This window comes from Syngnathus typhle, linkage group LG22, assembly GCF_033458585.1.
Source record: "Syngnathus typhle isolate RoL2023-S1 ecotype Sweden linkage group LG22, RoL_Styp_1.0, whole genome shotgun sequence".
Taxonomy (NCBI): domain Eukaryota; kingdom Metazoa; phylum Chordata; class Actinopteri; order Syngnathiformes; family Syngnathidae; genus Syngnathus; species Syngnathus typhle.
The window spans coordinates 8,429,679-8,501,767 of NC_083759.1; the positions used below are offsets into that span (position 1 = coordinate 8,429,679).

At 43.0% G+C, this 72,089-nt stretch overlaps 3 protein-coding genes and 1 long non-coding RNA gene across 13 annotated transcripts; 1 reads left to right on the forward strand and 3 right to left on the reverse strand.

Moving 5' to 3' along the window:
• The first annotated feature begins 21,077 nt into the window (after positions 1 to 21,077).
• Positions 21,078 to 25,293, forward strand: LOC133146904 (uncharacterized). Its single transcript, XM_061270981.1, has 3 exons — positions 21,078 to 21,108; positions 22,905 to 23,022; positions 24,134 to 25,293. Exons 1-3 carry the CDS (start codon positions 21,078 to 21,080, stop codon positions 24,852 to 24,854), a joined length of 870 nt encoding a protein of 289 aa, XP_061126965.1. The 3' UTR covers positions 24,855 to 25,293.
• Positions 25,294 to 26,969: 1,676 nt separating this feature from the next.
• LOC133146722 (uncharacterized) lies at positions 26,970 to 36,550 on the reverse strand. 10 transcript variants are annotated; one of them, XR_009711413.1, is made up of 3 exons: positions 35,276 to 36,545; positions 27,613 to 35,116; positions 26,977 to 27,453 (listed from the first exon to the last, which is right to left on the reverse strand). XR_009711413.1 is itself a non-coding variant. In XM_061270722.1 (3 exons), the coding sequence occupies exon 3, from the start codon at positions 32,245 to 32,247 to the stop codon at positions 31,009 to 31,011; it is 1,239 nt and encodes a 412-aa protein (XP_061126706.1). In that variant the 5' UTR covers positions 32,248 to 35,116; positions 35,276 to 35,347; positions 36,186 to 36,549; the 3' UTR covers positions 26,977 to 31,008. The 10 variants fall into 10 exon arrangements, 9 of the variants coding, with proteins under 9 accessions (XP_061126709.1, XP_061126708.1, XP_061126706.1 ...); XM_061270722.1 differs by having other exon boundaries at positions 26,977 to 35,116; positions 35,276 to 35,347; positions 36,186 to 36,549; XM_061270720.1 differs by having other exon boundaries at positions 26,977 to 35,116; positions 35,276 to 35,372; positions 36,186 to 36,548.
• A 19,901-nt stretch (positions 36,551 to 56,451) lies between these two features.
• dusp10 (dual specificity phosphatase 10) lies at positions 56,452 to 65,689 on the reverse strand. The gene is made up of 4 exons (XM_061270669.1): positions 65,356 to 65,689; positions 63,764 to 64,593; positions 59,876 to 60,244; positions 56,452 to 59,807 (listed from the first exon to the last, which is right to left on the reverse strand). Exons 2-4 carry the CDS (start codon positions 64,545 to 64,547, stop codon positions 59,542 to 59,544), a joined length of 1,419 nt encoding a protein of 472 aa, XP_061126653.1. The 5' UTR covers positions 64,548 to 64,593; positions 65,356 to 65,689; the 3' UTR covers positions 56,452 to 59,541.
• Positions 65,690 to 69,591: 3,902 nt separating this feature from the next.
• LOC133146831 (uncharacterized) lies at positions 69,592 to 71,590 on the reverse strand. The gene is made up of 3 exons (XR_009711437.1): positions 71,496 to 71,590; positions 70,041 to 70,914; positions 69,592 to 69,933 (listed from the first exon to the last, which is right to left on the reverse strand). It is a non-coding gene; the product is annotated as an uncharacterized LOC133146831 (long non-coding RNA).
• Positions 71,591 to 72,089: the final 499 nt, after the last annotated feature.

Here is a 72,089-nt window from a genome sequence, read left to right on the forward strand (position 1 = left end):
AAAAGTATATGTATGTTCCCCATACAAGTTTGAAAAAAAATATTTTAAATAATTGAGAATTTACAAGTATAGCCTCAAACATGCCAAAGCCTTTCACATCTTCCAAGTAAAATGTTAGATCGCAGTAGCCAAGCCAAAGAAAAGTTCCTCCTCCAGAGTCTAAATAATTACGAGCGTGCCATAACAGATCAAACGTTATTTCTTTGACCTTGTCTCCAGCTTGGGGAACAGCTCAGACTTTTTTTGGGGCCGGGAAAACAAAAATCTCTGTGGCTGAAGGAGCTCTCAGGTTTGATGTTTAAACTGAACCATTCTTTAAAAGTAGTCATGTTCTCTGGCAGAAAAGTGGAGGAAACTACAAAAAGGTGCTATCAGTCGCACTTTATTTGACTTTGATGCTCCCTCTGAGACACTCAAAGCTGCCACATAAGTAGTGGCATAGCCCAGTGGTCCCCAACCTTTTTTGCGCCACGGACCGGTTACATGTCAGAAATATTTGCACGGACCGGCATTTATATGAATAAAGAATACATTTATATAAATAAATAATACATTTATAATAAATATATAAATACGATGAAATAAAATGATACGACTGACATAAAAACAAGTACAAATGACAAAAATAAAACTCACCATTACGTTGAATTAGTGGGAGCACTGAGTTTGTTTCTCAGAACCGAGCCGGTCCCATCTAGACGTAATCGGAGACAATGACACCCGAAGTGATTAAGGTCTGTCTTTTATTGCAGGATGCTTGGTCACCATGTGTTGAAGCAGTTTTGAATGCTTCATTACCTGGTTAGTTAGCCTGTCGCCACATATTAGCTTTGCAGGCTCGACTGGGGAAACATGTCACGTGACCGGGACGAGTGTCTTGACCTGAATTAATTGATCGTCGATAATTATTATTTTTTTCTGTGCGGCTTGGCGGCCCGGTACCACGTGATCCACGGACCGGTACCGGTCCGCGGCCCGGTGGTTGGGGACCACTAGCATAGCCAACGACGTTCATTGCGTAACAAAGATGAGGTCTACTTTAACTCATTTCACACCACAATATTTTCCATATGTCCACCAGAGCCTTTTTTGTTGCCTCAGATTTTTCTGTCGTCATGTGTGACCTCATCACTTCTACTTGATTTAATGATTTAATTTCAGGAAATACAGTCCGTTAAAAAGGCAATACTCATAATTATTGAGCGTTCTAGGAATGCCCGTAGTGTGGGAATCGAAAATTACTCTCTGGTCCCATAATTCACACTGGTGAACCCTATTTGGAGCCGAAGTTTCCACATTGGGCCCACAGGCGGCCACACCTTATGACACTTAACCTATTGTCCTCTCGGACTATAGCCGGGAGGATAAAATGTAACAGGCAACTGCTTACAGCTGGAAGAAACACACCTGGCTTTTGAGTATAAACAATTTATCTCCCTTGAGCATCATTAACTAAATTTAAAGCATTTAGATCCTATGTTTTGAAAGTGGCAAAAATATAACCAATAGAAAACATTTGACTATTTGTCCACAGTTTTTCCCATTTTGAAGGAAATTTCCCTTTGTCTCCCAGTGTCCACACATGTGAATGAGCACACCCTGACACAAAACATTTAGATCATCTCTCACAATTAAAATGACTGGAAATTTCAATCCAGTCTCATCCAGTACACACAATGACATAATTAAATGGAATGTATAGTCGTGAGTTTTTGCCACTTTTTTTCTTTTATTGTTTTTTGTTTCAGTTCATTGGACATGGTGCTGCAACTTTTGACAGCAGAATCTTATGATGGAATTGATGGCAAAAGTCTCAAGCAGAGTGGATTTACTACCAAAAATAAAAAGGGAAGAACAAATACAGAAAAATATCAAATTACAAGCTCCAAAGAAATATACCATGTTGACAAAGAGGCACAGGAGAAAATAATCCACTAAAAAAAAAAAAAAAAACTGACAGACTTGAAGGGGGCGCGGCAACTTTAATCGTAAACAGGTGAGACAACGAGGCACACCTGTCTGGCTGACGAGAACAAGTAGAGGCAAACATTTTTTGAAATACGTGACTTTAAATAAAAATTTAATATTTGTAAGTAATGAATATTGTTTAAGGCGGCACGGTGGCGCACTGGTTAGCACGTCCACCTCACAGTTTGGAGGGTGCGTTGCCGATTCTACCTCCAGCCCTCCCTGTGTGGGGTTTGCGTGTTCTCCTCGCGCCGACATGGGTTTTCTCCAGGTCCTCCGGTTTCCTCCCACGTCCCAAAAACATGCATGGTAGGCCAACTCAGCGGTACAGATAATGGATGCATGAATCTTGTTTTATCTTTAATGAGATGATAAGTTTATTAGTTTGAAAAGGAAACAGATTTGTGTAATTTAAACATAGAGACTTCACTGTCCATTGCTCTTTCTGTTTCTCGATTTTTTTTTTTGTGTGTGTTTGAATGTGTGTATTGTATTCATTTCAAAGTTAAAAAAACATGCCTATTGAGTAGGAATTTGGGATTTCTCTATCGGAGATTTCCTGAAAACTGGATGGTCTGGAACGCAGCCCGGGGATTACTGTGTATATTTTATCTGACATCTTTGGGGATGCGCCATGAATTTTTCAAATTTTTTCAAGTATGTGCTCAACAGTTGGCACTCCCTTAAGCAACAGCATCTTAAGAGAAAATCCACCAGGTCTCGTTTATTGTTGTTTGCCTTGGGCTTTCTGCACCTCTCGCATCACTTCCACCACCTGTCAGCTGAAGCGCATCACAAAACTGACTCACAAAGGATCTTCCTATTCGCTGCGGATATGACAGATGCATTCTTTAACGTTGATGCCGTTGTCCCATGCAGACAGGTCCATTCTGGGAACAGGCTGAGACATTCCGTTTCAATTTGATGGACTTTATTAAAAAGTGTTCACTTAAAGGATTGTGTGAGTTAATTTTTCATTTTCATTATCATTACAAAAACACACACACACACATAAAGCACCATAATCACAAATTTATTTCTGAAAGATGATTACAAATCATGTTATTTAATTTGACATAATAATTCAGTGTTTTAACTGTGTGGACATGAATCAGATCTTATTGAGTGACTCACACGCTCCTTCCTTTCAATGCTCATTTTAGAGTACATGCACATGATTTACACCATTTCCCAGCAAAATACAGCAAAAAGAGAAGAGCGGGTTTGATTGATGAACCATATGAAAGTAAATTACAGTTGTGTTGCCAAGGCCTTTCTTCTCGCTTCCCCGTGAATTTATATTCCTCCCTGACCCCGCAAGTTGACTCTGGGCACGATGAGAAAGCCTCTGCAGGGAGCCGTAAAGACCTTTAAACGCTCAATTTGACGGGTTGACGCTTCAGCGGGAGATGAAGAGAAGAAAATGGCACATCTTGAAGAAAAGCAAGAACATTTCCTTCTTGTGTCAGAACGTTAAAAAAAGAGAAGACAAAAAAAAAAATAACTTAACTACATCTTAATTCATCGCTGGCTTTAACGGCTCCTAGATGATCCATAACTCACGCCGACCAGTCCCTCATCCCCTTTCCATGTTGGATCTGCAATGCTGTTCTGTGTTTTAATGACTTCATTACAGGCAACTTGACGCCATCCAATAGAAAGACTCTGAATTGCAATCCATATTATGACTCAGAGATTTTATAATAGTTATGTTAAATGCAGTCATCGAATCGAGTTAAACGGTAAGGTTCTATGGGGGAGGGAAACAATTAAAAAGGTTTGAATTGGCTCATCCGTGTCCCAAAGTGTTTTAGTTTTAAAATTTGGAACAAACGGGACACAAAGTTGTTGATTGTGTCATGAGTTTTGGGGCAACAAAAGTTTAGGACATATGAAAACTTCATTTTGGACACACTTTGCTTCAGTGGATTCTTGAAAGTTATCTGTTTCTGTCATTGCTCATTTCTCTCTTCTATCCATATATATGTATGTTGTGTACATGGAGAGACAGATAGCCGAAGAAATACACATCTCGTCTATGAACTCTAATACGTTAAAGCCACGGCCAAAATTTGAAGCATCACCTAAAATGTGAGACAATGGTAGCATTTACAAGCACTTTCATCAGGATGAACTTCATTGGCAATATCCTTTGGAAACTAGAACCATAAATTTTATCACTATTAAATGCTTCTAAAGGGAGTTGACGAATAGTTGAATGGAATTGATTTCACCCCCTCCCGCTCTTGGCACCGACGTGCAAAGGAAAATTCCCTTTTCACCGAGAAAAAGTGTACTCACATTAGCACTGCCAATAAATTCATCTTGAGTGTAATTTAAGCCCCTTCTTAAAACGACTGCATACAATGTGCTCGAGGGCAGTTGCGATAATTTTATGAGCACAAAGTTGTAAGAGCATATGGATTAGATGGATGTTGATATACGGTTTATCGGTTTTCATGGCTGTTTACAACGCAAGTGTTATAATGGCTGCTGAACGACCGACTGTCAGCTGAACAAAAAACACAACTACACAGGCATAAATATTGACAGCAATATTTCCAAAATCTTGATACACATCTGCAAGAATAACTGGGAATGAAGTTTGGATACAAAAACTAACCACTTGTTGAAAGCCTACACAAACTGAGGAGCCAGTTTTGGCTTTTCAACAATTATCTGCGATGTTATACTTGTCAATATTTGGCTTCTCAAATAAGAGACCCAGGCCACATTTTTTTGGCATTACGCAAATTGTGGAAATCTGGGGTAATACTAAAAAAAATTGTCAGAGTGAGAATTCTTAACTATAAAAGACAGTGATAAAATTGTTGTCACTTTTTAGGAGAAAAAATATCATTGAATAAGATTTACCATATTCTTTCTTTATATATTATATAGGAGATCGTTTGAGAAACGCGATTGTTTACACTTTGCTGAGGCTCATGGGACATTGCGAGCTGAGGCTCATGGGTTTTTGCGGATGGCTAATGCTATAACGATAGCTGCTATACGCGCGAGGCTATTTCATGTCAAAATAGGCTGCTCTGTTCATGTTTCGAGTAAATCTACGGATCGATATGGAAGGGAAACATAGGTAAGAAGTACCAATGCGTTAGATCGAACTTTAGTCAGTTCTGATCATTTTATAGGAGATCGTTTGAGAAACGCGATTGTTTACACTTTGCTGAGGCTCATGGGAGATTGCGAGCTGAGGGTCATGGGTTTTTGCGGATGGCTAATGCTATAACAATAGCTGCTATACGCGCGAGGCTATTTCATGTCAAAATAGGCTGCTCTGTTCATGTTTCGAGTATATCTACGGATCGATATGGAAGGGAAACATAGGTAAGTACCGTTTTTTACCGTGTATAGTGCGCAAAATGTAACGAATTTATTGTCCTAAATTTTTTTTTAAATTTATTTATTTATTTATTTACTTTTAAAGAAAGTCATGGTACAACAAAACCAACAACAGGACTGACCGACAAAGTCGTGGAACAAAAAGACAGGGTGACATTACCAAAGACAGGAACAGAAACCGACGGTGAGCGAGGGGCAGACACAACTTAAATACAAAACACGTTACATCGATTGAGGTGACACAGGAAGAGAGGGGCGACGCGAACAGAAACTATGGCAACCTAGACACATAGCAAAACTGGGGACGAGACATGACAAATCTCCCCCAAAATAAAACTTGAAATCACCTTTCTTCTTGTTTGTTGTCAATCGCGCATCGCATTCAGCCATCCTGCCCAACACACTTAGTAAAATTCATAATTGACGACACATCGTTTGATGCGATGGTGGGTGCAATCCTTGATGGTGTGTTATTGTCAAATATTGTTTGTTTTTTAATCTCCATCGCGGACCGGACGTCATACGAAGGCCGCCATTACAGATGCGCAGAACGGATGCGCAAGACACATCAGCTATATTAAGAGCGAGAGTTGTTTTCTTCCTATTAGTTTCAATTCACAGTTTAATTAGCAGTTTCAATCAGCAAATAACAAAATGCGTATTACAGGTCGGTCATATTTTATTTCACAACACTTTGCCTTGTTCCTTTGGTCTCTGCTGTTCATCCTAAAACACAAAGGCGCTCTTTAAGCAATGCGACAGCGAGCACCCGGTGCGCTGCGGTCGCGCGAGCGCACCAAATTAAGCTCCCTGCGCAGTGCGCACTGAGGTCCACTTAAATTTTAGAAAGTAGATCAGGACTTTAAAAATATCTTCTAAATTTCAGCGACGGCTCTGTCACAATAATGCGACCAGCGCGGTGCAGTTGGGCGGTCGGCGGCGCGCTACGGTTGAGCGTTCTCTCTCGCGCTCTCTCTCTCGCTCTCTCTCGCTCTCGCACACACGCGCACACACGCACACGCGCACACACGCAAACCGGATATCATACGGAGGGCGCCATTACAGATGCGCAGAACGGATGCGCAAGACACGTCAGCTATATAAAGAGCGAGAGTTCAGTTCCTTTACCTAAATCCGTATTACAGGTAATATTTTATTTCACAACACTTTGCCTTGTTCCTTTCTTCTCTGCTGTTCACTTCAAACACGCTCCATACGAGCGCAATGCTCTTGTATCAGACAAGGCTTGCTCGATCACCTGCTCGTTTGCTGTCAGTCACAATGTACCCTACACAAATCTGAAACATTTGTTGCGGCTCCGAGTCACGACGAGGGGCAAGTTTTGGTTTCCAAGGGTGTTTTTATTCCTCTTCAACGTCTCTCCCATACAGAGCCGCCTTTTTCACGTCCGCACTTCTCTTTCCCGTGCGCGCACGGAGCGCGGTGGTGCATTTACGGGCAGTCGGAGAAATCAACGCCAACAAAAAGAAAGCCTAGTTAAGACCATACCAAAGACTATATAAATGGGACCCATTGCCTCCCTGCGTGTGTGACGATCATTGGGACTTAAAAAAAAAAAAAAAAATTTTTTTAAATTCATAGAAATTGTATTATACATGGGTACAGGCTTTTTTCCAGCATCAGCATGCCATTTTTAGGGTGCGTACTATACATGGGGGCGCATTATACACGGAAAAAAACGGTAGTACCCATGCGTTAGACCGAACTTTAGTCAGTTCCAATCATTTTATAGGAGATCGTTTGAGAAACGCGATTGTTTACTGAGGGTTTGTTGGTTATTGGCTAGTGGGTGCATACCGCAACCCTAGTCAACCTCAGTTTGTTGCAGTAAAGCTTCTATTTTATGCGCCTTATAGTCCGTTGCGCCTTATATATGGACAAAGTTTTAAAATGGGCCGTTCATTGAAGGTGCGCCTTATACCCCGGTGCGCCTAATAGGGCGCAAAATACGGTATATTTTTAACATTTTCTCGAAACAGCGTGCCTTACATTCAGGTCCATCATGTATATGGATGTCTAGTCAAAATTAAATAAAGTTTGACTTGTCTTTTGTACAAGTTTGTTTCCCTTAATGTGCAGGAATGCAGCTTATAACCCGGTGCACCTTATAACAGAAAAATATGTTAAGTGACAAAAAGTCAGTATCGGTCTGGGACTGAAAATCCCGAAACATCAGGATTATCTGTTCTATCTCCTGTGTTTATTTCATCAGTATTACTGCACAGCTGTGCAGCTGACGATCAAACGTAAAAGGATTAAAATATCATTCTTGTAGCATCCCAAAAGAAACTTCTTCCCAGAAAGTTTATTTGGAAAGCACAACAGGTTCCGTCGGTCGTAACGCAACCCAACAACAAAAACAGGCTCGATTTTGTCCCATGAGTGGGACTCAAATCTGTACTGCAAATGTCATATTTGTGATTTTTTTTTTTTTTTTATATTCTTAAGTGGATACAAGCTGAGCAATAATACACAAACTCACAAACCTGTTTTGGTTGTTTTTTAAATAACTTACTAGTAAGATCTCTAAAAAGGTTCCCATCATTTAAAAATCTGGGAATCATCTTAATGTCCTTCATTGGCCGTGTAGTCATCCAGCCACAAGATAATTCTGTGTGTGGAGGGGGGGGGGGGGATTTCCCTGCCATCTCTGAGTGTGATTTACTGACTTGTTTACAGATGTCTTTCAGATGACCCCTTTCACTGTCTTTCACTATTAGTTCCCAAATGGATTAAGAGTGGACAGAGAAGGATGTCTCTCTGGATGGGAGCAATTTTATTGAGGTTGCGCATCAAACTTCTTCTATCCTCCCCAAAGTGAGGAAGGGCTAACAGATGGTTATGGCATGTTTTGGCATTGAACAATTGGAGTATCAGTTTGTTGGAGATATTATTTGGTCATTATTGCTGTCGTATTTATTTCAGATTAAATGTACAGCCTTATATCCCATTTCCTTGCTTTGAACTGATGTTTTTGGGATTCCTCATCCTGAAGCAATTCCTGCTATAACTTTCTTTTATTTTTCCATTCTGTTTTCCAGCTGCTAACACTCAAGTGTGTTTATTTTAATAAAGTCAAAATAAATGAACAGCTCAGATTAAAGCAGATGTGTAAATATTGTGAAACATGTGAGACCTGGTGATTTCTTCTAACTAGCAAATAATGATGCCACTGCTGTTGAGGTTACCCCATTTTCTTTGCCTGACAAAGTTTTTACGCCCCATTTTGCTAACCGCCATTTTGCTTCACGAGGAACTCGGCGGTGTTTTGGATACCATCAACACTTGATGACATTCATATTCATCTTGTCTTGACAAAACTCTTAGAGCGCAGCAGATGGTGGATGTTTTATCCCTTTTAACAGACACCCCCCGACAGCGATTACAAAGATACAGCCTGGTAGTCACATGGGGGCTATGTCGGGAAAGCCCTCGAGATCGTTTAAATTCGACGCACATCATTTTTTGCCTGTCAGGGTGCAAGCATTCATTTTATTTTTGAATATTTTTTTAATGTCACGTCCCGTGAACGCATGTTCCCCTGGTGCCACAGGAGTACTTGAATTTGGACGGCTTAAGGTCAAAACGAAAGAGCGTACAAGTTCTAAATGTGTTGAATTGAAATCATAAAACCATCTGGATAACCTTGTAAAGGCCTTGCCATTGTTTACTTTTAAATGTCCAACCTCCTTCCTTCAAATAAAATCTTACAAGTGTTCACATCGGCTTAGTCCATTACAGCCAACTAAGTGAAGACTTCCTAATCCACCTCAAGAAACCCCCCCCCCCCCCCCCCCCCCCCCCCCTTCGGTGTTAAATGCTACTAAAAGCGAGTCTTACAAAAAACAGACGGCAGCTTATAACCTAGCGAGTGCAAGATGTTTCATCAGGAGCATTTCTGTTTTTCTGAAGCGAGCGGGTGTCATTTCATCATTATGGCTTCCTGCCTGGCTAAATTTAAACCATGCCTTTACATTGTGTGATGCGGTGATTAACCTCCAGAGACAAAAGGCAAAAGGGCCTGGATGTACTTACTATCTTTAAGTTTTTCACCTGTCTTAAGATACTGTTTCCGTTTTAAGTCTTGCAGGCAGGGATTTACTGGGCCGCTTCCTTCCGGGACCCGGTGGAATACAACATTTAACTGCAGGGAGGAGAGAAAAGCTGAAACTAAGAAGACTTTATGTGAAAACCAGTCGTCCCTTCCTGTAGTTTTTCCCCGAGTAATCCTCGAAGGGCTTGAAAACATTACAAGACAGTTTATATGAATGGGCACTAACAGACCTTTTCACCATTTTGATATTTCTACGTTTTGCAGGCATATCCTGTGGTCTGCTGGCCGGGTGCAGCCTTAGATTTAATTTAGTGCCTCCCAGTGCCTCCCCATCTTCCTATTTCGGATAGATTTCTATCTCGATGCACTAACCGATTCAAAGCAGGGGATATTTTGCTTTCTACTGGGGAAACACTAAGTACAAGGTAACATTTTCATTGCTGGATCTAAAAGAAAGCTGTATTTCCCAACAGGAACTTCAGACAAATCAGGCAGAGAGATAAATAACAGAAATTAATCTGATTTAAAGTGACTGGAGAGCACTTGTATTTTCATTAGAGTAGCCTTATACACACATACATGGTAAAATTAATAAATTAATACAACACAGAATATATCCTCACTAGAACAAGCACAAAGAGAACAAAAATTAAAACCATACGGTTGAAATACACACAAAGGCAAATACCAAAACAAGAAACAGCCAAGCGAGCGGGCGGGCGAGCGGCACACGGGGAGGTAACGAACTGATTGACAGCTGGTGAGCCACGTGCTGTGAACGCTTTACAATAACTTAATGAACTTCAAATGTATTGGAATGTTTCCCAGGTGAACTCAATTTCACCATCAGTAAACTTGTGATTTATTGTGAATTTTATATTATTATTATTATTATTTGTATTATTATTATTATACCAGGTGTTTTTTTTTCTTATGCCCTCCAAACCCGAGAGCACTCGCAACTTTCAGCCCAGGGCCAGTTTGTATTCAGTTGTAGTAATCATATCTGCCACAGCTGCCACATCATCAGAGATCCTGGGATGACTGGATTCCTGGAAGTAAATACACCACCGTGACCGCTTTTGCTGAGTGACAATTCTCTCCCGTGTCACATCTTAGAAATACCCTCGAATAGAGGAAAAAATGTGTTGTTTGTCAATGCTGGAGGAAAATGTTTCTGGAGTATCTTACAAGCAAGTATCTATCAAAGACACGCATATTAGTTCAAGAAGCAGTGGAGGTGACCTCACATGATCATATGACATACCGCGTGTGTTTCCCTGCACATCAATGTCAGATCCCTTTTCAGCAATTAGCCTTGAACTAGGAAAGACGATCTGCTTGGGTTTCCCATTGCTGCGTCCCTCGTCATGGCGGAGTACTCTGAATGCCTCCCCCCTCCCCTCTGTGTGCTAATTAAGACTTTAATGCTACCTCCCTCGAGGGTGTGGATCCTTCCCTCCGTTGCTACCCACCACATTCCATCTGTAGCGATCAAAACTGTTTTGGTCATTGTCAGCTTTGCACAGGTGCAAAGTGTTTTGGTTTGGTCTTCTTTCAGTTGGCAAGTGAGCATCAAAGCGTCAGGATTTCTGGTCATTAGCTACATATCTTAAATGGCATTTGTGACTAAAACCTGCACATCCTTAGGAAAACAATTAATTTAATCCTTCCCAAAATGTTTGTTACATAGCCTTTCCATCGAGTGACTATTTGGGCGTAATGTGCCTAAGCCGCCAAAAGCATTTTACAACAATCTGACATTGAAAGAGAGCTATCATTAAGATGGAGTTTAACATGCCAGCCCGCATAAGTTGGCTACAAGCCCGGCAGACAAATGGCAGCAGCTCATGAGGAGAATAGCAAAGGGGGGGCCGTGGGGGATAATTAGACAGTTTTATCCCAGCTTGTTGATAAAAATGTGGCTGACCAAGCCCCTCTACGCCCCCTTGCACTGTGGTAATGATCATGTCTAACAGGTGGTGGCTAAACAGACGAGGCCATGAAATGGATATCTTGCTTCCTGAGTGAGTCCCCCTTTTTTTTAATTTTGTTTGGTTTTCCGGCCCAATCGTAGTCCTCGTATTCTCCGTTGTGGTTTGGGTACCGGAAGAATAGTGCAAAGCAGTTTGGGATATTTGTCACCATCTCATCATATTCTAACTTATCTCTACCTCCCCGGGGGGGCAGACACAGGGATAGCAGAGGATAGCGCAAAACTCTTCAAAATATTCTGGAATGGAGAGCAAGTGGTAAAAAATTGAGATATTTCCTTCTGTGTTTACAAGATGAGCTTTTGCCTTCTTTATTAAGTCATCTCCAACACTGAGTATGAGCATAACTCTAAAGCATCCTGGCCAGATGGGGGCATGCCGTTGAGGCATGCGCATGATGGGACATTGGAGACTGCTCAACTCCAGCTTCTAGATCCACTGTCATATAATGGATCATTGAGGGCAGAAAGAACCAGAAACATATGTATTGACATTAATTTCCTTCCCAGAAATGTGTAGAACAGATCTTGGCTCGTAGGCATTGCTCAGCTCCAATCCCCCCCCCCCCCCCAAATATTGCAAAGATAGAAATGTGTCGCTATTTGGATTTAAGTCAGGTGAGTGGACTTGTCAAAGGTTTATTCTGTAAGGAGGAGGAAAAGTAGTAAATCATCAGAGAGCCTGAGCTTCCTGGCTCGGTTTGTGGTCTATTGTCTCCAGCAGAGTAGGGGCAACGGCAGTTTTAGGAGGTCAATACTCAATGATCAGGCAGATGGATTTTGTTATGTTCACCTCACAAGTGGCTTTCAGAGTTGACTCTAAACTGGTACCAGGCCCAAAAGCTCTGAGGCATCAAAACTGCAAAGAATATTGTCATTGTCTGAGGCCGCTGGCACGATACTTATTTTTACACTCCTACTAGGTGAACTTGGAACACAAATTGTCATTTTAAAAATCATTTAACTGTCATCAATGAAGTGAGATGTAAACTATTTCCTAGGGGTGTAACGATTCATCAATACACATCGATTAATTGATATAATGCTCTACAATTTGTTGGCATCGATGCTAAACGTAAATATCGATCTATATCGCCCGTTTTTGACCTCGGACATTAGTTTATTTTGAAATCCAGTTCATTGTTGCTTGCTTCCTCTTTCCGGGAGCAGTGCGCGGCGTGTTGTGTTGTGAGCAGAGCAGGCACGTGAAAGGGGAGCCGACAACTACGCGGCTCCTGGGCTGGTGCTATGGCTAGTGTCCAAGAAGACGAGGAAATTCGCTCCCCTTTGGGCTTCAAGTCATTCGTTTGGAAGCACTTTGGATTCCAAAGAAAAAATGGCTCAACGGACAATTAAAATTATTGTAATTAAATAGTTCAGTAATGAACTTTAAAGTTAATGGTATTACAAAAAAAGAAAGAATATTCATTTTTCTTTACTTACTTATATGAGAAAAAATATAGGAATTTGATAAAGTTCAGTGTTAAAATAAGCACTTTGTATACTACAATACTCTTGTAATTTCCTAAATAAAGAGTTTGCAGTACCCTGTTGATTTCGCGTATGAATTGTTATAAATCAGGATATTGTTCTATATCGATCGTAGAGCACTATATCGTGATGTATCGTGAATAGGGGTGTAAATCGCGGGTTTTGTCACGATACGATATCATATCGATACAAAGAACTACGATACGATATTTGTCGATATCTTAAAGCCTGCTGCGATTCATTCACGATATATCACGATATAGTGCTCTACGATCGATATATTTTTTTTTAAATAAAAAATATAGAACAATATCCTGATAACAATTCATACGCAAAATCAACAAAGTACTGCAAACTCTTTATTTAGGAAATTACAAGAGTATTGTAGTATACAAAGTGCGTATTTTAACACTGAACTTTGATGTCGTGTTTTTTCTTTAAATGTGCGGCGAGATTTATGCTCCCTGAATATTTGATCACCGCATGGCAGGATTTACAAACTGCACGTGTCTTGTCCGTTGAGCCATCTTTTCTTTGGAACCCAAAGTGCTTCCAAACGAATGACTTGAAGCCTAAAGGGGAGCAAATTTCCTCGTCTTTTTGGACACTAGCCATAGCACCAGCCCAGGAGCCGCGTACTAGTTGTCGACTCCCCTTTCACGTGCCTGCTCTGCTCACAACACAACGCCGCACGCACTGCTCCCGGAAAGAGGAAGCAAGCAACAATGAACTGGATTTCAAAATAAAGTCGCGTCTAATGTCCGAGGTCAAACACGGCGATATAAATCGATGTTTACGTTTAGCATCGATGCCAATAAATCGTAGAGCACTATATCGATTAATCGATGTGTATCGATGAATCGTTACACCCCTAATCGTGAATGAATCACAGCAGGCTTTAAGATATCGGCAAATATCGTATCGTGGTTCTTTGTATCGATATGATATCGTATCGTGACAAAACCCGCGATTTACACCCCTACTATTTTCCTATTGTGGCTTCAGCCAACAATCCTGACTCGAACCAAAATATTCTCGTCTCAGATGAGCTATTAACGATTGGTTGAAAAATCATTTCAATTCCTTCGGGCTGCATTAATATAAGACACCAACCAAAAGATAATCAGGGAAAATTATAGAGACAAGAAAAAACGATACGATGTGCTGCATTAACCTGACCGAGACGGAAAATATAATCACAAGCTCAACACACAAAGACGCCTGTTTTCCATAGATTTATTTGTTGGCCTCTTGCAGAAAATTGCTTATTAGGGGTTGTTTTAAAGTAACATTTGTGGTTTTATGAATGAATTCCAAGAATAATACATCTGAACCGGACAAATGCGTTGCAATTGAACTCTTTCATGCTGGGCGACACTTGGATTGCAACATTTTAATTTCTCATGAGAGTACATTGCACAAAAGCAGAACTACAGCGACTCGGTTACACTTCCTGCGACCCAGAACTTACTTTCTTGTAGCAGCTAGTCCAAGTGACGCCACACCCCTTCTTTCATTTAAAATCAGTGTTGTCCAGGTGCCCCCCCTATGAGCGGTTCAATTATTTGTCTATTATTATACTTCATCAGAATCTAAAGGTCAAACTGGAGATGTTGTTTCATCCACTCACAGTGAGATAATCACTGCGCCTGCTGCCAAAAAGAGGTTAACAAAGACAGGAAGATTAAATAATACATTCATCACATTGTGAGGGGCGGAGGGCCAAGTTCATGTCAAATCCATAACAAGCAAAGTATCCTCAACCCAGGCTCATTTCCCCGCATGCACGTCACACACCGCTGGAAATCTACGAAGAGGATGTATTGATCTTGCTCGCACTTCCTTTCTCACAAAGTCACAAACAGAGCCGCTGTATCACAAAACAAGGCTTCGCCCCCGCCACCCGGCCCCATAAAACAAAATAATAAACAGAACCTTTGCCAAAATAATCCCGAGACCTTTGTGTGTGTGCGTGCGTGTGCGTGTGTGTGTGTGTGTGGGGGGGGGGGGGTGCGTGTGTGTGTACACATGCTTTTTTGTGCGTGCAGTCCGTACTTATGCTCCAATATTGCCTTCCTGTAGCTGCCATAAGAAAATGCACTGATATGGAACGTTTTGAGCCAGGCTCTGTTTCCAAGTGGGAACCAATTTTAGTTTTTGTGTTAGCGGTTCCTTTTTGAGAGTTACACAAGGGCGAGAGTGTCTGATTTTGAGCCACGGGGTGGCAACGTTTTCCGTTTGCATAAGCAAGTGATGTAGAATGCAAGGAATGCTTATTTTGTTTCTTTTCTGATAGCATTTTTGTTTATTGGTGAAACCAGAGTTTTGAAGACCTGTATTGTCAAGATTTACGTTTTTTCTTCGTTTTCTCCCTCGAGCAAATGCGGCAATGAGTTCTCATGGCATGTGTGTGGAGAAGGAGTTGAATAAATGCCCGTTTTGAAGAACTGCTTGTATGCCTGATTGACAAGAGGGAGCTACACTTCCCTTTGATTCGAGAGATGAAAATAGCCTGTCGTTGTGCTGGGAAAGATTGCATGTTTTCTCGCATGGATCTTTACTGCCACAAATATTACACAAGAGGTGTGTGACCATTTCAAAAGTAAATTAAGCCTAAATCAAGGCTAACCCTAAACCCACCCTTTCTTGTGTTAACCATTCAGGTCACTCTAGCAACTCTTGCAGTTTTGTCTGTTGTCCGTTTGTCTGTTGTTTTTGTTGGTCTGGCCATGTCTCCCTAATGTTGGCATGTTAGCTGTTGTGTTGGTGTTTTTAATGTTATTTTTTAATCTTGATTATTTGTTGATTGTGTTCGATTCGTCTTTTGAGTTTCCATTTTGTTTTTTGAAATGTATTTTTTTAGAGCCATCATGCCTTGCTCCCTTGCTTATCGGCATTTGACTCCTCCAATTTTATTTATTGATATGTTTATTTCCACAATTCCTCCACGCAAGTTTTATGTTCTCAACTAAGGGAAAGGAAGGCCACATTTGCCATCACTTCACAGCATTTTATTGAACATCATGAAAAGAGTAAAACATAAACACAAGAGATCAAATACCAAAATACCAAAAATCAGCTTCAGGCTTTGATTTGCATCATTGGTTTTTGAAGCACCAGGCAAATGGACCACATCTGTGGGACCTTCATCAGACACAATATGTTTGGCTCAAACTCTGACATTGTAGACTTGAGTTATTGGACTTTTTGTCTTTTATAACCACTCATCAAACGTCACTGTCATGCACCGCCCACACGCTAGATGATGAAATATCTCAAATCTTGGCTGTTGACCTTCACCCATCTGTCTCGTTTATGGTTTACATTTTGAGATTGGAAAAGAATTGCGGGACAAGTACAATTTTAAGGACTTGTGGAACCTTGTGAGACCAGATGTAAATTTGAAGCATCATAAATATAATTTTGATTCTTGCACCCTTGGTCCCCATTGTGTACTGAAGGAGTTAAACATCAAATCAAATGCTTTAAAGTCCACAATCTCTGAATCCAGCTTTGCATCTTTTGCCTCGTAGCCCATCCATGTCTTGGCAGCCATCACCAAACATGTTCTGTATTCATGAGTCCCTGTCTCTACAGAAGGTCAAGGCAGATGTGTGTGGTCCTCCATTCTAGCTGGACCTCTACCAACTGGCTAATTAGCATGCAGCATGGATCCAGTTAAAAAAAACACGGAGAAGTACGGAGAGTGACTTTCGGGGTTTTCCCCCCCGTGGATGTTAACCGGAATATCATTTTCTGTTTATAGCATTGTAATATAATTTATATGAATAGATCTTCCATGAAGAAGACATAAAAAATGACAATATTTCATTTAACAAAAGTCAGCGAACTTAATGCTAAGATAACGTGACACACCGTCAATGCGCCCAGCATAGACGTCACTATAATGAAGAACCTTCGAACTGGAACAGAGCTAAAACATTTAAAGCTGCAACTGTTGATTAACAGCAAAGCATTCAAGCAGTTGCGTTAGTCGCCGGCCTCCAGTGGCTCTTTGCTGAAGTGATAATGGAGTACTGAGTTATGTGCTGCCCTAATGAGCGCAAATAAAAAAAGCAGGAGACATTCAGCACTGATCACATCTTCCACCACTGAGCGACATCTGCTGCAGTAGAATCCCTTCAGCTATTTAGTTACGGGTATGCTTGGCTGCGTAGGAGCGCTGCGAACTGGGAATATCGCATGCTGTAATATGGAAATTCTTCGGTAACGTGGATGTCCAAGGTTGTTTTTTTTTTTCGGATCACTCAATTCATTTAGTAAATAGTACAGTTTTGCCAAAATTCCACGAGAGGGGGGTCTGTGTGTGTTTATATATGCCCATATTAACTCATTATTTTATTTTTGCACGGGAAATGTTTCCTTTAATCATTCTTTCAAAGTTTATTATTTTTCTAGTTTTTTTTTTTCTTCCATATTCAGTAAGAACAAATATGACATGGAAACAAATCAATTTTGGCCACAATGCAGATATGACGTGTGCTAACAATGTTAATATGGTGAGACAAAATACTCAATTGTAGCCACAAAATAGTCTTGTATACCACACACAAAAAAAACTAATCTGCAAATGGTATAACGTGTGCACGGAATCCGAATTTGTGGGTTTGTAGGAAGATGTCATAGAGGGATGTGCGTTGTGTGTGCCAGTGATGGCTTCCATGTTGTAGTAAACTCAAGTACAAACCGGGCCTCAGTAGCACCAGGTCAGTTTAAAAGCTCCAGTTTCATGCGTCCGGTGAACAAACCATTTAGAAAGGACACACAACCCACAAGGTCCAACAGTCTCCCCTGCTGATTTGTGGGCCCTGACACTTTAATTCAGTGGAAAACACGAGTCAAGGCCCAGGAGTTAAGTAAGTCTATTAACACCATGAAGAAGTAATGCTTTCCAGTGGCGTGCCAAAGCTTTGCCACCCAGGGTGATCATGTGAGGGGGGGGGGGGGGTTGAGCCCCAGATAGTCTGGCGGGTGGGTCAATGTTTTTCCAGCTGACACTGTAAAATAGGTATCGTGATTTTTCAGATTGCTTTTAATCTTCCCAGTTAATGACAACATTGTCACTAAATGGGTCAAATACAGTGTAACTTGTGAAAGTATTTGGCTCCCTTGAACCTTTCAACATTTCGCCACGTTTCAGGCTTCAAACATAAAGATATAACATTTAAATTCTTTGTCAAGAATCAACAAGTGGGACACAATCTTGAAGTGGAACGAAATTTATTGGATAATTTAAAATTTTTTAACAAATAAAAAACTGAAAAGTGGGGCGTGCAATATTATCCGGCCCCTTTACTTTCAGTACAGCAAACTCACTCCAGAAGTTCAGTGAGGATCTTTGAATGACCCAATGTTGTCCTAAATGACTGATGATGATAAATAGAATGCACCTGTGTGTAATCAAGTCTCCGTATAAATGCACCTGCTCTTTGATAGTCTCAGGGTTCTGTTTAAAGCGCAGAGAGAACCATGAAGACAAAGGAACACACCAGGCAGGTCCGAGATACTGTTGTGGAGTTGTTTAAAGCCGGATTTGGATACAAAAAGTTTTACCAAGCTTTAAACATCTCAAGGAGCACTGTGCAAGCAATTATATTGAAATGGAAGGAGTATCAGACCACTGCAAACCTACCAAGACCCGGCCGTCCCTCCAAACTTTCATCTCAAACAAGGAGAAGACTGACCAGAGATGCAGCCAAGAGGCCCATGATCACTCTGGATGAACTGCAGATAACTACAGCTGAGGTGGGAGAGTCTGTCCATAGGACAACAATCAGTCGTGCACGGGACAAATCTGGCCTTTATGGAAGAGTGGCAAGAAGAAAGCCATTTCTCAAAGATATCCATAAAAGGTCTCGTTTAAAGTTTGCCACAAGCCACCTGAGAGACACACCAACCATGTGGAAGAAGGTGCTCTGGTCAGATGAAACCAAAATCGAACTTTTTGGACACAATGCAAAACGATATGTTTGGCGTAAAAGCAACACAGCTCATCACCCTGAACACACCATCCCCACTGTCAAACATGGTGGTGGCAGCATCATGGTTTGGGCCTGCTTTTCTTCAGCAGGGACAGATGGCTAAAACTGATGGGAAGATGGATGGAGCCAAATACAGGACCATTCTGAAGAAAACTTGTTGGAGTCTGCAAAAGACCTGAGACTGGGACAAAGATTTATCTTCCAACAGGACAATGATCCAAAACTTAAAGCCAAATCTACAATGGAATGGTTCACAAATAGACGTATCCAGGTGTTAGAATGGTCAAGTCAAAGTCCAGACCTGAATCCAATTGAGAATCTGTGGAAAGAGCTGAAGACTGCTGTTCACAAACGCTCTCCATCCAACCTCACTGAGCTCAAGCTGTTTTGCAAGGAAGAATGGGCAAGAAAGAAAAAACGGATAGACATACCCCAAGCGACTTGCAGCTGTAATTGCAGCAAAAGGTGGCACTACAAAGTATCAGCGCAAGGGGGCCGAATAATATTGCACGCCCCACTTTTCAGTTTTTTATTTGTTAAAAAAGTTTAAATTATCCAATCAATTTTGTCCCACTTGTTGTTGATTCTTGACAAACAATTAAACTTTTATATCTTTTATCGCGAAATGTTGAAAGGTTCAAGGGGGCCGAATATTTTCGCAAGGCACTGTATTTGCCAATAATGCTTTGGCAATGGCAAAGAAAAATCGTATTATTTAGTCATACTTGATGTGTAGGCCCGCACTCCAGAGACTAAATTATTTGATTACAAGTCCATTCATTTTGAGAATGTCCTCGTTAATTATGTTATACTGTGTACCCCACAGTGATAGAAATAAAGAGAACAATACACACATTACATCTAATAAGCACACAAATCATCAGTGACGATAAATCACTCAAATTACCTCCCAAACTGTTTTGAAAATCAATCTCAGATGGGATGATGTAATTTTCCCGCGCACTCACAAAATCTGTCTGTATTTTCAACAGGACAGACAAGCCAAGATACATTTTATAAGGTGTCGTTCATTGGAGCCATCAATGTCCCAAAAGGCTTCTCTTTCTTTTAAAAGAAGAAACATTTCATTGTCCTCCTGTCTATTGTGTTGGGCATGATGTCAGTTGTGCATCAAATGCGCAAAGGGCTGAGGAATGGAACGAGGTAAATCTAACATTTAAGCGCAATGGAAAAAGGTTGAGTTGAAAAGCAGTTAAAATGATACGACAGATTAGATGCACTCGCTATGTGGAACCGAATTGTGAATTTGGCAAGTGGACGGGTTGAATCCATCATCCTGTTCTCCTAACAGCAGGACGAAAGGACATTAGCGGCCTTCACTTAGGCAGCCAGTACAGCTGATCTGTTGTTTTAACATTTTTTTTAAAAAAGGCTCTTTATTATTGGAAACTTTGCAGTGCCACCCCATGGACATTCCATATATACCGTAATGCATAGTGCCTGACACTAAATTTGAACTACTATTTCACATTCTCAGTTGTTGGATAAAATCATCTTGGCAAGAATTCAGAAGATAATTATTTATTATTATAATTTAAAAAAAAATAAGCCTGGCCATATGAATGTTACATAATAGGCATGTTGATTTTCCTCACTTTTGTTTGGTGGTGCTGGGAATAAAGTTGTGGGTTCAGTTTTTACTGCTAAATGTGTCCCTCAGGTCAATGACTTGAGTTTGTGTCAGGTGATAATTTACAAATATCTATATTAAATGTACTTTAAAAGCTCACTAGACCGGAGAAAGGATGACAGAGTGGGAAAGCAAGGATAATAGTTAGTTTTTTACAATAAATCCTGCACAAATGTATATTTCTTTAAAATAATAAGCGTGCGTTTTAAGTATATGTAGTTATCTAGGAAAGTGTGAGTAAGAACAGATGGATAAGAATTGACTAGTAGCCTACTAAAAATGGATTGCTGAAGCGCTGCGCTGTATTTATATTGCATTATTCCTGTTATCCACATGGGGGCAGTGTGCCCACTATACTGCACAATCTGGTGTTTTAAATGCATGCATTTGATTATGCTAGAAGTGTGTGTATAGATGAGTATCTCGATACAAGTGGTGCAATACCATTCACACATATATTCATGGATGTGCATTACGGCACTGTTTTTGTTTGACTCATCCCCTAATAAATCCCCTATAACCTCTTTAATCATCATGATCAAACCTCCCCGAGTCCAAACCCAAGGTTTGTGCCTCCCAAGGCAGCTAAATAAATGTCATCTGTTCCCAGGCTTATCCTTAACCAGTTTTGTCTAACTGGGTCACAAAGGGCCGAGCTACTCCAGACACCAGACAAGGCGCTCCTCATTGGCTCAGCTGTTGCTCATGTAGAGCGCTCGCCTGCTCTGTTTACTGATGTCACCGGCTGGATGGAGCCCTTAATAGGCAATGGCTCATCTCAACATTAGGAGCTGTTTATAGAGGAGGTGAAAAATGACACTTTTATTGCACCGCCTGGCCTGTCATACTTTTTTCCCGTCATATAATTTGCTGGAACAAGATGACGCGTCAAGGGGGAGCAAAAGGCAAAAAGCAGCTTCACTTGTTTAGCATATAAATCAAGTTGGAGTGGAAGTGATGGGTGATTTGCATTTTGTGTGGATTCAAGACCTTCAAGACTGCTGGACAATTTATGCCGTACCTTTATCACAATAACAAGAAAAAACAATAATGTGTCCAGTTGACAACTTCAAGATTTTACCGCGATGTTGTTCTGTAGCTTAGGACACTGGAGTTAACAGAGGCGTAGCCAGGAATTTTTCCAGTAGGGGCGCACGCCCACAGGAAAAAAAATCTAACATCACCCACGCCGTTCGCTGATCGCTAAAACACCATCCGGGTCAGGGAGGCAAACGGTGAATGGATAACATCGCGCACATAGAATAGCGCAAGCACATTCGCGCAAGACTGAAAGAAAAAAACGGCATGAAAATGAAGAATCGAAAAAGCTCGATTTTTTTCAACCGGGGCGCAGGGAGTCCGAACCGGGGCGCCGGCTCGCCCCGGCTTGGCTACGCCTCTGCTGGAGTATATCTCGAGGTATAATTAGCATGACTTTATGATGCTCGTGCATCTGGTCAGATGCATCCTGGTTCTAAACACAGCACGGTACATCACTATATTGTCCACAAGAGTGCAGCAGCTTCCAACATTTTTGCACGGATCTGACAAAGCCTGCAGGAAAAGTATCAGCTGCAATGCTGAGCTGTTTTATTGTGCCCTCACATCCATCCATCCATTCATTTTCTGAACCGCTTAGTCCCCACGGGGGTCGCGGGAGTGCTGGAGCCTATCCCAGCCGTCATCGGGCAGTAGGCAGGGGACACCCTGAACCGGTTGCCAGCCAATCGCAGGGCACACAGAGACAAACAACCATCTGCACTCGCACTCACACCTAGGGACAATTTGGAGTCTTCAATCGGCCTACCAAGCATGTTTTTGGGACGTGGGAGGCAACCGGAGTGCCCGGAGAAAACCCACGCGGGCCCAGAGAGAACATGCAAACTCCACACAGGGAGGGCCGGAGGTGGAATCAAACCCGCACCCGCCTACCTGTGAGGCGGACGTGCTACCCAGTGTGCCACCGAGCCGCCGGCCCTCACATTCAGTTTAAGTAATTTATAAAAAGCCGTGAATCAGCTCTACTCATGTCTCCTCTCTGCATGGTAACAATTAAAAAATACAAACAAAGGGGGAAAAAAACATGGCACCAAAAACAAACGAAAGTCACTCTCAAAGAAAGCCGCACATGTTAAATGTGCCTCATGGAATATCATTCAGTCCTGTTTTGTTCTTCAATGTATTCTTTATCAGGCCTTCATCTGACGTTTTGTTACTCAAAATGTGGCTCACACATCGGGGTCTAAAACACTTAATTCACAATTTATTGTCATCGATTGGATTGTGTGTCCACACTGTCATGTCTTTCATTGTCTTTGTAGTCTGTGATCCGTGTTAAGACAGAGTAGGTCACGTGACTAGAATCAGGAAGTAAGCGCAGGTTTCAGCACAGTGTTGAAAGAGAACCCCGCTTGTTCTATTCTCTCCTGCAGTTCGGCAAAACTACTACCTACATTTTGTGTTATACAAGGCATCGTTGGTATGTATCTTTTTTAAGTTATTATGGATCAAAATAGATCTTTTGCGTTCTGAAATGATAGTTTTCTGTGATGTTAGACAATAGGATAAAAGCATGATTGAGATTTCATATCGATTTAATTCATTTAGTTCGTATGACTGATTATACAATGTGGTTTGTATTCTCCCAGTTTCTCCCTTTTCCTTGTTATTAAACCTGGAGTCAACCTTCAACCTGGCATTCAGAGTATTGATGAGTGAAAGTGGTTGAGCTTACTGTCTTCGGATATTCAACATATTTGGAGGGCAGGATACACACAATTCCATTGAGGGGAAATAAATGAAATCATATAAAGAGGGGAAGTGGATATAATGGATATAATGTGATTGAACAAGTGTGCACACCCTCTTATAGCTGAGAAAGTGGCTGTAGTCTCAATTGACCAATCACATTCCAACCCATGTTAAACAATTCAGCGCACATCTGCCGCCATTAAATGTGCCTCGGAATAACCCCAAAATAAGAATCATGACAGGTCTGTAACCAGACAGATGATGTGATCCACATTTGGGTCCTGAACCACCAGTTGAAAATCCCAGCTTCAGTCAATTTAATGAATCATTGTCCTTCATGCAAGTGTGTCAGGTGATACAAGCAGGGAAGCCTGAGATGGCTAAAGGGAGAGACCTAGCCAGAGAGAGAGTGAGTCTGGGCCTATTTCACACTGGATGAAACAAGAGACAGTGCACCCTGACGGTTTCACCATCTTCGCTGGGGATTTTAATCATGCTAACCTGAAGTCTGTTTTTCCGAGGCTTCACCAGCATGTTAATTTTCCTACGCGTGGCGACAGCTTCCTGGACTGGGTCTACTCTTCGCATAAAGGAACTTCCAAAGCCGCCCCCTCCCCCATCTTGGACTTTCTGACCATATCACTTTTGCCCGCATACAGACAAATGGTGAGACCGTCCAGGCCGGTTCGCAAGCAGGTACGGGTGTGGCCTGAGGGTGCCTCTGATGCACTGCGTGACTGCTTTGGCTCTACTGACTGGGACATGTTTAGGAGGGCTGCCACTTGCGGCGATCGGACAGACATTGAGGAGTATACTGACTCTGTTTCCTCCTACATCAGGAAGTGCATTGATGATGTGACTCTCTCAAAATCCATCGTCACTCGGGCTAACCGGAAGCCATGGCTGACAGGGGCTGTCTTCAGGCTGGTGAGGGCCAGGGACAAAGCCTTTAGAGCAGGGGATGAGGCTGGCTTGAGGACTGCGAGGGCCGACCTGTCCCGGGGCATCAAAGAAGCAAAGAGGGCGTTCTCGTGCAAAATTACAGCCCACTTCAAGGACAGCAGGGACGCACGGAGCCTTTGGCAGGGCATTCAGACCATCACGGATTACAAGCCCGCGCCGCAGAGCTGTGAAGGCGACGTCCGTCTGCTCAATGACCTCAACCGCTTCTTCTTCGACGCTCAGAACAGCACTTGCCCGCTGAAGGCCACTCCCCCTTCACACGAGCTGCCCCTGTGCCTCTCCGCCGACAGCGTGAGGAGGGCGCTTGCCGCTATCAACATCCGTAAGGCGGCGGGCCCTGACAACATCCCGGGTCGGGCACTGAAGGACTGCGCTGGTGAGCTGACGGATGTCTTCACGGACATCTTTAACACTTCCCTGCAGCAGGCCATCGTCCCGTCGTGTTTCAAAGCTGCCACCATCGTACCTGTGCCGAAGAAACCCGCTCCGTCCTGCTTCAATGACTACCGCCCCGTGGCACTTACGCCAATCATCATGAAGTGCTTTGAGCGGCTTGTCATGGAGCACATCCGATCCGTTCTCCCCCCCCACCATTGACCCCTTCCAGTTTGTGTACCGAGCCAAACGGTCTTCTGAGGATGCCATCTGCTCTGCCCTCACCCACCTGGAGAGGAGGGACTCGTATGTGAGATTGCTGTTTGTGGACTTCAGTTCTGCCTTCAACACCATTGTGCCACAACGCCTCATTAGCAAACTTGACGCGCTAGGCCTCAGTACCTACCTCTGCAACTGTCTACTGGACTTCCTCTGTCAGAGGCCACAGGTAGTACGTGTTGGCGACAAAATCTCCGCCAGCATCACGCTGAGCACGGGGGCCCCCCAAGGCTGCGTGCTCAGTCCGCTGCTCTTCACCCTCCTGACGCATGACTGCACTGCAACCTACAGCGACAACCGTATAGTGAAGTTTGCTGACGACACGACTCTGGTGGGTCTCATCACCAAGGGAGACGAGACTCAATACAGGCTGGAGGTTGACCTTCTGACCACGTGGTGCAGGGACAACAACCTCCTGCTGAACGTTGACAAGACCAAGGAGATTGTTGTGGACTTCCGGAAGGGTCACACCCAACACCTGCTGCTGACCATCGACGGTGCTGTGGTGGAGAGAGTGAGCAGCGCCAAGTTCCTGGGGGTGCACATCAGTGAGGATCTCTCCTGGTCCACCAACACCGCATCACTGACAAAGAAAGCCCAGCGCCACCTGTACTTCCTGCGGAAACTCAGGCGAGCGAGCGCTCCTCCGGCCGTCATGACTGCATTTTACCGCGGCACCATTGAGAGCGTCCTCTCCAGCTGTATTGCTGTTTGGGGTGGCGGCTGCACTGACTACAACTTGAAGGCCCTGCAGCGCATAGTGAACACGGCTGGTTAGATTGCTGGTGCTTCGCTCCCCTCCTTGAAGGACATTTACACCTCCCATCTCACCCGCAAGGCGACCATGATTGTGAGTGATGTGAGTCACCCCGCTCACTCTTTGTTCGAGCTTCTGCCCTCTGGAAAGATCTTTGTTCGAGCTTCTGCCCTCTGGAAAGAGGTACAGAAGCCTGCGCTCCCGCACCACCAGACTCTCAAACAGCTTCATACTCCAGGCTGTTAGGATCCTGAACTCGCTCCCCCGTTCTGCGTAGCGTCCTGTACTTTTACTGTCTGTACTGTCTGTATGCACACTGGCTCTTATTTGTTGTGTTATCTGATGATTTATTATTACTCTTATTATTTATTGTTTGTGCCTTTTTGTTTATGATGTTTTTTACTTTTGCGCTATGCTTGCTGGCTCCGTTTTGCTCCTCTTATTTATTGTGTTATCTGTTTATTTATTATTTATTCATCACTCTTACTATGTATGTATGTCTATCGTGTTATGTGTCTCGTCACCGTGGGTTAGAGAAAAACGTAATTTCGGTCTCTTTGTGTGTTGTGACATGTGGAGAGATTGACAATAAAGCTGACTTTGACTTTGACTTGACTTTGATGAAAAGAATTACAGATGGCATGACACCACGACAACATCTCTGTAAATATGCAGATATCTATGGAGTAACAAGGGGCAAAGCAAATAAATTAATAAATCAAATCCACAACGGCCAAGTAGAACGAAAACCCGCTGTTGCACATTTGTGTTGCATCAAGGCGTGTTTGGAATAAGAGTCACTAGTGCACGACTCAGTGTGGTGACGCTCGGCCATATGTCACAAAAACTCCCTGAGCAGCCGTGTTTAGCATTAGGTGGCGTGAGGTGAGGCTCCTCCTGCTCCCTTTATCAAAAATGTAACATACGTCTCATTTACACGTGTGCTTGTACGTGTGCTACTACCTCAAATGTGCCTCGTGGATCATGAGGTGAATGTTTTCATGGAGTGTTGAGATCTAAATATGGCTGCCTAGCAGCGTGCACACTCTCTTGCAATAAATAGCTTTAGTACCGTCTTTTTCCATTTATTGTATTAAAATCTGGGGTGCGCATTATGCATGGGTACAACAATTTTTGAAGAAAATCTCCCTCGAAATAAAACTTGAAATCACACCTATCTTCTTGTTTGTTGTCAATCGCGCATCACATTCGCGCCATCCTGCCTAACACACGTAGTCAGTAAAATTCATAATTGACGACACATCGTTTGATGCGATGGTGCAATCGTTGATGATGTGTTATTGTCAAATATTGTTTGTTTTTTAATCTCCATCGCAGACCGGATATCCTACGGAGGCCGCCATGACAGTATGCGCAGAACGGATGCGCAAGATACGTCAGCTATATAAAGAGCGAGAGTTCAGTTCTCTACCTATGTTTAGTCAATCGCGCATCGCATTCAGCCATCCTGCCCAACACACTTAGTCAGTAAAATCCATAATTGACGACACATCGTTTGATGCGATGGTGCAATCCTTGATGGTGTGTTATTGTCAAATATTGTTTGTTTTTTTTCATCTCCATCGCAAACCGGATATCATACGGAGGCCCCCATTACAGATGCGCAAAACGGATGCGCAAGACACGTCAGCTATATACTAAAGAGCGAGAGTTCAGTTCTAAACCTAAATGCGTATTGTAGCTCCCTCTTGTCAATCAGGCGTACAAGCAGTTCTTCAAAACGGGCATTTATTCAACTCCTTCTCCACACACATGCCGTGAGAACTAAAAGACATAAAGACTATTAACATAAAACGTTCTCACGGAGAACAATAAACGTTACACACAAAATAACTTAAATCTGCTCATGCACTTAAAACACATTCGTCATGTTCTTGCTAACATAACATAGCATGGCTAACAGCTAATATGACAAAGGATTACCTCATTGCCGCATTTGCTCGAGGGAGAAAACGAAGAAAAACGTAAATCTTGACAATACAGATCTTCAAAACTCTGGTTTCACCAATAACCAAAAATGCTATCAGAAAAGAAACAAAATAAGCATTCCTTGCATTCTTCATCACTTGCTTATGCAAACGGGAAACGTTGCCACCCCCCGTGGCTCAAAATCAGACACTCGCCCTTGTGTAACTCTCGAAAAGGAACCACTAACACAAAACTAAAATTGGTTCCCACTTGGAAACAGAGCCTGGCTCAAACGTTCCATATCAGTGCATTTTCTTATGGCAGCTACACTCCCACCAAATCACTTGTGATTTTCTTCAACTATCTGAGATGAGTAGGACTAAGAGAAAAAGGGTAAGTATAATTGAGGTAAGTATAATTAAGGTAACTATAACTAAGGATTAGGTCATAAGCTAGCTGGCGCTAGGGGAGGGAGCTCTAGAGAGGGTAGACTGGAGGCTCTCATTCTGCTTCAAGCAAGGTCACAGTCTTATGTATAGGTCTCTCCAGGTAGGTTTGCTTGTTGACTCGTTTTCCAATGTCATTTAGTTCTGAGTCGCTGATCAATAACTGTATCTTCCTCACATGACCATCTTCACTTGGGTACACTTGTGTGACCTTAGCCAGCTTCCATTCATTTCTTGGTGTATTTTCATCCTTTATAATCACTATTTCATTGATCTTGATTTCTGGTTCCTTTCTTTCTTCGAGACTCGTGGCTTCATTGATTCTTTCTGTCAGACCCTTGAGCTCTTTGACACGTCGTTTGAGTCTAGCGATGGCTTTGACTAACATCATCCAGCTGGAGAACTTCTGGAAGCGATCAAGCAGTGAGTCTTCCGTCGTCAAGGTCTTGCCCACGAAGGCCTTTCGAACTTCAGTGTCTTCTGCTAACATCTCTCCTACCTTGACGTCTCCGCTGGGAAGTTCTTCACGCCAGAGAAATTCAGGGCCTGTAAACCAGTTAGACTCGATGAGCTCCTTTGCCCTGAGACCCCTTGATGAGTGGTCTGCAGGGTTTTCTTCTGAAGCCACATATCTCCATTGACTGGGCTTGGTACTGTTCTTGATTCGCTGAATGCGGTTGGCCACGAATACATGAAATCTTCTGGCGTCGTTGTTGATATATCCAAGCACGACCTTTGAGTCCGTCCAAAAGATTTCCTGAGCATCTTCCATTTCCAACTCCCTTTTCAGCAGGTCGCTAGTCCGCACAGCAACAACAGCTGCGGACAACTCAAGTCTTGGCACTGTAGTTACCTTCGTGGGGGCAACTCTTGCCTTGGCCATGACCAAGGAACAGTGGATTTGTCCGGATGTGTCTATTGCTCTCAGGTAAGAACACTCTCCGTAGCCTGTGACACTTGCATCTGAGAAATGATGAAGTTCATATCTTTGGACCTCTTTGAAACTGTCTGGTAGGTAGCATCGTTGAATCTTGATGTCAGCGAGGTTCTGTAGGTCTAGGAACCAAGATTCCCATTGTGGCCGTAAATCATCAGGTAAATGCTCATCCCATCCGATCTTGTCACGGCACATCTGCTGTAGTATTTGTTTTCCAACGAGAATGAAAGGTGCTACAAACCCGAGTGGGTCAAAAATAGAGGCTACCATCGACAACACTCCTCTTCTAGAGAGCGGACGCTCCTTGACCACTACTCTGAATTGGAACTGGTCTTGCCTCCGACCAGTTCCGACACCACTCGACACCCAGAGCCCTCTCAATCTGCGGCTCGCCTTTGGCTAAGTCTTGATTAAGTACTATTTCAGCACACTCTTCTTTGGGAATCGATGCAAGTACTTTCTGGCGATTGGAGATGAACTTGTGAATTTGCAGCTTGCCATTACTGCAGATTTCTCTTGCTTCAGCGACTAGCTGTATTGCTTCTTCTTCAGTTGTCACACTTGTTAGTCCATCATCCACATAGAAGTTTCTTTCTATGAATCTAATGGATGTTTCTTTGAAGTGACCTTGTCCTTGTGCAGCGATGTGTTTGAGGCCATAGTTTGCGCAGCCGGGTGATGAGGCCGCCCCAAACAGATGTACTTTCATGCGGTAGACCGCTGGTTCTGACTGTAGGTCGCCGTCTTCCCACCACAGAAACCTCAAATAGTCTCTGTCCTCTGGTCTGACATGGAACTGATGGAACATGCGTTCCACATCACACATGATCGCTACTGGACCCTTGCGAAAGCGACAGAGCACGCCTACCAAGGTGTTTGTCAGTTCCGGTCCGGTAAGCAGGTGGTCATTCATTGACATGCCTTGGAACTTGGCTGAGCAGTCGAACACGACCCGTATCTTCCCAGGTTTATGAGGGTGATACACCCCGTGATGAGGAATGTACCAGGACGGGCTTTTGTCAAGTTGTTCTGTGACTTTCTCTGCATCTCCGCGTGCAATCATCTCACTCATGAAGGTCTTGTAGTCCTTCCGATATTGCTCGTCCCTCTCCAATCTCTTTCTGAGACACTTGAGACGGTGATCTGCACAGATTCTGTTCTGTGGCAGGCTTGGCCTTTCTTCTTTAAATGGGAGAGGCATTTCGCAACGTCCGTCTGGCTTCGCTTTGATTCCTTCCTCCATTATGGATAGAAAACGTAGATCTTCCTGTGAGATATGGGCATCTTCGGCTACTCTTTCGTTGAAGTCTGATTCGAGTGCCTTAATGACTTCTGGTGGTGTGATGACTTCCTTGATTTGTGTTCGATATATGTATCGTACTTCACCTGGTTGATAAGCCTGTGACTCAATGTGTGGAGTCACTTGTTTCACAACGATCCTGTGGCTGTTTCCAATTGCATCTCCATAATCGACGCAGGGATCTGCACAGCCAACTATACTCCAGCCCAAGTCTGTTCGTTAAGCGAAAGGCTCATTAACTTTTCCTGACACCACTTCTCTGGGCAACAGGGCCTGAGAACAGTTGTAGCCTATGAGCAGGCCAATCTCACAGTCACATAAAGGAGTGATCTCTCCGGCAAGGTGCTCTAGGTGAGGCCATGATCTTGCTGTCTCAGGTATGGGGACATGACTTAGGTTTGCAGGACTAAACTCTCTTGTGTAGGTTACTGGGAGAGATATTTTCCTTGTCTCATTATAACCTCTGACCTGCAGTCCAGTTAACTTCTGACTCTGGATGACGGTATTTTTGGATGACATCGTGGAGAGCTTTAATTGCACAGGCTGTTTCTTTGTAACTAACACTTCTGCCGTTTCTTGCAGGATGAAGGTGGTGTCGCTTTGGTTGTCCAATAGAGCGTATACGAGCACTTCCTGCTCTGGATTACTTGCTGTGGACAGCCATACAGGAACAACTGTGGAGGAATAGGTGCTCCTCTTGTCTTGCACCACTCTGTTAGCTGTTGCCTCTACTGGTGTCTCTTCTTTCTCTTCAGACTCTGATAAGTCTTCTTTCTCCTTTGTGCGCTCCCTTTTCTTAAAGCGTCTCCCACTCTCCTTTCTTTCGTCACCTCTTGTTCTTTCCTATTGTCTTCCCTTGGACGATTTTCATGTAGACATGTTGGATGCTTCCTTTTGCATGTCTCACAAATGCTTCTCTTCTCACAGTTCTTGGACTGATGTCCTGATTTCAAACATCCAAAGCAGAGCTTGTTTGTTTTCACAAACTTGACTCGTTCTGCAGTTGTCTCTTTCAAGAACTTTCGACATGTCTGTAAGCCATGATTTGACTTCTCACAGAATACACATTCTTTAGCATCTGTTTTCTCTTCAGAGCTACTTGCTAGCACCTTAGCACCAACACTTCGTGTTTTTTGTGGCTTCTCCTTTCCACCATCTCCAGACTTCAGAGCGTGAAGGGAGGTAATCGGATTACAAGCTATATCGGCTTCCTCTGTGACGAATTCCACGAACTGATCGAAGCTGGGGAAAGTCTCATTTTCCTTTTCCATCCTGGTCACCCTTCGGTTCCATCTTGCTGTAAGCCAGTCGGGGAGCTTGGAGAGCATTCGTTGGTTTTCACCACAGTCGTTAAGGACCTCCAGGCTCTTTATTTGCGACATGGCTGCTTGACAGCCTCGAAGGAAGTCTGAGAACTCTCGTAGCTGAATGCTTTCCTTGGGTCCTATCTTTGGCCATGAGGCCAGCTTATCTCTGAAAGCCTTAGCAATAATAAAGGAGCTTCCATATCTTTTTTCCAGGACATCGAGCGCTGTCTGATAGGCTGCATCTGTTCCCAGAAGGAAGTATCCCTCAATGGCTTTCCTTGCTGGTCCGCCAACATATTTTTGTAGGTAGTAGATTTTTTTGTTCGCTGGTATATTCTTTCTGCCTATCAGCGTTTGAAAGGACATTTTCCAGCCCTTGTACTTTAGTGGATCTCCACTGAAAACAGCAGGCTCTGGTGCTGGGAGACGGCTTACACTGAAGGACTCTGCTAGTACCTTGGGGAAATCAGTTGTGCTATCCTCTTTGGGAGTAGTTATAGAAGATTGCATCCTTGTGATTAGTTGTGGCGTGACAGCAGGTTTTGAGTCGAATGTAAGCCTTTCTCGTTTGGGCTTATAATCCTTGAATAGATCCAGCAAGTCTGAGGTTGAGCCTTGTTCTTGTTTATACACTTCTAGTTTGGCCTTGGCGGCATTCATCTTTTTTATGGTCTCTAAGCGTTCTATCTTTCTGCGCTTTTCTTCCAAGACCTGTTTATTTGCAGCACATTCTTTTTCTTGTTATGCAAGCCTTTGTCTGTACTCAGCTTCTAGGTTTCTGAGTTCACGTTCCTCACGCTCCACTTGCTCTTGGACTTCCAAAGTGGCTTCATTTGCTGCTAATTCTGCTGCAGCTTCACTTATTTTTGAAGATTTACATGAGGATTTACTTGAGAGTGATGATCTTGAGCTTGCACTGCATGCTTCTGATACTTCTAATGAGAACACAGAGCCAGTCTCAAACCACTCTATTTCTTGCTCGTTATCTTTGTCTTGGAGATGATTCCAAGCATGCTCTAATATCTGCCTTGAGACAGTGTCGCAGGTGTCTGTTCGACGGCGTGTCTCTTTATCAGGGATTATGCATTTGCGCAGGTCTTCGTACGCCTGCTGTACATCATTTGATGCTTCTTTTATCTTGTTGATGAGAGTTTGTAGGTTCTCTTGAGAAGAGGCTCCCTCTATCTCCTTCCTTGATTTCTTAGCAAGAATCTTCCACTTGTCATAGGTACGTGAGAAACGATGTTGGAGACCTTTGAGTTTAGTCTCTTCGAGTTCTTGTCCCTTCTCAGTGAGCTTTCTTGATCTTTCACTTCTTCTTATTTCATCTTCTGGGGCAGGTTGTTTGCCTTTACTTATTTCAGTCTCCCCCTTAAGAGTTTTATCTGCTTGCTCACTATCAGCATCCTCAATGCATTCTAAGATTGGAGTTATCCCTTCTATCTTGGACACATCTATTTTTAGGAAGTCTCATGAACTCAGTATTTATTAAGATTATTAATTTATCTATTATTTTTTTATTACGATTTTGCATGAAATTTAAGCTATATGAACTGATTTTCTTTAAACTCAAGTATAAATCTGATTTACTAATGTAATGATGTTATAGTTTTATCACTTGACTACAGTAGGCTATCTTGAATTACTACTGACTCCTGTACTTTACTTTATCAACCAACCTGTCTAATATATTGACTAAATGTACAATAAACTTAATTTTCATTGCAATGACTTAATCACTTAAATGTTGTTCTACACCAGGGGTGGGCAAACGTTTTGACTCGCGGGCCGAACTGGGTTCTAAATTTGGACCGGAGGGCCGGACCAGGAGCAGATGGACGTAGGCGTTGTGTGAAGTCATATAAGCGACCTGTAAAGGTCATTGCATAAAAGATATTGGCCTTTAGTAGGTAGTAAAGCATGGATATTCCAAACAAGTTTTTTGAAAACAAATGCATTTATTAATAGCATTAAAAAAATAATAATTCACTAAAAAACTGCTATCAGTGATTCTCGTAAAATACGACACTGTTATTATGAATAACAATCTCCATCACTTCAGTGCCTGCAGGTCAGATTAATGAAAGATGTTTATTTTATGAGATCACATCAAACGGCAAACATTCTGACCAAATATATCATCTTGAAGAATCGGTGAAAGCATACATCCAAATAAAGTAATCAAAACAGCAACACGGTGAGGGGTATCTGAAAATCAGAGCAGAGTTTTAACTCGCAAACACCTGGTAACAGAGGTGAGGAAACGGGAAACACTTCCTTAAAGTAAGCCTTAAGAACTTTACAGGTTAAGATTAGTCGCAAATAGGTGGTGCATCAATGTCCTTGAGCATCCTGCATTGTTTGAAAATGAGAATGGTCGCTAGTTTCAATCCCTGCTATGTGTACAAATCATATTCAAAATGCATTTTTTTACAATAAACTTGAGAGCCTCCCGTTCATTTTCAGTGGGAACAGTGTTGTTGGTCTCCCTTTTTTGCTAGTGCGTCATAGTCTGGAGTAAAATTTGTTGTGGCAATTCTTAGCCGAGATCCGAGGTGTTGGTCCGTTTACCTTGATCTGTGACGGGTTGATGTTGATGTTGCTGAACGTCACGTCGCGTACGTCGAGCCAAATTGGCCACTCTTTTTTAACATTCGGCACTCACTTCTTTTTTTCGGGCCACTCATTTTAATGGAAGGATTCCAGGGGAAGGTTTGTGGGTGGCTTTAGCGCAAAACTGCATCTAAAAGCTCAGCGCACGAATTATAAGAATGCTGTCGTCAAAGCCCACGCTCTAAATTCGGGACTGATACGAATAGAGCGAGAGTGCGCCAAGTCCGTACTACTGAGTACGTACACGCACTTGTGAGTGTGCACCGAGCTTTCTGACACGGCTTCCGGTAGTAAATGCGCAGGCGAGCGCTTCGCCATCTACTGGGAAGACGCAGTCATTGCAGGCAAAATGACCAAAAAAAAAAAGTTTAATAATACAATTTGTTCAGGGTTGGCGGGCCGGATTAAACGGTCCCGTGGGCCGGATGTGGCCCGCGGGCCGTAGTTTGCCCACCCCTGTTCTACACCTTTAAATGTTCGCAAATGAACTTGTTTTCAAATGCTATGAATGGTCAGACATTACTAGGTGCAAATAAGCAAGCACTTAAACCTTACAACATGCACACATCACCATAACATTGCACAATTTAGCACTTGTAGGTCCCTTTACAGCAATTGAGGCTAGTCCACCTTTAAACATTTAACTTGTTCAAATGTTTTACTTATTGTTGACTGGCACCCAAAGCTCTCTGGACTCAGGTAGCTACTTGTATAGGCAGGTGAATGTACAGTCTCTTATCTGTCCGATGGAAGAGGTGAGTGACGTGACTTGCTTGTAGCTCTGCCGAACACCGTCTTGTTCTGGCGCCGGGCTGGCTGAGTTCTCACTGTAACTCCCTCTTGTCAATCAGGCGTACAAGCAGTTCTTCAAAACGGGCATTTATTCAACTCCTTCTCCACACACATGCCGTGAGAACTAAAAGACATAAAGACTATTAACATAAAACGTTGTCACGGAGAACAATAAACGTTACACACAAAATAACTTAAATCTGCTCATGCACTTAAAACACATTCGTCATGTTCTTGCTAACATAACATAGCATGGCTAACAGCTAATATGACAAAGGATTACCTCATTGCCGCATTTGCTCGAGGGAGAAAACGAAGAAAAACGTAAATCTTGACAATACAGATCTTCAAAACTCTGGTTTCACCAATAAACAAAAATGCTATCAGAAAAGAAACAAAATAAGCATTCCTTGCATTCTTCATCACTTGTTTATGCAAACTGTACGGAAGGAATGGCTTCCTATGATATATTATACTGGATCGTTGAGTAGAGCTCGCATCGGGTGACCGGTCAGAATCACACAGATGTCTTCCCTCAATTTCTTTATTGCTTCACAGCTGGTTTATTGCAACATAGGTTTGCAGGTATGTAGGGTTTGTGTATGTGTGGTTCTTAGAGAAACAGAAATAAACACCATAATGAGTACAACTATGGTTCCAATGCAATATACATTAATAACATGAACGAGTTTGCATTCTACTTTACTATCTAATCATTTCCAACGTGGAATAAACATGTCCAAATAGGCATTAGGCCTGCTGGAATGACCATTTGGCTGTTCAACTGACTCGATACATGAAACAGGGAAAGTGTATGCCATCTGCAGAGCAATAGCTTCCTCTATTGGTCACAAGAACGCATTACAGTATGTGGCACCCAAAGTTTGGGTCACGTGACCGCTACTGCAAGTGAACGGGAGTATGGCCCGAACCAATTAACCATAATAAACCATGTGTAGAACAGTACTTTAGCCCTTATGCTACACATAGGAGACGAACTAATGCTACAAGTAATGGCAACTGAAAGACTGTTTATATAATCGCGGAAACATGCGCTTCGTAAACATAGCAAATCGAGGCCTACAAGGCAAGGCAAAGCCTAAGCTACACGTTAGCATGGCCGCATACAGGAATCTACACTAACAATATACACGTTCACAATGGTTATTATTGAACATAATACAGTCTCTTACTTGCCAAAGACGCACATAAAACGGACAGCTGTGAGTACAAGGTTGGATTACTAAATCGGCGCTGTTAGAGCGGGGTCTTCGGTAGAATTACTACAGTGTAATATCGCAAGCCCAAACTGTACGCTGATTGGCTGAACGTTAGTTGAAGCGATGCGTCATCAGCAGGGAGAAAGTCACAGTAAAGGGTGTCATACTTGGCGTCCACAAGGGGGGCCTTTTTTACACAAACGGAAAACGTTGCCACCCCGTGGCTCAAAATCAGACACTCGCCCTTGTGTAACTCTCAAAAAGGAACCGCTAACACAAAACTAAAATTGGTTCCCACTTGGAAACAGAGCCTGGCTCAAACGTTCCATATCAGTGCATTTTCTTATGTCAGCTACACGTATTACAGATAATATTTTATTTCACAACACTTTGCCTTGTTCCTTTCGTCTCTGCTGTTCACTTCAAACACGCTCCATACAAACACAATGCTCTCGTATCAGACGCTTGCTCGATCACCTGCTTGCTTGCTGTCACAATGTACCCTACACAAATCCGAAACATTTGTTGCGGCTCCGAGTCACGACGAGGGGCAAGTTTTGGTTTCCAACGGTGTTTTTATTTTTCTTCAACTTCTCTCCCATACAGAGCAGCCTTTTTCACATGTCCGCACGTCACTTTCCTCTCTTTTTGTTTTCATATACCAGCTCAGTGGCATAGTGGTAGAGTGTCTGCCCTGAGACTGGAAGGTTGTGGGTTCATACCAAAGACTCTAAAAATTGCCTCCCTGCTTGGCACTCAGCATTAAGGGTTGGAATTGGGGTGTTAGATCACCAAATGATTCCCGAGCGCGGCACCGCTGCTGCTCACTGCTCCCCTCTCCCCCAGGGGATGGATTAAAATCACACGGGGATGGGTTAAATGCAGAGGACAAGGTTCACCACACCCAGATGTGTGTGTGACAATCATTGGGACTTTAATCTTTAATCTTAATTTTAACCTAACTGATCGCTGTGGTGCCTTTCTGGGCAGTCGGAGAAATCAGCGGCAACAAAAAAAATACATCCAGCCCAGTTAAGAAATCACCAGAAAGATCACCAGGACAATTGTGAACACACAGAAAGATAATAAATAACTGGAACATCACTCAAATATTGGTGATCCCGTTGAGAGTCTCACATATTTCTTCGATATCGAGTTTGCTACCGCATGCGCAGTGATACTGACCGGCAGAATAACATCCGGTTGTTCCCAAAGATGATCTTTTTTCTGAAATAATTTTACGTTTACGGACTTAAGTAGGAGTCAAAATTTGGGTGCGTATTATACATGGGTACAGGCTTTTTCCCAGCATCAACATGCCATTTTTAGGGTGCGTATTATACATGGGTGCGCATTATGTGCCTCTCCGCCGACAGCGTGAGGAGGGCGCTTGCCGCTATCAACATCAGTAAGGCGGCGGGCCCTGACAACATCCCCGGTCGGGCGCTGAAGGACTGCGCTGGTGAGCTGACGGATGTCTTCACGGACATCTTTAACACTTCCCTGCAGCAGGCCATCGTCCCGTCGTGTTTCAAGGCTGCCACCATCGTACCTGTGCCGAAGAAACCCGCTCCGTCCTGCTTCAATGACTACCGCCCCGTGGCACTTACGCCCATCATCATGAAGTGCTTTGAGCGGCTTGTCATGGACCACATCCGATCCGTCCTCCCCCCCACCATTGACCCCTTCCAATTTGCGTACAGAGCCAAACGGTCTTCTGAGGATGCCATCTGCTCTGCCCTCCACTCGGCCCTCACCCATCTGGAGAGAAGGGACTCGTATGTGAGATTGCTGTTTGTGGACTTCAGTTCTGCCTTCAACACCATTGTGCCACAACGCCTCATCAGCAAACTTGACGCGCTGGGCCTCAGTACCTACCTCTGCAACTGGCTACTGGACTTCCTCTGTCAGAGGCCACAGGTAGTACGTGTTGGCGACAAAATCTCCGCCAGCATCACGCTGAGCACGGGGGCCCCCCAAGGCTGCATGCTCAGTCCGCTGCTCTTCACCCTCCTGACGCATGACTGCACTGCAACCTACAGCGACAACCGTATAGTGAAGTTTGCTGACGACACGACTCTGGTCGGTCTCATCACCAAGGGAGACGAGACTCAATACAGGCTGGAGGTTGACCTTCTGACCACGTGGTGCAGGGACAACAACCTCCTGCTGAACGTCGACAAGACCAAGGAGATTGTTGTGGACTTCCGGAAGGGTCACACCCAACACCTGCCGCTGACCATCGACGGTGCTGTGGTGGAGAGAGTGAGCAGTGCCAAGTTCCTGGGGGTGCACATCAGTGAGGATCTATCCTGGTCCACCAACACCGCAGCACTGGCAAAGAAAGCCCAGCGCCGCCTGTACTTCCTGCGGAAACTCAGGCGAGCGAGCGCTCCTCCGGCCGTCATGACTGCATTTTACCGCGGCACCATTGAGAGCGTCCTCTCCAGCTGTATTGCTGTTTGGGGTGGCGGCTGCACTGACTACAACTTGAAGGCCCTGCAGCGCATAGTGAACACGGCTGGTAAGATTGCTGGTGCTTCGCTCCCCTCCTTGAAGGACATTTACACCTCCCATCTCACCCGCAAGGCGACCACGATTGTGAGTGATGTGAGTCACCCCGCTCACTCTTTGTTCGAGCTTCTGCCCTCTGGGAAGAGGTACAGAAGCCTGCGCTCCCGCACCACCAGACTCTCAAACAGCTTCATACTCCAGGCTGTTAGGATCCCGAACTCGCTCCCCCGTTCTGCGTAGCGTCCTGTACTTTTACTGTCTGTACTGTCTGTATGCACACTGGCTCTTATTTGTTGTGTTATCTGTTTATTTATTATTTATTATTACTCTTACCGTTTTTTTCCGTGTATAGTGCGCCCCCATGTATAGTACGCACCCCTAAAAATGGCATGCTGATGCTGGAAAAAAGCTTGTACCCATGTATAATACGCACCCAATTTTTATGAATTTTTTTTAAAAAAAAATTTAATTTTTTTTTTTTTTTTTTTTTAAGTCCCAATGATCGTCACACACGCAGGGAGGCAATGGGTCCCATTTTTATAGTCTTTGGTATGGTCTTAACTAGGCTGGATGTAATTTTCTTTTTGTTGGCGTTGATTTCTCCGACTGCCCGTAAACGCACCACCGCGCTCCGTGCGCGCACGGGACAGCAAACGAGCAGGTGATCGATCAAGCGTCTGATACGAGAGCATTGCGGTCGCATGGAGCGTGTTTGAAGTGAACAGCAGAGACGAAAGGAACAAGGCAAAGTGTTGTGAAATAAAATATTACCTGTAATACGGATTTAGGTAGAGAACTGAACTCTCGCTCTTTATATAGCTGACGTGTCTTGCTCATCCGTTCTGCGCATCTGTAATGGCGGCCTCCGTATGATATCCGGTTTGCGTGTGTGCGCGTGTGCGTGTGTGCGCGTGTGTGCGAGAGAGAGCGAGAGAGAGAGCGCAAGAGAGAACTCTCAACCGTAGCACGCCGCCGACCGCCCAACTGCACCGCGCTGGTAGCATTATTGTGACAGAGCCGTCGCTGAAATTTAGAAGATATTTTTAAAGTCCTGATGTACTTTCTAAAATTTAAGTGGACCTCAGTGCGCACTGCGCAGGGAGCTTAATTTGGTGCGGTCGCGCAACCGCAGCGCGCCGGGCGCTCACTGTCGCATTGCTTAAAGAGTGCCTTTGTGTTTTAGGATGAACAGCAGAGACCAAAGGAACAAGGCAAAGTGTTGTGAAATAAAATTTTACCTGTAATACGCATTTTGTTATTTGCTGATTGAAACTGCTAATTAAACTGTGAATTGAAACTAATAGGAAGAAAACAACTCTCGCTCTTAATATAGCTGACGTGTCTTGCGCATCTGTTCTGCGCATCTGTAATGGCGGCCTCCGTATGGCGTCCGGTCCGCGATGGAGATTAAAAACAAACAATATTTGACAATAACACACCCTCAAGGATTGCACCATCGCATCAAACGATGTGTCGTCAATTATGTATTTTACTGACTAAGTGTGTTGGCCAGGATGGCTGAATGCGATGCGCGATTGACAACAAACAAGAAGAAAGGTGAGTTTTATTTCGGGGGAGATTTGTCATGTCTCGTCCCCAGTTTTGCTATGTGTCTAGGTTGCCATAGTTTCTGTTCGCGTCGCCCCTCTCTTCCTGTGTCACCTCAATCGATGTAACGTGTTTTGTATCTAAGTCCTGTCTGCCCCTCGCTCACCGTTGGATCATTGCATGTGTTACTGTCATTCTGTTCCTGTCTTTGGTAATGTCACCCTGTCTTTTTGTTCCACAACTTTGTCGGTCAGTCCTGTTGTTGGTTTTGTTGTACCATGACTTTCTTTAAAAAAAAAAAAAAAAAAAAATTTAAAATTTTTTTTCTTTGTACCCATGTATATTACGCACCCCAGATTTTAGGACAATAAATTAGGTAAATTTCGCGCACTATACACGGGAAAAAACGGTATTATTTATTGTTTGTGCCTTTTTGTTTATGATGTTTTTTACTTTTGCGCTATGCTTGCTGGCTCCATTTTGCTCCTCTTATTTATTGTGTTATCTGTTTATTTTTTATTTATTCATCACTCTTACTATTGATTGTTTGACTTTTTGCCTTCTTGTTTTTATATTGTGTCGCGTACATGTATGTCTATCGTGTTAGGTGTCTCGTCACCGTGGGATAGAGTAAACGTAATTTCGGTCTCTTTGTGTGTTGTGACATGTGGAGAGATTGACAATAAAGCTGACTTTGACTTTGACTTTGATTATACATGGAAAGAACGGTGTATGTATGTATCTATGTATGTGTATATATGTGTATGTATATATGTGTGTGTGTATATGTATATATACATATATATATATTAGGGGTGTAAATCGCGGGTTTTGTCACGATACGATATGATATCGATACAAAGAAACACGATACGATATTTGCCGATATCTTAAACCCTGCTGTGATTCATTCACGATACATCACGATATAGTGCTCTACGATGGATACATATATTTTTTTTTTTAAATAAAAAATATAGAACAATATCCTGATTTATAACAATTCATACGCAAAATCAACAAGGTACTGCAAACTCTTTATTTAGGAAATTACAAGAGTATTGTAGTATACAAAGTGCTTATTTTAACACTGAACTTTGATGTCGTGTTTTTTCTTTAAATGTGCGGCGAGATTTGTGCTTCCTGAATATTTGATCACCGCATGGCAGGATTTACAAACTGCAAGTGATTTGTCCGTTGAGTCATCTTTTCTTTGGAATCCAAAGTGCTTCCAAAGAATGACTTGAAGCCTAAAGGGGAGCCAATTTCCTCGTCTTTTTGGACACTAGCCATAGCACCAGCCCAGGAGCCGCGTACTAGTTGTCGACTCCCCTTTCACGTGCCTGCTCTGCTCACAACACAACACGCTGCGTACTGCTTTGTAGTTGCTTTGTTTACAGAACGTCGTAAAAGGTCCCCTGCTATGCTTTGATCAGCAGGGGACCGTCTTCACCATATCCTGTGTGTTCCCACACCCCCACTTTCAACCCCACTCTGTTTCTCTCAATAAATAAGCACCTGACGAGGCCTGAGTCAGACTTCATTCGACCATCGCTGTAAGCACAGCGACGAGTGAACTCTCCGCCGGCAGGTGTCTAAAATGACTTGCTTGACTCCTGTGTGGTTCTTGCAAAATAAGTTACAGTGAGCACCACCCTAACATTGTCGACTCCCCTTTCACGTGCGTGCTCTGCTCACAACACAAGACGCTCCCGGAAAGAGGAAGCAAGCAACAATGAACTGGATTTCAAAATAAAGTCGCGTCTAATGTCCGAGGTCAAACACGGCGATATAAATCGATGTTTACGTTTAGCATCGATGCCAATAAATCGTAGAGCCTTTTATCGATTAATCGATGTGTATCGATGAATCGTTACACCCCTAATATATATACATACATATATATACATATATATACATACATATATACATATATATATACATATATATACATACATATATATACATATATATAAAAAAAATTCCCCTCTCACCCTCCGCGGGTGGTCTCCCACTCCAAGCTCGGGTCCTCTACCAGAGGCCTGGGAGGTTGAGGGTTCTGCGCAGTATTTTGGCTGTTCCTAGCACTGCACTCTTCTGGACTGAGATGTCTGATGTTGTTCCTGGAATCTGCTGTAGCCACTCCTCCAGTTTGGGGGTCACTGCCCCAAGTGCCCCAATGACCACGGGCACCACCGAGGCCTTCACTTTCCAGGCCTTCTCAAGCTCTTCTTTGAGGCCCTGGTATTTCTCTAGCTTCTCAAGTTCTTTTTTCCTGATGTTGCCATCGCTTGGTATTGCTACATCCACTACAACGGCCTTCTTCTGCTGTTTGTCCACCACCACAATGTCGCCATCACCATCTTGTCAGTCTGGATCTGGAAGTCCCACAGGATCTTGGCTGGATAGCTCAGTAGGATAGTCGCCAGACTATCAACCAGCGGGACCCGGGTTCGAGACCTGGTCGGGGCAGAGCCATACCATCATCCAGTGTGGGTCTGTGGGCAAGACCCTTGACGATATCGCCTACCTCATAAACATGGTGAGAGATAAAGAATCAAATGAGATGCCGGCTCAGACGTCGCCCGGTCAAACAAGGTCTGCGTCAGGTGTTGGGGAACCAGAACGCCTAGATGAGAAGTGGGCTACTGGAACAAGGCGGAAATGGGCGAGATGTGAGAACCTAACACTGTTGGAGTGCTACTACTCCAGTAAACCAAGTCAGAGGGGGTACATGAAGAGAATGTGGGAGCAATGGAAGGAGCGATATCCACACTCAACACTAACCACTAAACAACTAGTGACTCAGTGCTCCAATATCCAGAAACGACAATTGATATCACAACTTGAGATTGACGAGGTACAACACAGATGCCAAGACAAACGGGAACCCGAATTCGGGGTCAGAGAGGAGTCAACATCAACTGCCCAAGAAATTGGGTACACAGCCCCAAGAGGTGATGCAAGCCTGAACAAGACAGCAACTGACCTGATGGATAAGATCATGACTCGAATGAACAGCGGCCAACCCCGACGCCAACTACAAGTTGGCTAAGTGAAGCACCACCAGAAGGTCTGGTTGAAGATCTGAATGCAGCACTGAGAGCAATCCCTACAACCACCATCACTGAAACCAATGAGTTGATATACACTTCAGCAACAGTGATCCTGGAGATGCTTGGTTACAAGAGCAATATCAAGCATGAGATACAAGACCCACCATGGAAAAGAAGGTTGGAGGCTAAGATCAAGACAGTGCGGAGAGACGTGAGCCAACTATCAGAGATCCAGAAAGGTGCAATGAAGAAACCAGCACCCAAGAAGTACAGCCAGATGAACGTACCTGAAGCACTGGAGACTGCCAAACAGAGGCTCCTAGCCCTGTCCAGCCGCCTAAAGAGATACACAAGAGAAAGTGAAGCCAGGCGAATAAACAGGCTCTTCACAACAACTTTGAAGTGTACTCTCAATGGCAGGGTAACAACAGCAGAACGGACCCACCAAGGCTGGAGACTGTGCAATACTGGAAGGGCATATGGGAGAAGGACGCATCACACAACAGTGAGGCACAATGGCTAGTCTCTCTAAGAGAAGACCACAGCAACCACCCTGAGCAGAACCCAGTTACCATCACTGTGGCAGACATCCAAGAGAGAGTCTCAGGTATGAAGAACTGGACAGCACCCGGGCCAGATATGATCCATGCCTACTGGATTAAGAAGCTCACTGCACTCCATGAGCGCTTAGCAGAACAAATGAACCAGCTACTAAAAGTTGGAACTCACCCCGAATGGTTAACTGAAGGACGCACAATCCTGATCCTGAAGGATCCCACAAAGGGTACAGTCCCATCCAACTATCGGCCAATAACCTGTCTCCCTACAACATGGAAGATCATGTCAGGCATCATAGCGGCTAAGATAAGTGTGCACATGGCTCAATACATGAGCACAACACAGAAAGGCATAGGCAGCAATACCAGAGGAGCCAAACACCAGCTGCTGGTTGACGGAACAGTCGCCCGAGACTGCAAGACTCGACACACCAACCTGTGCACTGCCTGGATTGATTACAAGAAAGCCTACGACTCCATGCCACACTCATGGATCACTGAATGCTTGGAACTGTACAACATCAACAGGAACCTGAGAGCCTTCATTGCAAACTCGATGGGACTGTGGAAAACAACCCTTGAGGCCAATTACAAGCCAATTGCACAAGTCTCCATCAAATGTGGCATATACCAAGGAGATGCTCTGTCCCCACTGCTGTTCTGCATAGGTCTGAACCCCCTCAGCCAAATAATCAACAAGACTGGCTACGGATACCGACTCAAAAATGGGGCCACCATCAGTCACCTCCTATACATGGATGACATAAAGTTGTATGCCAAGAGCGAGCAAGACATCGATTCACTGATCCACACAACCAGGATCTACAGCACAGACATTGGAATGTCATTCGGACTAGAGAAGTGCGGTCGCATGGTGACAAAGAGAGGGAAGGTAGTCCATACAGATGGGGTCTCACTCCCAGAAGGAACAATAACAGACATTGAGGACAGCTACAAGTACCTTGGTATCCAACAAGCAAATGGCAACCTCGATGAAGCCACAAGGAGAGGAGCCACAGCCAAATACCTACAACGAGTAAGGCAAGTCCTCAGAAGTCAGCTAAATGGCAAGAACAAGATCCGGGCAATAAACAGCTACGCCCTGCCAGTCATCAGATACCCTGCAGGAATAATAAGATGGCCAAAGGAAGAGACTCAGACCACAGATGTCAAGACACGGAAGCTCCTAACCATGCACGGAGGGTTCCACCCTAAGTCCAGCACCCTGAGACTGTACACTAGCCCCAAAGAAGGAGGCCGAGGACTACTGAGTGTGAGAGCCACTGTTCGGGATGAAACAGCCAAGATCCATGAGTACATCAAGGAAAAGGCCCGAACGGATGTCGTGCTCAGTGAATGTCTCAGACAATGGCAAACAGAGGAGGAGTGGCTAGAGACACCATCATGGGAGGACAAACCCCTACATGGGATGTACCATCGACAGATAAGTGAAGTGGCTGACATCAAGAAATCCTACCAATGGCTGGAAAAAGCTGGACTGAAGGACAGCACAGAGGCACTCATCATGGCTGCACAGGAACAGGCTCTGAACACCAGAGCAATAGAGGTCAAGATCTACCACACCAGACAAGACCCAAGGTGCAGGCTGTGCAAAGAGGCCCCTGAGACAGTCCAGCACATAACAGCAGGGTGTAAGATGCTAGCAGGGAAAGCATACATGGAACGTCATAACCAAGTGGCTGGCATAGTGTACAGGAACATCTGTGCAGAGTATGGACTGGAAGCCCCAAGTTCAAAGTGGGAAGCACCCCCTAAGGTGACAGAGAATGGGCGAGCCAAGATCCTGTGGGACTTCCAGATCCAGACTGACAAGAAGGTGATGGCGAACCAACCGGACATTGTGGTGGTGGATAAACAACAGAAGAAGGCCGTGGTAGTGGATGTAGCAATACCAAGCGATGGCAACATCAGGAAAAAAGAACTTGAGAAGCTAGAGAAATACCAGGGCCTCAAAGAAGAGCTTGAGAAGGCCTGGAAAGTGAAGGCCTCGGTGGTGCCCGTGGTCATTGGGGCACTTGGGGCAGTGACCCCCAAACTGGAGGAGTGGCTACAGCAGATTCCAGGAACAACATCAGACATCTCAGTCCAGAAGAGTGCAGTGCTAGGAACAGCCAAAATACTGCGCAGAACCCTCAAGCTCCCAGGCCTCTGGTAGAGGACCCGAGCTTGGAGTGGGAGACCACCCGCTGAGGGTGAGAGGAGAAATTTATATATATATATATATATATATATATATATATATATATATATATATATATATATATATATATATATATATATATATCTCTGCCACCTTAGGGGGTGCTTCCCACTTTGAACCTGGGGCTTAAAGTCCATACTCTGCACAGATGTTCCTGTACAGACATATACATATATATATATATATATATATATATATACATATATATATATATATACCCTAAATTCCGGACTATTAGCCGCACCGGATTATAAACCGCACCAGCTAAAATTGGGGGATATTTTAGTTTTTTTCTTATATAAACCGCACCGGACTATAAGCCGCACGTGCACACGCGTTTTTTACAAAGAAAGACCGTTCACAGAAAGCCTTTTTAAAGTTTTAATAACATACTTTAACATGTCTTTCTAAACATTGCCTGTGACGCAGCAGTAGTAGTAGTACCGCAGCAACACGGAAGTGTGCACGCGAGTTATTAACAAAGAAAGACTGGACACAGAAAGCTTTTTTAAAGTTTTAATAACATACCTTAACATTTCTTTCCAACGCGAGTTATTAACAAAGAAAGACTAGACACAGAAAGCTTTTTTAAAGTTTTAATAACATACCTTAACATTTCTTTCCAAACACTGCCCGTGCCGCGGCAGTAATACCGCAGCAACACGGAAGTAACACAAGACTAATAGGGCTGGATTAAAAAAAACATACCTGGTAAAAGTCACTGAGACGCGGCGGTAACACAGCAGCAACACGGTAGTACAGCACCAACAGGGCTCGTTAAAAAAACATACCAGTAAAAAAAGAGCTTCATCGTCTTCATCTTCCTCCAGTGCACTGAAACCATCGAAGCTTTCCTCTTCAGCGTCCGATTGGAATAGCGTGAGATATCCTTCGCCTCACACTTTCTCAGTCTCTCTTTCGTCGTCGCTTTTATGCATTTCTTCGAGTGTGATGAGGGTCTGTTCATGTTAATTTTATTCATGCACGAAGCGCTAAATTACATTAAACTAACGAGCGACACGTATAGACGGACGGGACCACGAAATAAACAAAAAGGGTGACGCAACCGTCTTGACAAACTAGCACGTCTTCTTCGGCGCATTATCTCTTCTTCGTCTGTCTCGCTCTTGCTTCCTGCTAGAGCGCCCCGGAGGCCGTAAAAATCCATAAATACGCCGCGCCGCCATTTAAGCTCTATTTCCCTCTTTGACAGCCAAATCGATTGCTTTTAACTTAAAAGCTGCATCAAATGCATTTCTTCGTGTTTTCCATGAGGGTGTGTGCATGATGCGCGAAATGTTCAAAACACAAACTAGCACGTCTTTTTCGGCGCATTATTTCTTCTTCGACAGACGAAGAAGAAATAATAATAATAATAAGAAGAAGCAATCCTGCTAGAGCGCCCCCTGGAGGCCGTAAAAATCCATAAGTACTCCACGCCGCCATTTAAGCCTCGGGGTTCAAAGTAACCTTCTGAATAAAATGCATTAAAAGTTCACGTTCATTACAACTTGTTTTTAGTGAGCAAAATGTCAGAAGAATTTAATTTAAATGCTGATTGATTGGGTTTTAGTACAATGCAGATGGTCCAAACAGCGCCACTGCTTTGTGTAATCTCTGAGTCACATGGCAGAGTAAGAGAAAGGGTTTAGAGCCCTTTGACGCAGGTCACCTAAAGTCAAAAGTCAAAGTCAAAGTCAGCTTTATTGTCAATCTCTCCACATGTCACGAAACACAAAGAGACCGAAATTACGTTTTTCTCTATCCCACGGTGACGAGACACATAACACGATAGTAGGGGTGTAAATCGCGGGTTTTGTCACGATACGATATAATATCGATATAAAGAACTACGATACGATATTTGCCGATATCTTAAAGCCTGCTGCGATTCATTCACGATATATCGCGATATAGTGCTCTACGATCGATTTTTTTTTTTTTAATAAAAAATATAGAACAATATCCTGATTTATAACAATTCAAACGCAAAATCAACAAGGTACTGCAAACTCTTTATTTAGGAAATTACAAGAGTATTGTAGTATACAAATCGCTTACTTTAACACTGAACTTTGATGTCGTGTTTTTTCTTTAAATGTGCAGCGAGATTTGTGCTCCCTGAATATTTGATCACCGCATGGCAGGATTTACAAACTGAACGTGTCTTGTCCGTTGAGCCATCTTTTCTTTGGAATCCAAAGTGCTTCCAAACGAATGACTTGAAGCCTAAAGGGGAGCAAATTTCCTCGTCTTTTTGGACACTAGCCATAGCACCAGCCCAGGAGCCGCGTACTAGTTGTCGACTCCCCTTTCACGTGCAGCAACGCCGCGCACTGCTCCCTGCTCCCGGAAAGAGGAAGCAAGCAACAATGAACTGGATTTCAAAATAAAGTCGCGTCTAATGTCCGAGGTCAAACACGGCGATATAAATCGATGTTTACCTTTAGCATCGATGCCAATAAATCGTAGAGCATTATATCGATTAATCGATGTGTATCGATGTATCGTTACACCCCTACACGATAGACATACAAGTACGCGACACAATATAAAAACAAGAAGGCAAAAATTCAAACAATCAATAGTAAGAGCGATGAATAAATACTAAATAAACAGATAACACAATAAATAAGAGGAGCAAAACGGAGCCAGCAAGCATAGCGCAAAAGTAAAAAACATCATAAACAAAAAGGCACAAACAATAAATAATAAGAGTAATAATAAATAATAAATAAACAGATAACACAACAAATAAGAGCCAGTGTGCATACAGACAGTAAAAGTACAGGACGCTACGCAGAACGGGGGAGCGAGTTCAGGATCCTAACAGCCTGGAGTATGAAGCTGTTTGAGAGTCTAGAGTACATTCCTACTAAAGCTCATAATAGTCACAAGCAACACAGCCAGAATAAGCAGCAGCCATAGTAGTGTTTCAAAATAGTATTTTTGTTGTTGTTTTTTTCTTCAAGATACCGCAGTGTATAAAAGGGAATTTCATTTTATTTTATTTTTTGCCATTTTTCACATGTCCTGAGTGTTGTTAGTCACCTAAATGTTGAACAGAGGGTGTGTTTTACCGAAGTCAAATTCCTTGTTTGGCACGCTCAAACATGGCGAATAAAAAACTCTTGAATCCTTATATAAGCCGCACCTGACTATAAGCCGCAGGGTTCAAAACTTCGGAAAAAAGTCGCGGCTTATAGTCCGGAATTTACGGTATATGTATATGTGTGTGTGTGTGTGTGTATGTATGTATATAAATATATATATATATATATATATATATATATATATATATATACATATATATATATACATATATATATATTAGGGGTGTAACGATTCATCGATACACATCGATTAATCGATATAATGCTCTACGATTTATTGGCATCGATGCTAAACGTAAACATTAGGGATGTAACGATTCATCGATACACATCGATTAATCGATATAATGCTCTACGATTTATTGGCATCGATGCTAAACGTAAACATCGATTTATATCGCCGTGTTTGACCTCGGACATTAGACGCGACTTTATTTTGAAATCCAGTTCATTGTTGCTTGCTTCCTTTTTCCGGGAGCAGGGAGCAGTGCGCGACGTTGCTGCACGTGAAAGGGGAGTCGACAACTAGTACGCGGCTCCTGAGCTGGTGCTATGGCTAGTGTCCAAAAAGACGAGGAAATTTGCTCCCCTTTAGGCTTCAAGTCATTCGTTTGGAAGCACTTGGGATTCCAAAGAAAAGATGGCTCAACGGACAAGACACGTGCAATTTGTAAATCCTGCCATGCGGTGATCAAATCTTCAGGGAGCACAAATCTCGCCGCACATTTAAAGAAAAAACACGACATCAAAGTTCAGTGTTAAAATAAGCACTTTGTATACTGCTATACTCTTGTAATTCCCTAAATAAAGAGTTTGCAGTACCTTGTTGATTTTGCGTATGAATTGTTATAAATCAGGATATTGTTCTATATATTTTATTAAAAAAAAAAAATCGATCGTAGAGCACTATATCGCGATATATCGTGAATGAATCGCAGCAGGCTTTAAGTTATCGGCAAATATCGTATTGTAGTTCTTTGTATCGATATTATATCGTATCGTGACAAAACCTGCGATTTACACCCCTATTTGAAATGATATCATGCAAATGTTTTGAACACGGGGAAAATATCTTTCCGCAAGGCCAATTGATTTATTGACGGAGTGGTGAGCACAAATTGAGCTAGAGCATTTTTATTTTCCCCTGTCCTTTTCACTTACGTGATGAGAATCTAATTGCCGCTGATGTGTAGAACATTCCCAAATGTCGGACAAAACACTTGCAGTTTGTAAATCCTGCTATGCGGTGATCAAATATTCAGGGACCACGAATCTCGCCGCACATTTAAAGAAAAAACACGACATCAAAGTTCAGTGTTAAAATAAGCACTTTGTATACTGCAATACTCTTGTAATTTAAAAGAGTTTGCAGTACCTTGTTGATTTTGCGTATGAATTGTTATAAATCAGGATATTGTTCTATATTTTTTATTAAAAAAAAAAATCGATCGTAGAGCACTATATCGCTATATATCGTGAATGAATCGCAGCAGGCTTTAAGATATCGGCAAATATCGTATTGTAGTTCTTTGTATCGATATGATATCGTATCGTGACAAAACCCGCGATTTACACCCCTAATATATATGTATATTTATGCACGGAAAAAGACGGTATTCTATTTTCATACACCTCACTCTGTGACCACCCTAAAACATATACAGTGTGTCTATATTTTACTTTATAGCCATACTGGGACACATATAGCTTGAGAGTGCAACTGTGAGTATTCACAGAATCTGACCTTTTGGCATGCATGTACTATATATACACTGGGCATACATATACAGACTGAGAATTGGAGTACAAAGTTGAGCCTGTGTCACTAGTGTCACTGACTTCCCCAGACGTGGAGGTTTCGGATGTAATGTCATGTAACTCAATAGGGCCATTAATTATCTCTGTCTCCTTGGTGACCTCACAAACAACAGCTGCATGGTTATCGGTCATCTAGCGATACACTTCTCTAAATGGCGTACAGCAATGTGGCTAATTGTTTGATTTTTTTTTCCGGGGATTGAAAACATTTTGGTATGGTCTCGCTAATAAATCCATCGAGCTGTTACTATGATAAAATATTTTGCTGGTGTATTCAGCGGCAGTCTTTGCGATACTTTATCCATGGTAACTGGCGCTTCATTCAAGACTCTGTCCTTGAACACATCAGATGATGCCTCTCTTCTTTCAGAGTCGATTTGAGTCACCGGTCGTCATCCACGAGTGCCCGCTTGCTTCTTTATTTAGATGCGTATGCGCATAGGAAATGAAAGGTAGAGAACAAGTCAGGACACAAAGAAAAGCCAGGTGAGCTCTTGCAGTAATAATAATCAGAATGAAACAGGGCACTGTAAATTACATCATTGCTGCCTAGGGGTGTAACGATACATCGATACACATCGATTAATCGATATAATGCTCTACGATTTATTGGCATCGATGCTAAACGTAAACATCGATTTATATCGGACATTAGACGCGACTTTATTTTAAAATCCAGTTCATTGTTGCTTGCTTCCTCTTTCCGGGAGCAGTGCGCCCGGCGTTGTTGTGTTGTGAGCAGAGCAGGCACGTAAAAGGGGAGTCGACAACTAGTACGCGGCTCCTGGGCTGGTGCTATGGCTAGTGTCTAAAAAGACGAGGACATTTGCTCCCCTTTAGGCTTCAAGTCATTCGTTTGGAAGCACTTTGGATTCCAAAGAAAAGATGGCTCAACGGACAAGACACATGCAGTTTGTAAATCCTGCCATGCGGTGATCAAATATTCAGGGCCCACAAATCTCGCCGCACATTTAAAGAAAAAACACGACATCAAAGTTCAGTGTTAAAATAAGCACTTTGTATACTACAATATAGGGGTGTAAATCGCGGGTTTTGACAAAACCCGCGATTTACACCACTATTGCTGCCACTTACTAATTGCCGTCTGTAATAAATATTAAATTACTAAATACCGTTTTTTTCCGTGTATAGTGCGCAAAGTTTAACGAATTTATTGTCCTAAAATCTGGGGTGCGCATTATACATGGGTACAAAAAAAATTTAATTGTTTTTTTTTTCATTTTTTTTTTAAAGAAAGTCATGGTACAACAAAACCAACAACAGGACTGACCGACAAAGTCGTGGAACAAAAAGACAGGGTGACATTACCAAAGACAGGAACAGAAACCACATCATGACAGTAACACATGCAATGATCCGACGGTGAGCGAGGGGCAGACAGGACTTAAATACAAAACACGTTCCATCGATTGAGGTGACACAGGAAGAGAGGGGCGACGCGAACAGAAACTATGGCAACCTAGACACATAGCAAAACTGGGGACGAGACATGACAAATCTCCCCCAAAATAAAACTTGAAATCACCTTTCTTCTTGTTTGTTGTCAATCGCGCATCGCATTCAGCCATCCTGCCCAACACACTTAGTAAAATTCATAATTGACGACACATCGTTTGATGCGATGGTGCGATCCTTGATGGTGTGTTATTGTCAAATATTGTTTGTTTTTTAATCTCCATCGCGGACCGGATGTCATACGGAGGCCGCCATTACAGATGCGCAGAACGGATGCGCAAGACACGTCAGCTATATTAAGAGCGAGAGTTGTTTTCTTCCTATTAGTTTCAATTCACAGTTTAATTAGCAGTTTCAATCATCAAATAACAAAATGCGTATTACAGGTCGGTCATATTTTATTTCACAACACTTTGCCTTGTTCCTTTGGTCTCTGCTGTTCATCCTAAAACACAAAGGCGCTCTTTAAGCAATGCGACAGTGAGCGCCCGGCGCGCTGCGGTTGCGCGACCGCACCAAATTAAGCTCCCTGCGCAGTGCGCACTGAGGTCCACTTAAATTTTAGAAAGTACATCAGGACTTTAAAAATATCTTCTAAATTTCAGCGACGGCTCTGTCACAATAATGCGACCAGCGCGGTGCAGTTGGGCGGTCGGCGGCGCGCTACGGTTGAGCGTTCTCTCTCGCGCTCTCTCGCACTCTCTCTCGCTCTCGCACACACGCGCACACACGTGCACACACGCACACGCGCACACACGCAAACCGGATATCATACGGAGGCCGCCATTACAGATGCGCAGAACGGATGCGCAAGACACGTCAGCTATATAAAGAGCGAGAGTTCAGTTCTCTACCTAAATCCGTATTACAGGTAATATTTTATTTCACAACACTTTGCCTTGTTCCTTTCTTCTCTGCTGTTCACTTCAAACACGCTCCATACGAGCGCAATGCTCTCGTATCAGACAAGGCTTGCTCGATCACCTGCTCGTTTGCTGTCTGTCACAATGTACCCTACACAAATCCGAAACATTTGTTACGGCTCCGAGTCACGACGAGGGGCAAGTTTTGGTTTCCAAGGGTGTTTTTATTCCTCTTCAACGTCTCTCCCATACAGAGCCGCCTTTTTCACGTCCGCACTTGTCTTTCCCGTGCGCGCACGGAGCGCGGTGGTGCGTTTACGGGCAGTCAGAGAAATCAACGCCAACAAAAAGAATTACATCCAGCCTAGTTAAGACCATACCAAAGACTATAAAAATGGGACCCATTGCCTCCCTGCGTGTGTGACGATCATTGGGACTTAAAAAAAAAAAAAAAAAAAAAATTAAAAAATTATAAAAATTGGGTGCGTATTATACATGGGTACAGGCTTTTTTCCAGCATCAGCATGCCATTTTTAGGGTGCGTATTATACATGGGGGCGCATTATACACGGAAAAAAACGGTACATTATTATATACAAAGAATTATTATTATTAGGGGTGTAAATCGCGGGTTTTGTCACGATACGATATCATATTGATACAAAGAACTACGATACGATATTTGCCGATATCTTGAAGCCTGCTGCGATTCATTCCCGATATATCGCGATATAGTGCTCTACGATCGATATATATATTTTTTTTAATAAAAAATATAGGACAATATCCTGATTTATAACAATTCATACGCAAAATCAACAAGGTACTGCAAACTCTTTATTTAGGAAATTACAAGAGTATTGTAGTATACAAAGTGCTTATTTTAACACTGAACTTTGATGTCGTGTTTTTTCTTTAAATGTGCGGCGAGATTTGTGCTCCCTGAATATTTGATCACCGCATGGCAGGATTTACAAACTGCACGTCTCTTGTCCGTTGAGCCATCTTTTCTTTGGAATCCAAAGTGCTTCCAAACGAATGACTTGAAGCCTAAAGGGGAGCAAATTTCTTCGTCTTTTTGGACACTAGCCATAGCACCAGCCCAGGAGCCGCGTACTAGTTGTCGACTCCCCTTTCACGTGCCTGCTCTGCTCGCAACACAACAACGCCGCGCGCACTGCTCTCGGAAAGAGGAAGCAAGCAACAATGAACTGGATTTCAAAATAAAGTCGCGTCTAATGTCCGAGGTCAAACACGGCGATATAAATCGATATTTACGTTTAGCATCGATGCCAATAAATCGTAGAGCATTATATCGATTAATCGATGTGTATCGATGAATCGTTACACCCCTAATTATTATATGTAAAATATTACATAATTATCATATATAATTTTTTTATAAAATTCTTAAATAAATTAGGACAACCATGACTCATGCGCTTCAGTAATTGTATTGGCTAGGAAGTGATTCCAAACAATGCCTTTGTGTGGCCGCAGCGGCATTTAGTGTGCAATACCGTGCAAGTGTGTCTTCCTATGACGCCTTGATGATAACCAGTGTGGCCGTCCTTGGGTTCATGAACAGAGGAGCTGTCCTCTGTTTCATTTCACCGCCTCCTCTGTTGTTGTGAGGTCATGCACACACTCGCTTGTGTGTCTGCATACGTGCATGCACCAGTGTGTGTTGTGTGTTGTGTGAGTGCATGTGTGTGCGTGTGTGCGTGCGTGCGTTTAGGAAAAGGTGGGCCCTCCACTCAGGCCCGTTTTGCCTAATACGTCCATGTGGGGCTCGCTGGAAAGATCAGTTCTATTCTGGTGCTGCCAGCCTGTCCGGTGCTGATAGGGAAGGATTAATGAGGCAGGGCTCTCATGAACTCGTAATTAGAAACAACGCTAACCACTATTTTAGTGGCTGTTCCTATGCTGGGATCCTGACCTCCGCGACCACTTCCCCACCGCCTGAACAAATATAGGCCCGGGTCTATATATATACTACGTGACACATGTTCCAAAAAGAGGCGAGTGGAAATAATTCTCAAGTCTTGCTGTTTGACACTCACATTTCACAAGGTCCCTTTCTCTCAAAATACATGCTGTCACATTTGTTTCGTTGTTATTGCGGCTTAGGACATTTGGGAATGTTCTACACATCGGCGGCAATTAGATTCTCATCACGTAAGTGAAAAGGACAGGGGAAAATAAAAATCCTCTAGCTCAATTTGTGCTAACCACTCCGTCAATGAATCAATTGGCCTTGCGGAAAGATATTTTCCCCGTGTTCAAAACATTTGCATGATATCATTTCAAATAGGGGTGTAAATCGCGGGTTTTGTCACGATACGATATAATATCGATACAAAGAACTACAATACGATATTTGCCGATAACTTAAAGCCTGCTGCGATTCATTCACGATATATCGCGATATAGTGCTCTACGATCGATTTTTTTTAATAAAATATATAGAACAATATCCTGATTTATAACAATTCATACGCAAAATCAACAAGGTACTGCAAACTCTTTATTTAGGGAATTACAAGAGTATTGCAGTATACAAAGTGCTTATTTTAACACTGAACTTTGATGTCGTGTTTTTTCTTTAAATGTGCGGCGAGATCTGTGCTCCCTGACTATTTGATCACCGCATGGCAGGATTTACAAATTGAACGTGTCTTGTCCGTTGAGCCATCTTTTCTTTGGAATCCAAAGTGCTTCCAAACGAATGACTTGAAGCCTAAAGGGGAGCAAATTTCTTCGTCTTTTTGGACACTAGCCATAGCACCAGCCCAGGAGCCGCGTACTAGTTGTCGACTCCCCTTTCACGTGCCTGCTCTGCTCACAACACAACGCCGCGCACTGCTCCCTGCTCCCGGAAAGAGGAAGCAAGCAACAATGAACTGGATTTCAAAATAAAGTCGCGTCTAATGTCCGAGATCAAACACGGCGATATAAATCGATGTTTACGTTTAGCATCGATGCCAATAAATCGTAGAGCATTATATCGATTAATCGATGTGTATCAATGTATCGTTACACCCCTAATTTCAAATATCAAAGGAACCCAAACTCGAAGCCCCCCCCCATTTATTTTCAAAGCTCACAAGTAGAGATTACAAAATTACAGTGCTTCAGTGGTTCAAGGAGTAGCAGTAGAAGAAGTTGAGGGATGACAGACCAGTTGAAGAATTTGGAGCAAGTCATGCAAGAAAAGGTGAGGGAGAAGGCCTCCGATACAATAGCACCCTTTGTGGAGAAAAATAAATCCATCTGTTCATAGGTCAGTGCAAAAATAGTCATAATGTACGCATACAAATGAAAAAGAAATTTCAACTGTATATTTTTGACAGATGATAAGAGACAAAGAAAAAATAGCGAATTATAAATCATTCTAATGGAGCCTCTGAGACTCTGTGATATTGTTGTGATGCAGAAAAAGAAACATCTCAAGCTACAAACACAATAATAATTTACAAATTCAGATAATATAAAAAGCATTGTGTTTGAGACAGCACCAGATGGACTGCAAGAGTCCTTCACACACCAGGAGCCAATGTCATGCTTTGTTGCCTCAAGCAGACAGCAATGTACACTACAATGTTAACATTGTCTTAAAAATCATTGCGTAATAAAAAAAAAAAAGGCCAAACCAAAACATACATAATTCAAATCATAAATAACGTTGGCTCAGTTGGCAAGCTCCCGTTTTTTATTTTTTTGCCAGCAGCTAATGGCGGAAGATAAATGCAGAAGCTACGAACGTGCTAAATGGTTACAAGTTACACAGCACCAGTTGACAGATACAATGACATGTGAAGACACTTGAATTGAAGCAAACGGGACCATTTTTTAAAAACATCATCCACTCTCATTCATGCGCCAAAGAGGTGCAGCAGCATCCCGGATTCATTTGTACAAACAACTTGCAACATTTGCATAGCATGAATTTTCACCAGGAAAATGTGGAACTTCCATTTCTGCATCAATTTTCATGGAAATAAAATTAAAATAGTGGAGAAGGATGTGAACAGACTAAACAATGCTCGTGAAAATTATGTCGGTGTCTGGAAATTACCTAACCATGGAAGTTAGTAACATCTGAAGCACAATGAGTGCGAAAATCTAGATGCAGCAGGCTGAGGATAAACTTTGTTTGTGAGCATATTATTATTATTTTTAAACTATTTAGCATAGAGTTGCATTTAAAGTCATTTTTTGTAATCTCCCATGACTCACAGTATTTATGCTTAAACCCAAAATAATTCATATGCTGGCCACATTTTGAGGTTGGTAGTTTGTAATTGCTCTGTGTCAATATCCTTCCAGCAGAACATCCTCACAAAATGGCAGACAGGTGCCAAAAAGTACATTTTACGTTTACGTTTTTCGCCAAAGTTTGTGGTGAAAGCGTCTGGGGTTTTTTACAAAGATTTTTTCAAGTAAATATCTTAATATTCTATTTTTTTCCTTACAGTGCACTAGTCTTTTGTATAAAATCAGATTCTCACCAGGCTCTTTGAATGCATTGCTTTGTCAATCAGGCCCTGCCGGCGGTGACGTGAGACTTAAGGCATTGAACGAGGCACTAGAAACAGCCCTTGAAAGGGACACTTTGCCTTCGTGAGGCAGAAATGCTCACTCGGCTGTAGCTTAGTGTCAAGGGTTGAAAGCTGTCACGTCACACTTGGCAGGGGAAGGGTGCTTTCATGTGAGGTGGACACCTCACCTCTGCTACCATGTATTACCATCCATCATCATGACAGTATAGCCACATACTCGGGAAGGACGTAATGTTAGCTAGCACAAAGATGGAGAGGAGCAAAAAAAGGGGAAACGCAGGCAGTGAAATTCATCTATTCTGTTACATTAAAAAAATCACCAGTAGCCCTGTTTTATGTTCATTTTTTTCATAACTATGCATGTGGTTCTCAATGTGATTCTCAACTGGTGGGCCATTTTAGCTACCATAAAAAGCCAGTAAAATATACAAACCAATCTACCTTGACTTATGAGCAGTCAGATCTTAAAAATTATATATCTCAACATTAAAAAAGAAAAAAAAAAAAAATCAAGCAAAACGTCCCCCTTTGAAGTCATGGTACCACTATTTGTATTTTTCTGTACGGTACAAAGATGAATGGACTATGGCCTTGGGCTCTTTGCAACTAGTTTACACTGTAAACAAAGCCAGTGCACCTCTGACTAACGGACGTCATGGCCTATGATGTTTTTGGCTGTAGGCCAAACGTGTTTGAAACAGCCTTTAGAAATATAATATTCATATCTCAGAGGCTATTTTCAAACAATATCTTATTTTTGACACATAACTTTAAAAAATGCAAGTCCCCAGGTGACAACAGCTGAGAACCACGGCCAAAACATATTTCTGTAACTATTAGGGATAGGCATAATAATGGATTAATAACTTAAATGTATTCTTAATCTTTGCATTGAATCAATCGATAAAAAAATTAGAACAGCAGACAATTCAGTTTTGTTTGAAGAATGTGTCTTGTTTCTGGTATTGAAGCAGGACACGTCAATAAATTATTTCCTGCAGTCTATCAAGAAAACACAGCGCCCATCCCTAATAAGTATTGTACCCAAAACATAAATGTACTGCACCAAACAGAATTAGTTACATAACACCAAAACTCAGCTGCGTGTTTCCAATATACATATAAACACAAGATCGAGATTTGCATTTCATTCAAAATTATTGCACTGTAAACCAGAGTGGGCTTGTAATGTATAAAAATAGATTATTAACACACCAGTCATGTCTTCAACTGTTTATATTTATTTTTGTCTTTTTTTTTAAATTGTTTTATGACTGGCAAAGCATTGGCCAGTCTCGCCAACATGTGTGCCACAGTGTGAAGTGTGAACTTCTCCTATCTCACACTCGCTCCTCTGCAAGTCCCACATGGAACGTTTCCAGCACATTTTCTTTCCCTCCGTCTCAACATCTCAACTCATGGTCTCCTCCGGGAAGTTGGCCAGGTTCAAACAGTAGGGATATTTTGGCATCTCATCCGTTTTGATCCACCGCTTTGCTGACCCACAGCTTTGGCACTCTGCAGAGTCCGAGACGAGCGCAGGCGGGGAGATTCGAGAAATCACATTCCACGCTCAATAACCGATGGGTGGTACGACCGGTTCAGACAATGGTCTCCACACCCACGAGCTTTGGTGTGAGGATCCGTGGCGTGATTCCGTTGTTGAGGTCTTCCTCGAACTCCAGCAGCTGGCCCATGAAGTTGAGGTTGGGGGAGATGACAGGCCTCCTGGTTTTAACAAACTTGTAGGCGTCCGTCATGGTCATCCAGGTGTGTTTCATCAAGTAAGCGATGACGATAGTGGCGGAGCGAGAGACGCCAGCCTGGCAGTGGATCAGAAGGCCCAGACCAGCTTGGTGTGCTTCCTCTGAAACACAGCAAAATAAAAAAAATGTTTTCTTTCCCACTTATCCCGTTCAGAGTGTGTTTTCCTACCGATAAATTCAAATGCCTCCTCGAAGTACTGTCGAAGGTTCTGCTTGTTGCTGTCGGTGGCCGGCAGGCGTTTGTAGACGAATAGGCCCGTGTCATAGTGAAAAAGCGGCAAGTGGGTGGTCACGTTGAGGATAAAGCCCACGTTCAAGTGTTGCAGCAGGTTGACGTCCTGGGCATCGCGCTCGTTTCCCAGGTAGAGGAAGGGTAGCACGGGCGTCACGTCTGCGTTCTCGATGTCCGGGGTGGAGGGCAGGGTGTGAGGTAGCGCCCCCGAGAGGTCGGCGGCCCCGCCCGAGTCCAGGCCTTCGTGAAGGTGCAGCGAGTGTTCACACAGATTCTCGTGGCTCTGCCTGAAGCAGCTAAGGCCGCCTGTAAACAGAAGCGCTCGAATCAAAATCTGGACACTTGCTATTATTATTTGTTTTTTTATTCAGATTTATTGTTTTGTTTATATTTACTTATTTGTTATCTTTATTTAGGAATTATTTTATGTATATTATTACTATTACTATTATTATATGATTTCATACATATAGATCATATTTTAGGAGGGGGAACTTTACTACAATAGCTGTGAGACAATAAAGACTGAATTTTTATTATGCCTCTTACTGAACTTTTGCACCTGTCACCCATAATATTGTTGAGTAGTGTTGAAAAAAACACACACACACACACACAAACACACAAACACACATGGACAATGCACATGTTGTTTACAGAGCAATAGTTGATGCATGATTTAATGTGAGGTCATTGCACAGCCTTGCAGCTTCCCCTTTTGGTGCCTGAGCAGGTGAGGAGTTGCTTTATGGTTGTCATTCGTTTTCCCCACTGTCTTGCACACACACACGCACACAACACACACACGCACATGCACACGCACACACACACAACTGAATCCACTTGTATCCCTGCATGTGTGTGTCCCGTGTCGGGTCTTTTGATAGAGAATAGTCGTTTAGTTGAAGGCAAGGTCAAAAATCAGTCAACTGGCATATAATTTGGTTGCCTCCAGTGTGGCCGATGAAAGCAGCGCCAGTGTACGGGACATTTGCATGCCTGTGAAAAAATAATGAGATGGAGTGGTGCAAAGAGTGAGATGAAAACATTAAGTCGGCCATTCAGCTGATGGGGGTATGTGTTTTGCAGCATTAAAGATGGAGGTGCTTCTGCTTGCTGATCATCAAACATTGTACTTAAAATCTAATTTGCATAAAGAAGCTATCATGGAAAACTGATGTTCCTTTAAGTCTGTAAAAAAATGCACAATACAGATTTGCAAAGGACACTCAGCCTCGCACCCGACACAATATGCCGCTCCAGCCACACGCACACACACACACGCATGCACACGCACACACACACACCCAGCGGTGGAAAGCATGGCAGCCATTCGGCAAAGTGCCTCAACAGCTGCTTCTCACACTACATTGTATTTATGTCAAGAATACCGTTTTTTTCCGTGTATAATGCGCCCCCATGTATAATACGCACTCTAAAAATGGCATGCTGATGCTGGAAAAAAGCCTGTACCCATGTATAATACGCACCCAATTTTTATGAATTTTTATTTTATTTTTTTTTTTTTTTTTTTTTAAGTCCCAATGATCGTCACACACGCAGGGAGGCAATGGGTCCCATTTTTATAGTCTTTGGTATGGTCTTAACTAGGCTGGATGTAATTCTTTTTGTTGGCGTTGATTTCTCCGACTGCCCGTAAACGCACCACCGCGCTCCGTGCGCGCACGGGAAAGACAAGTGCGGACGTGAAAAAGGCGGCTCTGTATGGGAGAGACGTTGAAGAGGAATAAAAACACCCTTGGAAACCAAAACTTGCCCCTCGTCGTGACTCGGAGCCGCAACAAATGTTTCGGATTTGTGTAGGGTACATTGTGACAGACAGCAAACGAGCAGGTGATCGAGCAAGCCTTGTCTGATACGAGAGCATTGCGCTCGTATGGAGCGTGTTTGAAGTGAACAGCAGAGAAGAAAGGAACAAGGCAAAGTGTTGTGAAATAAAATATTACCTGTAATACAGATTTAGGTAGAGAACTGAACTCTCGCTCTTTATATAGCTGATGTGTCTTGCGCATCCGTTCTGCGCATCTGTAATGGCGGCCTCCGTATGATATCCGGTTTGCGTGTGTGCGCGTGTGCGTGTGCACGTGTGTGCGAGAGCGAGAGAGAGCGAGAGAGAGAGCGCGAGAGAGAACGCTCAACCGTAGCGCGCCGCCGACCGCCCAACTGCACCGCGCTGGTCGCATTATTGTGACAGAGCCGTCGCTGAAATCTAGAAGATATTTTTAAAGTCCTGATGTACTTTCTAAAATTTAAGTGGACCTCAGTGCGCACTGCGCAGGGAGCCTTATTTGGTGCGGTCGCGCAACCGCAGCGCGCCAGGCGCTCACTGTCGCATTGCTTAAAGAGCGCCTTTGTGTTTTAGGATGAACAGCAGAGACCAAAGGAACAAGGCAAAGTGTTGTGAAATAAAATATTACCTGTAATACGCATTTTGTTATTTGCTGATTGAAACTGCTAATTAAACTGTGAATTGAAACTAATAGGAAGAAAACAACTCTCGCTCTTAATATAGCTGACGTGTCTTGCGCATCCGTTCTGCGCATCTGTAATGGCGGCCTCCGTATGACGTCCGGTCCGCGATGGAGATTAAAAAACAAACAATATTTGACAATAACACACCATCAAGGATCGCACCATCGCATCAAACGATGTGTCGTCAATTATGAATTTTACTAAGTGTGTTGGGCAGGATGGCTGAATGCGATGCGCGATTGACAACAAACAAGAAGAAAGGTGATTTCAAGTTTTATTTTGGGGGAGATTTGTCATGTCTCGTCCCCAGTTTTGCTATGTGTCTAGGTTGCCATAGTTCAGTGCTTCTCAATTATTTTCTGTTACGCCCCCCCTAGCAAGAAAAAAACTATTCGCGCCCCCCCTCCCCACCGTGACTATCCTAACTTGTCTTGTAAGTCGTAAAATGTTGCACTGTCGCAAACGTCACAGAAGTAACAATGAGAGCGCCACTGCCCCCTGCTGGGAAAATGCGCAATTACACTTTATTCTAGTACTGCCAAAAAAAAAGCCTGTTCCCCAGGGTCACACGCGCCCCCCCAGGTATAGCACCGCGCCCCCCAAGGGGGGCGCGCCCCACTATTTGAGAAGCACTGCCATAGTTTCTGTTCGCGTCGCCCCTCTCTTCCTGTGTCACCTCAATCGATGTAACGTGTTTTGTATTTAAGTCCTGTCTGCCCCTCGCTCACCGTCGGATCATTGCATGTGTTACTGTCATGATGTGGTTTCTGTTCCTGTCTTTGGTAATGTCACCCTGTCTTTTTGTTCCACGACTTTGTCGGTCAGTCCTGTTGTTGGTTTTGTTGTACCATGACTTTCTTTAAAAATAAATAATAATAAAATAAAAAATAAAAAAAATTTTGTACCCATGTATAATGCGCACCCCAGATTTTAGGACAATAAATTTGTTAAATTTTGCGCACTATACACGGAGAAAAACGGTCATCTAAAAAGGCAGTATCACACAGCGTTTGCGTGTGAGGTGCACGCTCAAGAAGTCATTTCATGCTGCAGTCTTCCACGCGATTAAACAAGCAATTTGTCTCGAGGGCAGGTCAGCTGATCAGAACAATAAAGGTCAAAGTTTAACAGGCTTTACACAAACACTGCACACTATTATGCAACCTCTCACAACTTTTCATCTCCGTTTCTATTGGTACTCAAGCTCCGAGCGCTGCTTTCAGACGTCAAGAATGATTTCAAACTAAGGCCCATGAAATTGCACTTTCTATCCCTTAATATGCTGGAAAGCCGCGTTTCCATTTCTGGCCCACCAAGCTTTTGTATTCTCACCTTTGAGAATGATAGGGTCTTTGCCCTCCCTCCTCAGGGACTCCAGGACCACATGGAGAGGCTGAGAGGGCGCCAGCCTGTTTGGGTCGACGGTGCCATCGTCGTAGACCACGATTTCTTTGGAGAAAATGCCCTTAAATGAGTCCTTGCCCTCCCGGAGGGAGATGAGGTCCAGCAGAGTGATCTTTCCCTGCTGCAGCCTCCGCCGGCTGATCTTGTCAGAGCAGTTGATGTGTACGGCCCCCCGGATGTGGTTCTTGTTGTACTCCGTGAAGGCCCGGCAGTCGATAATGACCGGCACGGGCCCAACAGGGTGACCCATGGGGCAGCAGGTCATCCGCTTGGCCAGCTCATTGGGGTGGATGACTCTCACAGTGGCGGACAGGTGCGCTTTAGGTGCGCCCGGGGCGAGGCTGGAGGCGCTTAATGCTTCGTGATTGCTGAGCATAGGGGGTCCGACATAGCTGAGGTTGGGGCTGCTGGCACTCACCTGACTGTGGTTCAGGTTGGGGCTGTCCTTCTCATAGGTGGTCACCGAGCAGCAGCTGGCACTGCTGCATCCACACGACAAGGAGCGTGTGGAACCCTTGGATGAGGGCATATACGTCACAAGATTGGCCGTCGCCCAGATTTTCACCACGGTGGTGCTGATGATCGTGTCGTCACTGCTGGTGGAGGCGATGGAGTCCAGGTAGCTGGTGTCCAGTCGCAGTTGGAGTTCCTGAGGTCGGATCGGCCTTGGCAGCGCCACCACAATTCTGTCGTCAAGGGGAGATGGAGGCATGGGGAGGCCGAGGGCGGGACGTCTACGGAGAACTCAACACGCCACTCTGACACCAGAAGGAAAAAGATTTGAATTGTGCATTCGCACAGCGTAATCAAGACTGAATCAGCACACAAGTCTGTTTGATCAGCAGCAGAAGCAGCATCCTGACGCCAAATATTACAATTGGCAACACCCACGTTGATAACAATAACAAACAAAAGAGTCTTTCAAGTGAATCACTTCAAGCTAATTCAATCAGAATCAGACTCTTGTTAGTGTCATTTTTTTTTTTTTTTTTTTTTTTTTAATGTGAGTAATTGGGTTATGTTTTATCCAAAAGCTTTTACTCGACAAGAGCAGAAAATACTGCACCACTGCAGTTTGATCTCTCCAACAAGTCAAGAGTGTAAATGCGTTCCAAATGCAAGCGTTTTAAAAGCATGTCATCCTGGATGGTTATGTAAGGACCACTGGCATGCATGCATCCACTCGGTCATCCTCCCGCACAGCAAAGGGTAATCGTTCATGGATAAATTCATTCAAGAAACTCGGCATGGAGACGTGCTGAGAATATAATGTGAGATTTACAGAGCAATGCGCACATAAGCATCCGCGACTACAATATTTAACAATAATAACTAGATCAATATCTGCAATGCCTGCATTACAAACTTAAACTATAAAAAAGCAACACGTCAACATAATAAATTATCACCAAAAACGGCTGCACGAGGATACATTCATTATTTATAGTTTGACGTGAATTCCCTGCAATCGTGTGTTTATCAAATTGTAATTGCCAAACTTGCGTTAAATATCTGCTTACCGGTGGGTGTTGCTGTCTTCAGCCCAGTAATTCACAATCTCCGCTCGATGACAGGGCTGCCTCCTTTCAGCAAATCCCCGTGCAGTGGATCGGCAACATTTTTGGGGCCACCTTTACCCCGTTAGCCAGAAATAATGTCGAAGCAAGTCTCGCCAGCCTCCAGTAGTCACGCAGCAGGACTGATGCGAGTTGGAGCCAGTTCACGACTTCATTAATATTAAATGTGACGTTTGCCGTGGGAAGGGTATTAGCTGGAACGTCTGGTTCTAAGCCAGGGGCGGAGACGGGGAGGAAAGCGGATGGGAGAGTCTGTCGCTTTAAACTGCGGCTTCAAATCGCATTCAGCCGCATGTGCGCAGAGCAATGATGTCACGGGGAGCCAATCAACAATCACGTTGAAAAACCAGGAAGATGATATGGTGCTTTCATTTGCTGCTCGTCATTGTGAATACCGGTTTTTCCATGTATAATGCGCCCCCATGTATAATACGCACCCTAAAAATGGCATGTCGATGCTGGAAAAAAAGCCTGTACCCATGTATAATACGCACCCAAATTTTGACTCCTACTTTAGTCCGTAAACGTAAAATTATTTCAGAAAAAAGATCATCTTTGGGAACAACCGGATGTTATTCTGCCGGTCAGTATCACTGCGCATGCGCTAGCAAACTTGATAGCGAAGAAATGTTTCGGATTTGTGTAGGGTACATTGTGACAGCAAACGAGTAGGTGATCGAGCAAGCGTCTGATACAAGAGCATTGTGTTCGTATGGGGCGTGTTTGAAGTGAACAGCAGAGAAGAAAGCGGATCTGTAATGGCGGCCTCCGTATCATATCCGGATTAAAGAAAAAAAGATTTTTTTTGTACCCATGTATAATGTACGGAAGAGGATTAGGGCCAGTGAAGAAAAAAAAACGAGGGGTGAAAGGATTCTGACTTTTTTCTCAGAATTCTGACTTTAAAGTGGGAATTCTGACTTTCTGAGAATAAAGTCAGAATTCCCACTTTAAAGTCAGAATTCTGAGAATAAAGTCAGAATTTCTGACTTTAAACTCAGAATTCTGACTTTATTCTCAGAATTCTGACTTTAAAGTCGGAATTCTGACTTTAAGTCAGAATTCTTTATGGCGTGGGGTGGCGGAGGGAAAGTCAGTGTGGTGTGGTTTTGACCAGAGAGGACATTATGTTGTCAACGAGTGACTTTTTGCGTGCCAGAGGATTGCCGGAGGACATCATTTCACACTTGGAGGAGCAGGGGGTGAGTAAATAAAGCATTGTGTTCATTTTGGTGACTGTTGCGTATATAACTGGCTCCGTGTAGCATGTAGCTCCGTTGCTAATTGATAGCTCTTGACGGGACGCGCCGCATTTACACGTAAAGAAGCATTATGCGCATTTTTGTTCATTCAGTAGTCAATTATTATCATTAAACCGATGACGTAATGCACGATTATAAATATATATACACGTCACGGCAACGTCTCAAAGCGTCGGTAAAACCCCTTATGCCTTGCTGACTCTCCATACCACAATCCAACGCTAGATCATTTTAAGTATTTACACACTCACATTAAGTCAACTGATGATTGAAATAAAACACACAGACTTCAGGTATAAATGTGGCTTAATAAATTCTTAAAGATTAAACAGTTGCAACATGTTTGTCGAGTGTGGATTTGATTTACTATAAGTATTATATTTGTGCTTCATTCTTTCAAATTAAGTGATTGTGTGTGACAGATTTCTTTTTCTGTCATCGTGCAGATTGACAGTGATGTCATTGCACTGATGGACGATGCCGCTCTTGCCAATTACATCCCTCGCTATGGAGACCGCATTGCACTCTTTAATTTTTGCAAGACGAAACAGCCTACATCCAAAAGAAAAAACTGACTTTTAGAAAAACTACGTCAAAAAATTAAACTCAGGAAAGACAGTGACAAAGAGGACACCACCTCAAAGACACAACCACAAGAGACAAAGAAGCAGAAAACAACAAGAAATATTGCGATCGGATGGATACACAGTGATGGAAAGATGACCAAACAGGTGAGGGAGAAGCAGGGAGGGGGTACCAGAAAACTTCAAATGTCCACAGAAGCTGGGTTGAAAGACATTCTCAAGGAAGGAAAAAAACTATTTTTCCCAAATGGAATTTCTCCCAAAGGATCAGAATTGGACTTTGAGTTTGAGGTTTGGGATTTCAAACAAAACTGCCTCACTGATGACACCTGCCATTCCATCGGCTATATGTACGAGGCTGCAAAGCTAACATTGTTGCGTTTTTACATTGCAACAAGGCCAAAAGAGAACCAGGATGATGTCCACACACACGAGGAAGTTACGTCAGACAATGGCAGTGAATACAATGCCGCAGAAAGTGATGAGGTCTCTGTTTATTCAAATGAAGTCTACCAGCTATTCAACATTTCTGTTGATTCAGAAATTACCTTTGGTCCCACATATGACACACAGGAAGATACAGAAGTGACAATGATCTACGATGGTCCTGCTATGCCCCTCAATCCACCTGATCCACAAGATGTGTTGACTATAACTGTCCACTCCAGTGACACATTGAATGATATGATAAGAGCATTCTGTAAAGAAGAAATACTGAACAAACCACTCAGTGTGAAACACATACTCCCAGGTGATAGAGAAGAAGCAGGTGTTGGGTCTGGAGTACTGAGAGATGTTCTCACCTGTTTCTGGCAGGAATCCTATGACCGATGCACTCTTGGTACATCAATTAAGGTGCCATTTATCCGTCATGATTTTTCTGCAGCAAAGTGGAAAGCAGTTGGGAGAATACTTATAAAAGGTTACCAAGAGTGTTGCTATTTCCCAAACAAACTTCCGTTTCCTTTCCTCGAGCAAGTGCTTTTCAACTGTGTCTACAGTGATCCAAAGGCCCACTTTCTGCAGTTTGTGAGCAGCCAGGAGCGTGACGTTTTGATGGACGCAATGAAGAACTTTTCAGAAGTGGACCAATATGATCTTGTGGAAGTTCTTGACAGCTATGGGTGTAGAAAGAGAATCACACCTGAAACCTTTCCCACAATACTGCAGGAAATAGCGCACAAAGAGCTTGTCCAAAAGCCCATGTTTGTTATTGACTGCTGGAGGGAGGTTACTTTTCACCATGACTTCATAAGTCCTGACGCACTTAACAAGTTGTGCTCTGACTTGCAACCTACTTCCAAAAAGGTCTGCCAACTGCTGAAATTTCCAAACGATTTAACCTCAAAGCAGAAGGAAGTGGTAAATCATCTGAAAAGGTTCATCAGAGAGTTGGATGAACTCAAGCTTCAGAAATTTCTCCGGTTTTGCACTGGATCTGATCTTATTGTCACCGACACCATCCTTGTGGAGTTTCAACAAATGACAGAGTTTAGTAGAAGACCAGTGGGGCACACGTGTGGAAAGGTTTTGTACATTGCTGACAGCTATGAAAATTTCCCAGACTTCCGATCAGAATTCAATGCTGTTCTCGAAAGCAATATCTGGGTCATGGATATTGTTTGATTCTGTCAATAACCATAACTCCGTTAATTATCCGTTGTAAGTTGCATCAACACAACATATTTCGTCCACTGTTCGTATTGGTCAAATAGAAACAAAGTTTGTATTCGTTCCTTCACTCTTTTTAGAATTTTATAGAAACAGCTTGCATTTGGCATTGTGTTCCAGTTATATAAAAGTTCTAGGGCTTTATTAAAATGACCCAAGATGTTATGCATAACCATTGGATGGTTGTTTTCAGCAGCTACATAGTATTAAGTGAATGCTTCTGTAATGAAGAGTGGTAATATTTTATTGCATTCAATAAACTCACTCTTCATCCACTATGTATTTCCAGACTGCACCTGAATGTTGGTATATAAAAGTATTATGTTGTACAGATGCCTTCTATGAAAAGACACAATTTTTAATATACAAGTAATACATTAATACTTAATACATATTTAAGCAGTCAAGTTCAGGACATTTCAAGCAAAATGTAACATCTTGGTTTTTGTTAGTCACAAATGGAAAAGAATAACCATAGATCCGGTAAGCATAGTTAAAAAAATTCAATTTTGCAATGAATTATTCTGTTTAATTTGGGTCATTAAGGAATATTTAAAGGTCAAGAAGGCATTGTAGGACTAAAAAAAACATAGTAACTGAGTATACAGACTACTGATTAAAAAAAATCTGAAAAATTATTTTCTGAGGAGTTTATATGTATTACATCAATACGCTTGTCTAACAATCTTCAGTAATTCCTCTCTCAACATAAGATACAAGTCACTTGCATGCAATGGATCTGATGGAGCGTGCCATTCATTTTCCTCCATTAGCAGACAACACAGTTCAAATACAGTTTCATCGCAAGAAAACTGGCATTTTGGAGTGCACTCTTCCATACACGCAGTGATATCTTGCATTCCAGTGGGTTTCAGTCGATCCTCGGCACTGTGCATGGCAGGGAATGAATACATGACGACTGGCCGGCCTGAAGCTCTATCACCGTTCGACCTTGGTCTTATTTTGTGTGAGTTCCATGTGTTCACAACTTCATCCAGCTCATCCTGCACAAGAGCAGCATAGTTAAGTATTTAAGTACATTGTTATTTTTTATTATTCAATTTATTCATTTCAACTTCAAAAACATGATGGGAGAGATAAAATATTTTACCTGCACAAGATTAAGAAAGCAGAACTGGATAAGACTTTTATCCAGAAAATCTCCTGTGTAGTGACCATCCTCCTGAAGAGTTTGAAATAAATTAATCCAGAACTGTGCGCTCTGTTTGCAAAGGATGGACCACCACCCTTCAATGCGCTGATTGGCAGTACTTCTCCCGTAAAGAAAACTTTTCTCCCCAGCAAAATTGTCAGTGGTTTTGTCGCAAAAACACTTGCATCTGTTCAACACAACCATTTTCTGTGCCCCTGTCTGCACGGATCCTCTCTGGACATCCACCAATGCGCGAAACTGTTTTGATAAAATAACTTGCAATCACCTTGGGATCATTGTTTGTGGTATAGGCCTCTGCCCATAACACATACCGGCTAAACCCATCAATACAACCATGGATGCAAATCCCATAGGGTTTTAATTTATCATAGCCATCCATGTGCCAAAGAGCATTTGGGCCTCTGCAGCTGTACTGGCGTCTTCTAAGGCGTCGTGCTCTTCTTAATTCCACGCCGACTGGGTCAACCAATTTTATAATTTGTCTTATTGCATCTTGTGAGACAACAAATCCTTTTTGAATCGCACGTAGATGAAGCCAGCGATAACCTTGCATCTGGCCACAAGTCAGGATTTCATGCTGGACAAAAGCCAACACATCTCCCAGGTCCGACTGATTCTTTCTTCGGAACAGACCAAGTCTTTTACAAGTTCTCTTCAGAGTCCGAATACTTATAATAGTCTGAGCATTATGTGCTAAAACTGCAAGTATTTCCTTGTTGCTGAATGCAAGTCTAAAGCATAGCTTGATTAAGTCATCCAAATCCAGTTTTTCAGGCACTGGTTGAGTTGCACCCTCCATCAGTCACTTTATCTGCACAACAAAGTAAAAACAATTACAATTTGTCAAACACAACAGTGGGCATTTTGAAAACATGACTTTATGACAGTATGCTTATTGTATAAAGTTGTTTTTAATACTAATACTCCTGGTACGATGTCAGGTGTAACATCACTAAACAAGTCTCATCCAGTGAGTAAATAAAGACGTGCGTGTGTGCATGGTTATCCTTCAAATGATGTAACCTTGAATTGTGGCGCGTAGAATCACCACTCTTAAACAACAGTGTGATCAGTGTATTGAGTTAAATGTAAGGTGCAATGATATTGCAGCCGGTCACAATCAGCAAGGCATAGTTTATGCCGCGAGTCGCGGTGTTTTACCGACGCTTTGTGACGTTGCCGTGACGTGTATATATATTTATAATCGTGCATTACGTCATCGATTTAATGAAACTGAGTACTGAATGAACAAAAATACGCATAATGCTTCTTTACGTGTAAATGCGGCGCGTCCCGTCAAGAGCTATCAATTAGCAACGGAGCTACATGCTACACGGAGCCAGTTATATACGCAACAGTCACCAAAATGAACACAATGCTTTATTTACTCACCCCCGCTCCTCCAAGTGTGAAATGATGTCCTCTGGCACGCAAAAAGTCACTCGTTTACGACATAATGTCCCTCTGGTCAAAACCACACAACACTGACTCTCCCTCCGCCACCCCACGCCATAAAGTCAGAATTCTGACTTTATTCTCAGAATTCTGACTTTAAAGTCGGAATTCTGAAGTCAGAATTCTGACTTTATTCTCAGAATTCTGAGAATAAAGTCAGAATTCTGAGAATAAAGTCAGAATTAAAGTCAGAATTTTGAGAATAAAGTCAGAATTCTGACTGTCAGAATTCCCAATTTCTGACTTTAAAGTCAGAATTCTGACTTTGTTCTCAGAATTCTGACTTTAAAGTCGGAATTCTGACTTTATTCTCAGAATTCTGAGAATAAAGTCAGAATTCTGAGAATAAAGTCAGAATTCCGACTTTAAAGTCAGAATTCTGAGAAAAAAGTCAGAATCCTGTCACCCCTCGTTTTTTTTCTTCTTCACTGGCCCTAATCCTCTTCCGTAGAATTCTGACTTTATTCTCAGAATTCTGAGAATAAAGTCAGAATTCTGAGAATAAAGTCAGAATTCCCACTTTAAAGTCAG

Coding starts and splice junctions, on each gene's coding strand:
- LOC133146904 (XM_061270981.1), top strand. CDS start 21,078: ATGATCAAACCTCCCCGAGTCCAAACCCAAG. Junction 21,109..22,904: donor TCCCCGAGTCCAAACCCAAG/GTTTGTGCCTCC, acceptor TCACGTGACTAG/AATCAGGAAGTAAGCGCAGG. Junction 23,023..24,133: donor TGTTATACAAGGCATCGTTG/GTATGTATCTTT, acceptor CTCCTACATCAG/GAAGTGCATTGATGATGTGA.
- LOC133146722 (XM_061270723.1), bottom strand. CDS start 32,247: ATGAATGCCGCCAAGGCCAAACTAGAAGTGTATAAACAAGAACAAGGC.
- dusp10 (XM_061270669.1), bottom strand. CDS start 64,547: ATGCCTCCATCTCCCCTTGACGACAGAATTGTGGTGGCGCTGCCAAGG. Junction 60,245..63,763: donor AGACCCTATCATTCTCAAAG/GTGAGAATACAA, acceptor TTCTGTTTACAG/GCGGCCTTAGCTGCTTCAGG. Junction 59,808..59,875: donor GGAGGCATTTGAATTTATCG/GTAGGAAAACAC, acceptor GCTGTGTTTCAG/AGGAAGCACACCAAGCTGGT.